The sequence below is a fragment of the Sinohyriopsis cumingii genome, chromosome 19 (genome assembly GCF_028554795.1).
Source record: "Sinohyriopsis cumingii isolate HCF-2022 chromosome 19, ASM2855479v2, whole genome shotgun sequence".
Taxonomy (NCBI): domain Eukaryota; kingdom Metazoa; phylum Mollusca; class Bivalvia; order Unionida; family Unionidae; genus Sinohyriopsis; species Sinohyriopsis cumingii.
In genome coordinates this window covers 52,937,165-52,998,112 of record NC_142979.1, presented here as the reverse complement: position 1 = coordinate 52,998,112, position 60,948 = coordinate 52,937,165, and the positions used below count along the sequence as shown (strand labels likewise).

The window sequence follows — 60,948 nt, the reverse complement described above, 5'->3', positions numbered from 1 at the left end:
TGTTGTTGTATTTCTTTATTGTTACATTGTATGCCCACCCCTCCTTCAGCCCAGTGAGATAGTAAAGAGTCACTCAATTGTCTGAAAGATTGAGACGATAAATTATTACTTTTGGGACAAGCCAACATTAAAGTGTAAATTTTCAAACTTCAAAATAATGCTGTCTTGGATTCAATGATTCATATACAAGAAAAACAAGATAAACCAAAGCCGAAAAGTTGGGGTGTTCTCCACCCATATTCTAGAAATAGTTATTTTTACATATATTTTTCAATTTCAATTCATTTTTTTTTTCCTTCGACGGGACATGCTTTTCCATACACTTTTGTGCAAACAAACATGTAATTGTCATCATTTATTTCCATATTCAGCTGGTCGTACAGGCGACCACAAAAAATGTCTTTATCCATCGAAGTTTTGTCTATGTTTCGGGAACGGAATATATCTTATTCCTCCATTTAGACGATCTGAATATCGACAGTCAGAACTACAAGGCTTCATCTGCCTTCTTATCGATCACGAAATCAATAAATCATCGGCAATAATTGTAAATACTTATCATAATCAATTCGTTATTGCTACATGCAGCTTGTAGGAGGAAAATGGTGGACGTAAGCAATGTCTGGAGGTGTGTCTAATTTACGCTCGCTGATTGGTTAATTGAACAGCATGATTGACAAGTAGCGATACGTCGGTTGAAGCACCTCTACCACGCTAAATCTCCATCCTAACTTTGCCTGGAAGGAATTGCTTATCTGGTAGTTTTTTACGTGTAGTTTTACCAATATTTATTTTTAATTTAGTTCAAAAAATGTAATAGTCTATTTGGGAAATTATGTTTGCAATATTGTCTCGTTTATTTAATACACACAGTTTCATTTAAAGCAATAAGTAAATAAATAAATAAATAAATAAATATATAAGAAATAAATAAATAAGACAAATGTATCAGTCTGGATCGGAGTTTATTAGTATCGACCTAGGCGTGACAAGTTGTTTTTGCTTATTGCGAAATATCAGCTAGATTTAGCAACAGAGTAAGTACGCTGGTTCATGATGGGTGTGCATGAGTTTTCTATACGATCTTTCAGTCAACAATCACATCCAATGCAACTTCTCTTATTTTTTTGTACAGAAAACGGTTTTAGTGCACACAGTTGTTCGTGCTATAGTGGTTGTTCTAGTAGTCAGTGTGGTGGTTGGCAATGGTTGTAGTGGGCTCTGTTGTGGTAGTTAAGGTGACAGCATAGTTGTTGACAACCTTATCCAGTGATTGGTCATCATACGCAATATCATTAAGAATGGACTGAACATGTTTTCTGGACCTTGTAAAAGAAAATCAAGAAAGAAAAGGCGACGATAGAGAAACTGATACTAATCAATATTATGTCATGTAAAATTGTGAAAATAAACTGAAAGGAGAAGTTTCTTCTAGAATTCTGCAATTTCATGGCTTATAAATGAAGATGCTGGTGCATCATTTGTAAATGTGTGTGTGTGTGGGGGTGTCTGTGTGTGTGTGTGTTTGGGGTTTGTTTGTTGTTTTTCTGTTTGTTTATTGAGTGTTTCGTTTTTGGGGGTGTTATAGATCTAATATCTAAGAATAAAAGCACTGCACGATGATGCTTACCCCGTGCGGCGTTCCCTGGCATGGGGAATGATCCAACACTTTCAAAAGGGTTCCACTGCAACCCGTTGATGTCTGGCACAGAATTCCCCTGTAACACATATCATCTCCCTGGAGATTGAAATTTCGTGAAATTATTCAATGCAAAACTATATATCTTCTGTATCTTCTTTATTACATTTCATTATTGTAGTTCTTTGTATTCGCATGCGTTGTAATATATCTACATTTTCCTCGCTTACAGGGTTATTGATCAGTATGGTTCTCACTAAACAATATTAGAAATAATTCAATACTTTTAGAAAACAGGTAATCTAGTCTTGCACACTGATAAGGTACAAATATAATTTCATCAACACAGATTTAACATATACCAGCATTAGGAAGTAATGAAAATGGTGTACTTAGGTGAATAAATAAAATTGCTCTGTATCGAACGTGTTATGATAATTCAGTCGTTTGTCCTTTAAAACTGCTAGTGCTAAATTATATCCAATAGGTAAGGGCACTCTTGGGCGTAGACAAAACGTGTTACAATACACACCTCTCCAATAATGTGTGAAAACACAGCCTATCGCTATATTGGACTTCTACAAATCAACAATAAGAAACTGATTTTTTCTCCAAACAGGTGTCTCCTGGATTGACTCTTGGCAGCACATTATTGAGTTGACATAATGTAGCTGACCATTAATTGCCAGTAGTTTTTGCGGATATTACTGTTTCCTTATTACATTAGACTAATTTACCTTAAGACTCGTTCTATGCTAGAAACAGCTATAATGATTCAGCATTACGCAGATGGCATCGTGAACAACATATTGCCTGTAAAAGCTCTTTGATCCTGAGCAGCCTTGTTTCAGCTGTTTTGTAGGGTCACCTTGTAGTCACAGTTTGAAGACAGGTGAACATATAAAGAATTACATGGTTTTATAGATGCTAATTCAAGCGCCAAAACGTTTGATACATGTAGTTAATTTGGAAAATGTTTAGAAAGCACAATAAAATCAAGAAGAAACAAAAAAAAAAGAAAGAAGTACCTTCAGTCCCTTTATTCTAAACGAAGGTTTAGCGTCATCGTGAGAATAGTTTGTGTCACAGATGTATGACCAAATTATCCGTCAAAAATCAAGAAATAGTATCTCTGTGCTTTTAACAGCTATCGCTGTTTACGCTAATCAATTATTTCCATAATTTCTCTTGCCATATCAACAAGGAAGGGAATATGAACCTAAATCTGACACTGAATGCATAAACCTTTCAAGATTGAAACGGAAAAATTGTCGAAGCAGGTGTTGGTGATACATGCATTATTTTTCATTTCCAGCGAACTTAATCCTATATAATACATTTTACAATATTTTAATATGCTGAACCTTTACTAGCAATAGTTGACTTTGAGTTAAAATGTGAGTCTTGTACTTAATTGTTTTATAAAGTATATGTCGCTTATAAATTGTTACAAAATACTATATATGCATAAAAATTGCTACACAGTTTGATGTATGTGCTTGATGGTGTAATTATATCAATTAGACACGTCTTACTTTCCCATATAAGGACGAGCGGTATCATATGGTAGAAGACGTTCTTGTCCAAACGTACTGAGCACAAAATTTATATTTCTTGATAATAATAAGGACTGGTAGAGACCTTCCCCCACCTTGCTTGGTCAATGGGGGAAGTCATCATCATCAGCAGCAGTGCTACCATCATCATCATTACATCATTATCACCAAGCAGAAAAAAAAACTCAAGAAGAAAAACGGAAAAGTACCAAAACTAGAAAAGTAATGAGTAACAAAATAAAGAAAAGGAGCTTATTACTCGAAGGACTAAAGACTTAAAAAGACAGAAAGTAAATGAGAGTAACGGTAACAATATCTGAGAGAAGCACAGCAGAACGTAAGACGAAGGAGTAAAGAAACGAATAAAAGAAAACGGACTTACAGTGTAACATGCATACGATGCAGATCCAAAGTACAGTTGACATTGTTGATTCAAACTGAACACTTCATCACCATTAGGCTGTGATTTGTAGGCCGTATACTCCGTATCGGTGAAATTATGCTGACGTGTACATCTTTTTGACCTAGAAAAGTCCCAGAGTTATGACTATTTACATCTTTTCTTCTTATGTATGCGTGCGTGCAGATTGGATAGGATCTATAAATAGATGTTACCAAATTCTAATAATAAGAATCTGTTGACAATATGGTGTAATCTCTCATTGGCTGTTGGGGTCAGGTTTGTTCTTAGAAGAATTATTTTCCGTTGGATGGATTAGACCATGTGAACAGGTATTGTAAATGATTAGACTGAGTAGTAGTAACATCTGTTACGTGGGGGTACATTGTGATATTTAGTCCTAATAGACTATTGAAGGTGTGTATAAGGAGAGAACTAAGTAATCAAATTCATTCCTATTTTGGATTCATTACTATTTCGGATTTTTGTTTCATATGTTGAAATCAGTCTGCAGATGTGTTTAATGGTGTGTTTAGATAATTTGAGAGGAGACATTTGTGTGACTATTAATTAGAATTGCAGAGTGTTCAGTGAACTAGAATATTATTCTGATACTATTGTGAATTATCCAAAGGTGTTCTGGACAGTGCCATTGTGATACGTATATTCGAGGATCTGAAATTCATTCGGATCTTTCGATTCATTTGGACTTCAATAGAACGTTTTAGAAACATTTTTGATTCACTTCATACTGTAAATTCCTATTACTTTTGCATTTTAAAGCTTTGATAATTAAATTATTTGTTCATTTTTACAAGACTTGTTGGGTTTTGCCTCTTTTTGCTTCTTTCTGTTACTTAGATTAGGACCACAGAGTCCTAACTATATATAGTTAGGACTCTGTGGTCTTATATACAACATGAATTTAGAGTGTTGCTATAAAGCAATTGGATATGCCAATACTCAAATTGTCAGCCGCTCATGGTGCGTTAAGATGCATTTATAGCCATTGTTTCAACTGTATGCTATCAATTCTTTAGATCAATGATGAATTTCTACCAATTAATCATTGGTTACGTAGAATCAAAGCAAGAAAAAAATATTAATAATCCCAATTTAAGCACTTTCCTTTATGCTCTCTCTCTCTCTCTCTCTCTCTCTCTCTCTCTCGTGCATAAAGTATCAAATACACAGAAACAGAAATCTGGAGTGAGCGACACAAATAATTTGGGCTTGATGAAACCCTTAAAACATATCTTACCTACAAGTTCTTTTAGCGGTATGTATACACTTTCCTTGGAATTTATCTATGGTGTTCTTGGTGTCAGTGATATAAAAATACAATAGCCTGTCGACGCTATACTGTATATTTTCATTTCTTTTCTTTTGTTTATTGGGTTGTTTGTTGGTTTTTCTTGTCACAAGGCACATATATATTGTAACCTATTTAATGCTTGCGCTATTTTTTTCGTAAACTTATTTTTACCCGGTGCTATCTCAACTTTAAAGCTGCTACTGCGCGCTCACGCACACACACACACACACACACACACACTCCTGAAGGGAAGTTGTATAGCGTATGAACCAGATGAACTCTAGCTTTCACAGTTTCTCTTTGGCAATATTCCGTAATCAGATTTGTTTTAATTTTTATCTTTGTCATCATCATTATTATCATTATTATTATTGTTATTATTGTTATTATTATTATTGTTATTATTATTATTATTATTTTAAAATAAACTCGGCTTGACGAGAAAATGTGGAAATTTTTAACAGTCTGAATGTTTTTCTTGTAAGGTATCTCGTGTGAAGAAGCCCCACCTATCTTAGAAGTTTTATGATGCATTTATTTCAATAACTGTGAAATTTTTATTATGATTTATCTGAATGGAAACCATGTTAACCTGCAAAGAATACTATGAACGTCGTTTACTCAGATCTAGAGTCGCACGATTCACTGACGGACTTTTCCCCATCATATGCATTAAGTAATAGTAAATGTGTTTTACAAGAGAAAATTCCTTTTTTGTAATAAAACACGTAACACGTTTCTTTGCGAATACATACCAATCATCATACGTTTGGAGAACTACTACTAAATCTAGCCCTCCCATATAACACTATAAACTAAAAGGAACTTAAAGTTATTGCTCACCAAGGTGGCAGTCGGGCAGAGTGATTTCCCGTGATATAGGCATTGGCGGCAACACCTTTCAATATCTCGATTCATACTGGAAACAAAGGCACGTTCTCTATATGGATGTAACTGTGGGAGGCTGGGAGGTCTTATTTATGTTCTGAATGGGTAAGTATTCGAAAAGTAACATATTTTACTAGAAAAATAGTTTTTTTTTCTTTAAATACGTTACCCAATCATAATACCATAGGAGAATAGGTAAGAGGTACATCTCCTTACACGGGGATACCATCTCTGTTCCACTAAGGTTTGCGAGACAGTTTCTAGGTAACCAGACTGGGTAAAACTCATCTGTTGGGAAGTGGACTCGATGAATGAACAATGTCCCTCCTGCAAATCCAGCGGACGTCGTGAAGCCAAGTGTTATGAAGCTGTCGAACGACCTGGAAAGGTGACCTGTTGAGCCACGGCTATAGGTTCAATCAGATCGAGTTAAGCCTTTTGGAAAAAGATATCTGTGAACTCAGCTCTCCATCACGCGGCATGGATAATATCAGTCATAGAACAATTCTGATCAAAGGTGATGATGTGGCAACTGGTCTCACATCGTTAGCCGAAATGAGTAACAAATTCATCTGAGCTGGAGGTTTTCCTCGATATGCAGAGCGAACAACCCACTCATTCCAGGACTATAGGGTCTGTGCTGTAATATCCTCCTGTCCCAATTTGAGATGTAGAAACATGCGTGATCTCCGTAGACGCGACGGCTTTTTAAGATACCACTTCAAAGTTCGTATTGGAACTTGTAGGTGGCCTCTGGTGGAAGTATCCAAAGTAAACAATGATTTAATTACAAAGGTCTGGTTATCCATGGACGGAAATCTGTTCCTGGCGATGAAAGAGGGAACCGTCATGAGTGAAGCTGATCCATGTTGTTGGAACTGCATGTAACTTGGGTCCTCTTATAGGGCATGTATTTTGTTGATTATGACTGCCGTCGCTAATTTGATGACGAAGCATGTCTTGTCTGAAAGGCGAGTTAACGATGCCCTTGAAAATTGTTTAAATAGCTGTTTGGTTCACAAAGTTAGTACCCATGATAGGTTCCGTTTTGTGCACAGAGTCAACGTTTATGAAGGTGTGTAGTCAAAGTTGGAGAGGAGGTAGGATAAATCTTTATTTTGTCCTATATCCTCGATTCAATGAAGAAGAAATGCGTCAGCGATCGTGGAGGTTAACCTTTGATTGTGCTTGGTGCTTTCTTTTTCTCGTCAAGAGTCAGAGGAGGAAGTTTGTTATTTCAAGTATTGATCCCTGTTGTGATATAAGGTATTTTTGTGTATACCACTGTGTAAAATGTTTTCATTTGCCGTCGTAAGTTTTCAGAGTGGAAGGCCTTCTTGTTTGAGCGATCGTCTCCGCGACCGGTTGTGAGAACCGTTTATTTATAAGGGCCAATTAATATAGTGCACACATGCGGGTTCGGTAGCTCTGGGTTGTGGTGAAACAACTGCCCCCGTTGTTGTTTGAGTACATGAGTAAAATTGTCTTTTTCCTTGGAATTTCTGTTGTAAGATTGAGTTCGTTGATCCAGAATTCTTCCATCTGAGTGACGCAATGAGGATTATGCGACACTCCGATTCCCTTGCTTTTTTAATCAACTTTGGAATCAAAAGTTTTGGAGGGTAGGCGTATGCTTTTAGGCCGTCACATTATATGAATAGAGCGTCGACTGCCAAGGCTTTGTGATCCGGGATTGGCGAGGCAAAGGTTGGGACTTTGGTATTCTACCTTGTGGCAAATAGGTCCATCAATGTTCGGTCCCATCGGGTACATATCTGAGTGAAACCTAAGGGTAGGATAAACATTTCAGTCTGTATAAAAGTTAATTTTTCCCAGACTTAGAATCTGCTATTACATTTAGAGGTCCAGGAATATGACGAATATGGACATAGATTTGTTGTTGACAACACCACTTTAGAATATCCTACTCTAGTATGAAAAGTTCTGGGGACTTGGTTCCTCTTTGCTGTTTGAGATAAGTCAACATCGTAGAGGTCCCGGGTAGATTGAGGACCCTCTTTCAAGTCAAACAAATCCTGCCACTATTAAAAGACTTTCACACTGGCTTACATCTTTAGGATATTTATTTGTAGATGGCGGTGCTGGTGAGACCACACTCCAATGGCTTTCCGGAAAGACGGTAGTAGGTGTCCAACCACCCACTCACGCCTTATTGTAGCTGCATCCGTACAGACTGTGATCTCTGGCGGTTGTACTTGCAGAAGTATACCTGCTGTAAGTCAAGTTAGGTCGCTCAAAGTCTGAAGATGGTACCTCATATTTATGCAAATAGAGATATGTTAGTCAAGTCGACAAACGTTTGGCCTCCATTGGGACAAAATAATCATTTGTAACGATCGGATATAAAGGCGACCTACGATGATGAGATCCGCTGCCACGTTTAACAAGCCTAGAAGTTTAAAGAATTCCCGTGCAGAAATAGTAACGAAGCTACCATGTTCCTGACATATTCAATGCGTGTTCCTGAGAGAGGTGTACTTTTTTTTACCTGTGTGTTAAATTGCATACCTAGATGAAAAATCTGTTGAGATTGTATGAGGCCGGATCTGTCCTTGTTGTCGAGGAAACCCGGATTTGTAAGCAGTGTAACAAGGGTTTTCATATCGTGTTCTAATATACAACTCGCCTGATGTTTATTCAGAATGTCGTCGTGGAACTAAATGTCACCGCCTTGGAGATGGTCCGGATATGATCCATAAGACGGTTCATCAGACGATTGAAGACCCAGGGACTAATGTTGAGTCCAAATGAGAGCGCTCTGTATTGATAAATGATGTCTCTTGCAGGCAAATCGCAGGAACTTCCTGGAAGCCTTGTAAATGGGAACAAGAAACTGTGTGTCTTTTTAGTCCACATTGATTCTTAAGTCTCCCTCTTGAACGGTATTAAAAACACAACTTGGTTTTTCCATCGAGAACCAAGGATTATGATGAATTGAGTGAGGGAACTTAAGGTGAAGACAGGGCGCAAAGTAACGTCTGCCTTTGGGACCAAGAAAAGTTTGGAATAAAATATAGGGACATTTATATTTCTAACGGTTTCTACCGCAAGATTTGTTTTTGGTGTAAGGTGGTGGATTTTAATGGTTCTGTTGGAATGTTTGTAACTGATGGGAGGAGGTGTTTTGAAATAGATGCAAAGTCCTTTGGAAACCACTTGTATGGTCCATTGATCGTCGTGGAATATCTGGTCCCTGTTGAAGCCTTCTTCACTGGACCTGTGGTAAGGGTCGTGTGGAGATGATATCATGTTTTGAGAGATTGGTCGTGTGCAGAACCTTTGATGTAAACGATCGGTACTTCTGTATTTTGTCCATATTGATTCCCTAGATCCGCGGTTTTCGATGAGAAGAACTACAATAGGACATCTTGTCAGAAGTTTGCATTCGAGTCGCGTCCCTTGTTTCCTTTTGATGATTCCCAGATATAACTATGTATCGGTGTTGCGATTGAGAGGCTGGAATATGTGTCTCCTTAGTGGCTTGTTTGCATACTTCATTGATCTGGCCACTAAAACTGGATTAGAAGATAACGGTTGTGATCGTAGCTTGGCCTTACGATGATCCTTACGTAAAGCGTAGATAGATTACAGAGCATCGCGTTCTGACAACTACAATATTGCACCTGCTGTGATGGCATCGGCTAAAGTATGTTGAGCAGCTCTGTTCAAGACCCGGACCATTCTGGAGATAGACTCCCATGCATGTACTGTGGAACTGGTAGGAAGAAAAGATGAACTCTCTTCCGCCTGTTGGAAGATAGACATAGCCATCGATACCAATTTCAAAATAGAGCCCACTGCCACTTTATTGTGGACTAATTGATAAGTGTCACTGAAAGATGTTCGATCCATACGAATGGATGGCTGTAGAGTGGAACACTAAGGAGGCAAGACCTAAAGGTATCGCCAACAATTAAGAGTCCTGTGGTTGTGCTTTAAGTACCAAGGGTGTCTCTGATCGTGTAGATTTCCAGCGATTTGTAGCTGGAGAGACTTTTGTTAATTTATCCCCAAAATTTCCGCACTGAGGACATGTCATCATGTAGGCTTATGGTGTTTTCATCCTATCCTTAGTTGTGGGTTCCTGTGCTATGCACATGGTCTAATCGGTAAGACAAATAGAGCAGAACGTATAATCATGTTGTAGCTCTGCACTTGTCTCTTATAATTGAACACAGAGTTGGTGCAAAGCCATGCCATATAGTTTTACCTGGAAAATAGCAGACTAATTTAAAAAAAAACTATGAAGCGCTCAGGTGAAAACCAAACTAATTCACCACACTACTTGTGAAAGGTTCAATGACAACCAGTAGAACAATGAAGCGTGGCCTGTATGTAGCTAGCAGTTGTATTATTATATTAAGAGTTTTATATAGGTATGAGGGACTTGTGCGAACTTATAGTAAAATGTACAGGCTGAATTTATTGTGAAGTCGCTCAGGCTCCCCGGGCAAGTACCTAAGTGCATTTAAATAATTAAAGACGACAAAGTGTGGTTTAAGGCAGGATTTTGTCCACATAGAATGAAAGAAAGGTTGGAAATATAGATGGAGTATACTTTCCTTGGAAATGATAATTCTTCCAACTGGTATCAACGTTGATTCTGGCATTTGCGAGGTCTCTCGTCGTGAAAGCGTGTTTCTTGGCACGAGCAATACCAGTAACGGAGATATTCATGGGCTTTGCCGCCAATCCCTATATCAAGGGGAGATCACTCTACCCGACCGCCACGGAGGAGGGGGCAGATAACTTTTGGCTCTTTTCAGCAAAGAAATATTTTCTCGGAGGGCTGGATTTGCGAGGTAGTAGTAGATCTCCTAAAGTGTGATGACTGGGTAACTTGTGTAAACAATAAAATAACTGTACATCTACTGTACTTTACCGGAATTTTAAGAAACACCACAAACTGAATTAAATCGTACATTCAGAAGTGATGGCTGAACTAATGAGTGTTGATCCTTGAGACATCAGACGTTATATACCATCAGCAAATTTTTAAAAAAAGAACATTTAAAAAAATATATCAACTTTCTCTGATTAATATCGCAAATAATCATTTTATCATCTTGTCTTCACGGTAACACAGTATTATATATTCATCGAAAACTCAAAACGTGCAATTATATTAGGAACACCGTATATACTTTACAAGCAAATCTGCAACACGTTTTAGTTCAAAACGATACATTACCCCAGGTAAAACAGGAAGTTTCTCATGGATGTTATGCTGCATGAGGAAAACGTGTGTTGGATTCTTGCCGTTGTTGCATTAGCTGTATAAGGAGATGTGATCATGACGTGCCCCTTCGAACAGGAACCAGTTTTAGGATCATGATTTGCCGCAAGACTGAAATATATAAATAAACAAACATATAAATATATTAAAATAAATAAATAAATATTTTCTATACGACCTGAAATATTCGAACAAATGAATTTGGCAACAAAAGATTTAAAATTCAAAGCATTGAAAAGTTTTAAAATTCTACGTCAATTCTACTAAATAATTTCTTTTAAAATATAATCCTTCTCGTAGGTTTTGTGTAAAACTTTATGTTCATTTTTGGTGGGACATGCTAAAATAATAATCATGCATTTTGCTGTGTAAATGTTTGCCTAAGCGCTACAGAAAGAATTTAACCCGCTGATTCGATATTAAGGTTCAAAGTTTTCTCTCGCACCATGGCAAATGTTTGTAGAAAGCAAACTATACATGATCCCTATCTTCAGAATTACAGTCCTTTCATGAATCGTTAAGGGTGTTATCTGCTGTAAAATCACGGTTTCCTGCGCAACTTTTAAGACAAGAGCAGAACTCATAATATGTCGTCAATGTGGCCTCACTTTTGAGCTCATTGTTCATTAGCACCATCTAGTGCTTAAGAGATTGGATCAAAGATGACGTGGCTATACCTTGAGAATTTCATTAAATAGTCAAGGCTAAAAACTTTATATTTATAGTCTTTTCATAATCGCAATAAAAGAAAGAAAATCAGTATAAATCAGTGAAATGTATAGAGCATCTTGGAAAATCATTATCTATTTAGGGACTGCCATAAATCAACCAGACAAGAACTCTGCTACTGAGTTATTAAGGGATCAAAATAATGTTGTCTTAATTGACACATTCACACCTGCATTCGTCTTTCTCGATATTTTGTTAACGTCAAGATACGGTGTTCAAATGTTGCAAAATACTTGCTCGGCTATTACGTTATACAAAATTGGTTTTGGGATCTGATTCTTACTGTTTTCACTGTAATATATGTAGAATGGTGTGGCGCAAAAAAATTACTGCCAACCCAGATTTTGTTTTAAGAATTGTATTGCCTAGACCCTTTAATTTGAAAAAAATTATCCCCTTCCAAAATGAGTTCACCCTCCAGCATTTTGCCTGAGATCATCCTCAGAATATAATCCCATCTTTCCATGTTGATTCTTAATGGCCCATATATTCTCGAAGTCTTATGTCTCTTTTTGATCTTGAATGTCGAAAATATGGGTTTAGTTCTGATGTAAAAGAGGACTGAGAAAAGAGACACGCGCTTCAATATTCGTCTGACAGAAATAAACCACTATATAATATAGATTAGTACTTTTTGTTAAACAACAGCAACAAAAACAAACTAAAAACCAATAACAACTGCAACATCAACACCAGAACAAACATTACATCAGAAAGGCGCTAATACTTCAAAACCTATGCAACGAGCCCGAAAAGATGCTTACAAATGACCCAGCTCGTGAACGGCAGTCAGAACGAGACGGCTACCTCTGTCTTCAATAATAGAAGCATGATAATAGGAATCCGAGAAGCACGCGGCGGAAAACCAGGTTCTCCCTGCAAAGCAAGCGTTACCACTTAATATAAGGATATATGAAGTATGTCTAAGCTTACTATACGATATAAATATGACTCAAAGCAAAAGCTTTAATTAATGTTTCGTTCTGCTGATTCAACTAGTAATGACTGAACCCGTCCAGCAATCAAAGTTATTTAACATTCTCTCGCTTTTAAAACTTTTGTGGCACATGTACAGCCAATGGTCCAAAGTAGCTAACTATACCCGTGTTATTATCATCATGATATCGTATACACTTCGTAGACTGGGCGATGGCCAATAGCTTACTGGATAAGTTAACCGACGAATCGCTTGATTGGTGTTGGATAGCACGTTAATAAATGATAGATTACATCGTGATGTTGCAACGGCCGTTATTGGAAAAGATCTTTATCAATCACTGTGTTTATATCCAGTTATTGTCTGAGGACACAACGAGGCCTCAGAGCCGTCCTGGTTTGAACAGAATTCTAACCTGCACCTTCTAGTCGGCAGTCCAGTACACTAACCACTTAGCCACAGAGGCTGATTGTAATTACACACTTATGATTACATTTTAACATGGTCAAAAAATAATGGATATAGAGAGTGGAGGGAGTGTTTAGAAAAGAAACTAAACAATCAATGCTTGTATAATTTATTTGTTTATTTGAGAGCAAACTGTCTACATAGTTCAGATATATCATTCGTCTTACTGTTACAAATGCGTTATACTTTTGCTTTAAAATTCAAACACTTCCATATGAACCTAATATATATATATATATATATATATATTATACGAACCCACAGCAGTTCCTTGAAACTTCTTCCTGCAAAGACAGAGAGGAAAATAATGTGCCTGATATGTATTTTCAATATTTAAGTCAGACTACGCCAAACACTGCCAAAGTCATACGTAAAAAGAACATGTTACCATTGTTAGCCCAACAATGACACTTTTATCTCCATCGAAGATGTAAATTGTGACATTATTAAGATATCAGTCTTTGGGCATATTTAGAATTCTAAGCCAACATTTTAAATTAGGTTTATATCTTATATTCTGCATGCTAATTTTTCCTGGTTCATTATACACGAATGCATACGAAGCAGACTTAGATACACCAAGAATATATTTGCAAAATGAAAAATGAACTTGTTCAGTATCGTTGGCCTCATATAACACACAAAACTCAGCAACATAACTAAGAGTCTAACACACGAATCAATCCATTACAGGCATTTTGCCATGTTTTGAAAGACATTGCTTCAATATATACATAGCCTTAAATGATTACAAAAATATAGTTTTCTGGCTCATATACTGGGCCTTTATTTAATAAAAATATGCATACTAGATAATTGTAATAGGATTCAATTTGTATCTCTGTAGGGCCTGATTACCACTTTTCATAACTTTTGAGATAGCAGCCTTTGCGAAATGCAAGACATCATGTTTTGTTTTTGTTGGAGGTTTTCTGTTTTTTATGTTCACTTTTAATTATCAATTTAAACAAAACCTATGCTGTCTATTGAGCGTATTTTGCAACTAGTTGGCAGTGTAACAAAGACAATTATATAGACTGCATACAACAGTATCAATACTAGTAGCAATACTTCAAAGGTTTTACCGAACCGTCCCTGTTTCCGTCCGCTAATAAGGGTTTTGGTCCGTTCAAACATAAAGGAAAGAGTAAAGGCGATAAAACACAACCTTACCATACGCCCCACATGAGAATTAAATGCATCGGCAATAAAATTGTTTGACATACCACATGTTTATACAACATCATAAAGTGTCTTAATAATTCTATTAAAAAAATCACTAATAGTTTCACGAACTAGCTTTTAGTATGGCAAACTTCTCTTTGAGAAGCCCTTTCATATTCTATAAATACTGCATAGAATATTCCCATATGTTTGATAAAAGATGTAAAGATTACAGTATATAATATGAACATATTATCTACTGTTGAATTACTCACTTAAAATCTTGCCTGATCCTCGCTAACTAATTCACTGTCGTCCACCCGTTCATTTATCCTGTTATTTAGCATCGATAAAACTTATTTGCTTAGTACAGGTAGTAAACGAATGCCTCTGTGGTTGGAAAGTTCATTTGCATTAAACTTCTTCAGACTTGTAATACGATTCCATTGTCTTAAAACAAGCAATGGAGAAGAGTGAGAAGCAACAAATTTAACAAATATTTTTCCAAAAGAATACAAAGTAAAAATCTAAAACATGGGAACTTTCGGTATTACGAATTAAATCCCCAATAATTATAAACTTACAAGCAGAAGTCCTAATGATTAAAGTTCTGAATAAATTTTAGTAGAAATCTAAATTAAATCAGACGATTGAAGTGTTGATATGCCTGTCGTGGCCCGTATAGTGGCGATATGCCAACAGTCTTTTGTTGGATCACAATAATATAATCCAAGAATATATCCTTTTTTTTGAAATTTCACTATAAATTCAAGTCTCTAATTCCAATATGATACAGTTCAGATCTTAAAGCACAAATGAATAATTTCAAGAAAAAAGCAAGATTATATGGTCCTCTACTTGATCTCAGGTCACAATTAACATTCTAAACAAACTATTACTGAATGGAAAATAACCTTATTGAAGGTTTCTAATGTTTGCTCGATATAATAATTATAATAACGCATAGTATACATAATGCCTTGACTCAGGCTAAGATAATAATTCTAATAGATAACCCATTCAGTTAAAAATGTTTTAGCTGTGTATTAGATGTTTAAAGATTTTTTTATATCAGTGATTCAGGTCAAGTAGAAAATTAACTTGAATTTGGACAAGATCAAATCCGACACCCAATGTTACATTATCAGTAGCATATAATGAAATATGCTTGCTTATAAAGACCGCAACTAACAAACAATGCAAATTAAATATGCATAACGATAGGTATAATGATATCCGGTGACCTATACTCTAGATAATATCCAGTACCTAATGGTTTATTCAATAATATTGTTAATATTGGTGAAATTATGTTGCTCGTACATTTAAAGAAATCGCTTAAAAAAAAAACACATCTAATCACCCAGGTTTTTCATGTTTCAATTTACTCAGTGATAGGCACATTCCTCTCCAGTGTTTATTCTTTCTATAATATCATGAGCTATTTCAACGTTTAGCAAGTTCCTGTAAGAGATCAAATGAACTGGAAAAATTAAGGAGTTCTGTAAAATGTTCATGCTAAGGTGTAGATTGATATTGCTTTGTGCACAAGTACTCGGAGTCTTTTGAACGCGTAAGAAATGTTGTTTAATTTAAAACATAATGCAGATAAAAGACTGTTTTGACATTTTTGTTATCATGCTGATTTTCCTTGTTTCTTGTAAGAGCAATACAGATATTTCCATAGAACTTATGATCTTTTAGAGGCTATAAAATATCTGTAACACCAAGTAGTAGTAGTGTGTGATTAGAATTTTTAACGTAGCTTTAACAATTTTGCAGTCATATCGCTACCATGTCTGCAGTGTGGCAGTTCAATGTAATGTTTAGCACTGGGGCATCATGCCGCAGACATGTAGCATGATGTCCCACCCAGTCACATTATCCTGCCGCCAGGCCGACCAGTCCTAACACTAACATCTTAATGCTGAGCGAGTAGCGAGGCAGCTGTTAGTACCATTTTTGTAAGTCTTTGGATTGACTCGGCTGGGGTTTGAACCCACGACCTCCCTCTTCCGAGGCGGACGCTCTAACCACTAGGCCACCGGAGCGGTCGAGTAGTATTAATAATAATAATAATAATAATTATAAAGACGTTCTACTCATCTCTGTGGCATAATAAACGGAACCTGTATCTGTGTTAATTCGAACGATTTCAGTAATATATTCGTCCAGTATTCCGTCAAGCGATTTAGCATCATCGTCAAGAATGTTCTTCAGGTAGATACATTATTATACCTTTCAATGTAATTGTTAAGCAAATATCGACATCATTGTTATGTCAGTCACATTATTGTTAAGAGGGAGAGTTATAAGCAACTTCCATACATGGTGTGTATAATTTGTAAACAGGAATTAAATTAACTTAGGTCAGCGTTATATGCTTGGCTCTTGTTTTCCACCAATCAAATTAATCGATATCGTTATTTATTACTTAGTTGTTTATAAAGCACATGAAACGCAACAGAGAGCAGTTTAAATACTCACTTTGTGATTGCCATGGCATGGTCGTACTGGAGGTTGTTAGTAATACTAGAGTTCTTTTGAAAAGCTGAAAATTCGTTTAAAGCTTCAGATGAATTGAGGTTTCCGCTGGAATCTTCGGCTTTGTATGACCACGGTGCACTAACGGCATCCTGAGAAATAGAAGCGCAGTATTTGTATCATCCTCTTTACGTCTTTACGTTGCACAATAATTCAGCAAGGTGTGTTGTAAGAATGGTACGGGACAGTTTGTAAATCAGCGTCATGATAGGCACAGCAATGAATGAAAATAAATCATCTTTATGATAGACAGAGCAATGAATGAAAATTACTCATCGTTATGATACAATTATTAAAATAACGAAAATTACCATTATAAAAATGCAACTTTGGCAGTTTTCTCGTAATGTACAATATGTTACATTGTGTATATTTTGTTGCAAATACACATACATACATATATATATATATATATATATATATATATATATATATATATATATATATATATATATATATAATTTTTGGATATGACTTAATTTTAGGATATTATTTAGCCACAGAAATCCGCCATGTATATTTCTAACCTGCAGAAAACAGATGCATAAACATCATCCTATATATATATATATATATATATATATATATATATATATATATATATATATATATATATATATATATATATATATGAAACAAGAGGAAAGCTTATAAACAATTAAACTCAATCAATATTGACACAAAGAAGAACAGCGGGGAAAAATTCACAAAGACTGTGCAGACTCAGAATATACAAATGGAGACAGGCAGAATGGCTTACCAAAGCTACGTTAACTCCTTTTAAGTATAATCCAATGTCGATTCCAGTGATATTTGTATATTTCACTTGTTGATATTCAAGATCCATCTTGTTACGCCATCACAACAGAGGGGAGAAAAAAAAAATAAAGAAAAAAAAATATATATATTTTATATATATATATATATATATATATATATATATATATATATATATATATATATATATATATATCCGAAAATATGATAAAAATCATAAATTTGCTAAATAGAGTTATGTATCGCATATTAATGATACATTTGCTACATCATATATCACTGATACAACTGTATTTCATGATGATACATTTGCTACATCATATATCACTGATACAACTGTATTTCATGAATCAAGGAATACGTCAAAATACCTGACAATGAAGGTGTAAAACAATAACCGATAGGAAGAGAGCATTTAATTTGACAGTAAAAGTGACTTTAAACAGCAAACAGGAAGAGAGGCAACAGGTGAAAATACAAGTGTAAGACAAATGCAGACAGGAAGAGAGGCAAACGTAAATAATATAGTAGGTCCAATCAGTTTTTAAATAGTAGTAAAAGTATAGAGAATTTACTCAAAATCGTGCTTTTTTCAAATGTCAGAAAATTTCCCATCCTCAGCGCAAGTATTGAGATGAAATTTTGGAAAATAGTTCTACGTCACTGTGACGTTTGTTCGGCACGATCATAACTCACCTTTTAAAAAGTCCTATCTTAATAATTCAATTCTTAAAATGACGTTGATATCAGTTAACAATTTGGTAAATTTTGTATATTTTTGCGAGAAACATATTAGTTACCCATACCAAATACTTCAATGATGATGTTTGTTTTCAATACATGATTTCGGATGTTAAAAATTGGTAGTGCCATCACCAACTTTTAGTGTAACTTTTCTCACCCTTGCGACAGAGAAATCTAGCTGTTTTGCTAAACTCACTTTTCTTATCTCAGTCTAGTAATCTCAGACCAGTCGTCACAGTCAAGGTGCCCACGCGCTCAAAACTACTTTAAAAAAAGAAACTCTTGTTGTCTTCTGCTGTGCCTGACGTAGTTGCTTTAAAATCAAACAACAACAACAACAACAAATATATAACAAAAACATTGGAACTTAAGGTCAATCCATCTCTGAGAACACACCATACAAAGACATTTCGATATAGACAAAGACACACAAGCATGATATGTCGAGCTTTTTGGTATTATGCTAGTTCGTTCCACACTGCGTGGTCAGTTTTATCCTATATGCAGGCCTAGCTCAGTACATTTTCAGGTCAGCGTCATTAAATGTATACAAAGCTACCTGACTAATTTTAAATACTTCGTGTGAAACAAATTATATACTGTTAGCAATATTTAATGACGCTGACCTTAAAATATAATGTTCTACAGATAGGATAAAGTTCACAATGCTGTGTGAAATGAACTTTGATAGAAAACACTGATCCATGCACATATACTATAGATCTATACACTTCATAGCCTCCCAATTCTCATAACAACTACGGAAAACTTGCTTTATTCTAATTTTGTTAAGCTTCTTCATTGTGACCCAGCTGAACCAAAAATATACCTACAATATATGATGACAAATAATGCACTTACCAGCCAGAAGTAATCATTTATCCATCAACACGTTAATCCATAAACCAATTTCTCAGTAGCATTTGCCATATTTCCAAGACGGAAAAAATGTTCAGTGAATCCGTGAACTTGAAAGTGTAGCACATGGTTATACGCTAGGGTCCGTATTTGGAGGGTCTTTTATACACGGGGATAATTTTATCAATCAATACTAAGGAAAGCACAAGTATGTCACAAAGAGTTTCACCTCCTCCAAAGAAAAGGAGAGATATATACGATAGTGACACAGATCACTAATAACCCATGAATAATCCAATGCAACATGTTACCCTTCGTTACAGCTTGTACTAAGTATAACTACAGTATATCTGAATACCCGGTATCGTTTCGTTATTTCCAATATCCCTTTTCATAATTGGAGCTGATACAAATGAAACAGTTTCTTGTAATAAATATGAATTATTTCAGTTTTATATAACATCCATTTAATAAAAATGTGATAATACCTCATAACTATGCCAAATTTTATGATGTTATTTTTCTTTGCTCACGCGTATAATCTGTGTACTTCCGATGAAACAGTCGCACCACAGCCCTCATTAACAAATTTGTATTAATATGCCGCATGTAAACATTTGCACGTGAACAATATTATACTAGAGAAGAGTTCTTTTACTTTAAAGGAAAATGTTGGGTGATAAACATAATCTACGTTGGGGTTTGGACCGATGCAAGGAAATTCCAGTCGCGGGGTTACATTATATATCTCCCCACTAATCAAGCATCGTGTGACTACAGTTAATGTAACCCCTTGACTGGGATTACCTTGTCTCGGTCCAAACCCCAACATAGATTCTATATACCTCATTACAGATTAATCCGTAGTACTGCTGGATCATCGCCAAGGCTGTAGCCATGCTGCCATACAAAGCTAGAAAACTAGAAATTATGATGAGAGTGCATTTATGTATCACAAGGATCCTTCAGTATGATTACAGGCAGCATATAAGTAACCGCCATTTTGGTCTACCAGTCATTAAAAGGCCACCAGATTCCAAGCAAATCCTAAATTTCCCATTGTGAATCCTTCCACACAAATTACATTGTTAATAACACTCTAATTATGATTCTACAATTGTATTATTATTATTATTATTATTATTATTATTATTATTATTATTATTATCATCATCGTCATCATCATCATCATGATTATTATTATTATTATTATTATTATTATTATTATTATTATTATTATTGTCGTTATTGTTATTACTGTTATTAATATTATTAAAATCATCATGGTGAATATAATTAACCAAATAATTCATTAATTAATGCTAAAATTATTATAAGTAGTAGTAGTTTTAGCGGTAGTATCAACACATATAATTTTCAATATTGTTGCTATTTTCTCTAAATTTAACTAATGAAGACTAACATAGTTAAAGAACTATCTGGTATAGGAGGCATTGTACATTGTAATACCTTTGGTAGATTGATTCATCCGTGTATATATAAAGTTCAATTATGTCTACACCAGCTGGTATCTCTCGCTTCACTCGACCAGGTTTGTCGTCAGTACGGAAATTTATGTTCTGGTTTCCAAATTTTGGACCCGATGACTGTAGGTCTGAATAATAATAATAATAATAATAATGTTTGGTTTGTAGCATAGGCATTGACCCAATTTACATGCATGTATTAAAAATATTGTACTACCATAAAACATAACGATTCTAGGATTAACACATTGATTCTCTCCCTTTTACAGATTTTACAAGATAAATAGCAAAATTATGAAGAATAATAATAAATTTATTTTTTTTTTGGGGGGGGGAAGGGGCAAAGTTATAAAACTTGGTGTTATTTGCATAACAATGAACGTACGAAAATACATATGCCTGTCTCAAAATATCAAACATGGGACATTTAGCAGCACAGTGAAACTCATCCTCTGTATCTATCCCAAACGACAAAACTTTCAACATAGTTTTATACCTATATTTGCCGTTATGGGGAAAGCACCCATTTCTGAACGTGCATAGCAAGTTGACATTTTAGGAAGAGTTCAAATAATCTATATAGTATTGAGAACTCACATTGTTTCTGATCTTATTATAAAATCGTAATTTATCCATTGAATTTAACTTTCCATTTAGTTCGTGCTGAACAATATCTTTACAAAGTTCTTTAAATATAATGAAAAAGAGTTTCTCATCACTCAGACCTGCTTAACCCAAACTTCTCCAATTCCGTATGAAAATAATAGATTCTTAACTTTATTGACCCTAGAGTCACAAAGTTTGACCCAAGTCAATTGTAGGTCATAGCCATGTTTTGGGAATCTGTCTCCAATAATGTTTAATAATTGAACCAGAACTTAGGAATTCTCATATATCTTACTAATTGTATTGGCATCCTATCTAACTCATTAGCCTATAGATAAAATCGTTTGGTGTGTGTGTTTTGTAATGCCAAAAATATAGTTTCTTAATGACGTATGTAAAGGTTCTTGTCAATTACTTTGTGGAAACCCCAAACTTCTTATTTAGGAAAGATATATCAAGATGATAATTTCTTTTATACCTAGTTGATCTTTTATTATTTAGGAATACTTTTTACAGCAAGTTGATCTTTATCAATAATTCATGTGATGCTTTCAGAACAGATTTATATACCTATTTTTAATTTAACTAACTTCACAAATTGTCTTTCAGTGCACGAAGCCAAATACATGATTTGGTTGTCAAAATGGATCATTCCTATTTTGGGTTATTGTAGTGAATTTAGTCATAATAATGTTGTTGATCGAGTTCGTTTGGAGTTTTTAAAATCGTTATTGGGGCTTAAAAAATAACATAAACTAAAATGACTTTGGGTATGGGAATTGGGCACAACGTCTCTGATATCAAGGTTTTATGTTCAAAGTGTCAAATATAAAATAAAATCATTGCAGCCTTATGAAAATAAATGTGTGCAACTTGTATAAATATCGTTATTAAATCGTTAAAATTTATTCGAAATTAAAGTTGGAGACCTTGATATGGAATATTTCATCTGCTCCTGGTTTTTACGAGGTATGACCAGACCAAAGCGGATTATTCTGTCTAACACTTCTGACACAAAACAATAATGACCATTTATTCAAAATTGTCATAGTTGACTTGAAAATTCCAGTACAGCATCATCTTATAAATTCATTTATATTTTTTTTAATTCGGCCTTATCTAACTATAACACTATACACAGGTAATACATGCTGTTCATAATTTATCCGAATGCATTGGACAAAGTAGTTTTTGTTTACTCTATCACATCCAGCAGATTCAAAAGATCGTTTATTTTATAATATAACGTTTCATTGTTTTTATCACCTTTTCTCTAAACTGGGTTTAATAGTCCATTAGGACTAATGCTATTCGTAAGACTTCTTCTCAGGCTAAGGGTAGGTGTAATGCATAAATGAGGGCGCACTGCATGTACTTAACAAATGAAGGTAGCAGACTTACTTATTTTTTTTTAAGATATCTTGTGCACATACAACAGGCAATTCAAACCGCTCTGGTGGCCTAGTGGTTAAAGCATCCGCCTCGGAAGCGGGAAGTCGCGGGTTCGAATCACGGCAGAGTCATATCAAAGACTTATAAAAATGCTACTACAAGCTGCCTCGCTTGGAGCTCAGCCTTCAGAGGTTAGTGTTAGGAATAGTCGGCCTGGTGTCAGGATAATGCGACTGGGTGGGACTTGATGCTACATGTCTTCTGCATGATGCCCCAGTGCTAAACATCACTATAAACTGTCACAATGCAGACATCGTAGCGATATGAAACAATTGTTTAAGTTACGTTAAAACTCCGAAAGACACACATTTAAAATATGCAACAATTTATATGTCCATATAAGCAAATATATCTTCGAAAGCACTTAATTAAATGTGCTGGTTGCACAATATTGTAAAGCAGAATTTCAAACAGAACATTAGGAAAAGAAGGACAGAAAAAGAGAGTAGTTATTTATGTATATGAATATATTTCAAATCAAATGTCAGTGTTAGAGAAGAACGCTGATAGAGAAGAAGATATAATATTGATGAGAGTACCAGGTATTTGTTGTGAATCTCCGTGCATGTCGGTGTCTCCATTATCTCGACGTATTTCAGTCACAATGTGTGTTGCTTCCAAGAGTTCGCCGGTTGGCTCAAGCCGATATTTTTTGCCGTTTAGCATAAATGTACCAACCTAAAGTACAAATATCATAGCACGTCAACAAGAAGAATATATAATAAGATGTGTCATGCTGTAATATGGCATATATTGACAATCATAATGGAAAGCACCCTTACAACGCTAATCAGTCCTGAAATGAAAGGCGCAGGTCTTGAGTGACAACGGTCAGTTTTATGCACTCGCATTCTCTTTGCATACATACATACATACATACATACATACATACATATATACATACATACATACAAACACACATACATACATACACACATACATACATACATACATACAACATACATACATACATACATACAATGATACATACATACATACATACATACATACATACATACATACATACATACATACGTAGGTACGTACATACATACATACATACAAACGTACATACATACATACATACATACATACATTAGTGTATGCTTGAAAACGACCCTGACATAAAGTTATAAGTTCAAACACCAAAACTACAACGTTTCTTGAATTTCTTATAAGAAGCCATTTTAGTCCAAGCTAAAACACAAAGTTTTATCGGTTTATCAATCTTTTTCTCATCACTTTTGATATAAAAATACCGGTTGACATATCCATCCCAGCGTTTTACATTTCACCATCACCGCAGCTTTTGTCTTCGTATCTTGGTAGTAACCGTACATCTGCAAGATAAATATGTTCATCAGTAAATATAATCGACTCAACGCGTATTGTTTTATCGCATTTACCCGCATATAATTCGACCAGTATTAACCAGGTGTGGAACTTACAGTGCCAACCATTGACCTGTTAGTACAGCATATGATGGCAGAACAGACATTGACTCAACGCGTATTGCTTTATCGCATTTACCCGTATATAATTCGACCAGTATTAACCAGGTGTGGAACTTACAGTGCCAACCATTGACCTGTTAGTACAGCATATGATGGCAGAACAGACACTGAGACTACTAATTTCTGAGCACGAGTTTCATATATAGATGTTGATCACATGACGTCATCACGTTTGACACTCTCAGATAATCGGTCATCTATGTGAGCAAGTTTGGTCAAATGAGTTAGTGTTGTGCGTGTATTCATCCGTTGACACAAACGATTTGTCCTAAAATATGGCAGGTCAAAGCAAAAAGGTGACACAACGGACACAAACAAAGTGGATTATATAGATACACAGGACTTGATAACCCGAGAAAAGTACACAAAAACTGGTGAAACTTTGTGGAAATTGTCCGTACAAAATACCAGCTTCAGAATGGCACATTAACGTTTCAGATTTGCTGGACATTTTGTATCCCGTCATAGTGAATAGATCGAAACTCTGCAGGACTTAAAGGTACACAAATCACTTGAATCATACAAATCTTTCCTTTATGGATGAGTTAAAGAGGTTTGACAGCGAGTTGAAAATGGACATTGTTTGGTGACCGGTTGTGTAAATACAACTGTGTTTCTTTAGATCAAAATGCCAACAGTTTGTCAGTAATTTGTTTTTTATATTGATGATTTTTCATAACTTAGAATTTGATTGCAGGATGGCCAATCATGCTAGAAACAGCAAATGCAATTGTATTCCTACCACCATAAAATGAAGGTGTAGTATAGACTTCTTTTGAGTTTAAAGTAAATTTTCAAACACCGTATGCAGTAGCTATTTATGACTAACAGTGCACATGAATAGTAATCGAAACGAAACAAAAACAAACTATGCAAGCGAATGTCACTCTCGTTTTGTTGACTAAGTATTATACTTTAATAAATAGTTAAATTAGTTGCTCCAGCTCTTATAATAGTTTGTTAGTAAAACTGGTACAGTGCATTTCTTTCAATTACTGGTTCAAGACAAGAAATTAAAGTATTGACCATTAAAGCATGTCTGGAGAAAGTAGAGGGAAAACCACAATTTAAGAAAACTCATTCATATAACTATCAAACTCAGTGCTAAATATTTATTTGTGGGAAACAATATTGTGGTTTTCTTGTCTTTCGAATAGATATAAATGTGAGGTACTATAAACAATATATAAAGCATATGGTAATACTGCGTAAAAATAACAATACAACTAATAATTTATTCACAGCATAAAGAGCTGGATAAAACAAACATAAGGATAACGCTTCAGTTTGTGTCAATCAAAATGTTTAAAGAAGAAACGCTTGTCGTCTATCAAATAAAGGTTTCACTTGGTTGTATATGTTGTTAATTATATCAATCTCTGGTTTCAATTCAATCAAAAGGCCTGTTACGAATATATGCTCTTACTATACGTAGCAGAAAAGAGTGAACACAGCAAGCTTTGTAAAATTTAACAAATAATTTATTTCCCTAGAATACAAAGTAAAAAATGAGAAAAAAGAACTTACGGTGTTACGAATTAAATCCAAAAGATAATCCAAGAAAGAAAAAAAAAAACACAGCTTCTATCAATGAAAAGTTCTAAGTGAATCTCAGTTCCAATTCCGATGAAAATCCAAGATGGAAGGCGATGACGTCTGTAACAACCTACGAAGTGCAGATGTGTCAACAGATTCTTATTGAATCACAGAACAAATTATTCCAGCTTTGAATTCCATAAAAAATTCCTGTAATAATTTGAAGAAAATTAAAATTCAACCCAAGCTGGTCACAACATAATACAAATTAACGTGTCAGATGTTAAAGCACCACTGATAGAATTCTTATCAAAACACGAGTTATACGCCTAACTAAGACACAAAACAGATTCCAAGATTGGGTTCAAAAGTTCATTCTTCTGGAAAAAATAGAAGTTTGTTTACCAATTGACACGTGGTTTATATCACGTAGTCCAGGTACGACCTTGACTCAACTTAATGATTTTTACTCTGAGACAGATAAAACAATTGAAGAAAAAAAACATTGTTTACCAAAACTGTCACTGATTTTGAAGGTCAGCAGCTAGTAACAATATTTCAAATTGTCAAATCCATTAAACAATGTTACCCTATAATAGATGTAAAGGAATAAAAAAAAATATAACAAACAAAGAATTAAATTAAATGCACATAACAAGGCCCAACAGATTCATTATGGTTTGTTAATGCACAGGATACGGTAACAATCTTGTATAATACTGGAATGTCACCACCACTACTTATGACATAGGCTATTGACAATGTACCTCAGAGTAAAGTATATATATATATATATATATATATATATATATATATATATATATATATATATATATATATATATAACGTAACTGGCCTGTATTCCTCTCAACATTTATTCTTAGATGAGCAATTTTTCTCGTTGACTCCAGTTCAAAAGGTGAAAGTTGATAATTCTTTTTTTAAAGGCAGGAATCGTGACTTCAGCACAACACAATCATACACTTTCCTTAATATCAAATCCACGGTCGGCTAAAACAACATCTCCAGGATTAAATTTGTCTAGGAAACTAGTTTTCAGTAATACATTTGTCATTTGCACAACCACCCCAAGCTTCTGACAAGAAAGTAATAATTCTATGTGGGTTAACACCAACGAGGAACTTTACCCTGTAATGGTGTTTATAATATAAACATGTTATGGCTCTAGCAAGGAGATTAGCTGGTCGTGCAATATATATCTCTAAGCTGTCTACAATTATTACATCTTTTAATCTAAATGAGTTTCGGAATGTCATATGTATAGTCTGTCGTAGCTGTTCCCTTTCTGGACAAATAATTAAACCCTTCATTCTAACGTGAAAGTGTTAACCACTGTTATGCCTCGAGGGACGTCCAAGTCGCTACTTGAAAAACAGACAAGCTCTATGTTACTCTATTATTATTGTATGGCTATGTTTGCCCATACAAATGGCGGTTGGAAGTGAACATCGCGCAAGCTTCTGAGCGATCGGAAGTATCAATAGTTTCCACTATCAGCCAATCAGCAGCGACCTTTCAAAAATAACGTCATTTGCGATCGACTGAAACAAAACCTCAGACTCAAAACTCAGACTCTAGGTTTATGACTTACAGCCATCGTACTTTCCTATTCACAGTGCGCAATAAATGAATAAACGCGACACATTCCTGAAGGTGTTATTAATCAGTCTCTTTCTGTCCAGCCTTTTCATTTCAATTTAATTAAATCAGTGTATTTATTTCAGCATTATAAAGAGAATTATGCAAAGATAAAGTGCGGTTTAAAAACAACACTTAAATTGTTAGTAGTTTTATTCGCCGTTCATCATTTTACAATATGCGAATCATTTCATGTCAAATCTGGATGTAAAAAGGCTCTAGAAAAGTACCAGAATTAATTATATCATCTAATTAATTCATCTAATCACATACACATAAATGCTAATAGTCGGTCCACTTTGCCTTTAGTGTGTTCAATTTCATGCTTTTTTTATAATATAGCATGTAAACATATAACTTTATGTGATTCTGATTGGTCCAAATAAGAATATGAAATTATTGCACAGTATTCTCTTTACAGATTGGCTGCGATCATGGGCCATTTTTGTTCGAGTCACGACAGGAATTGGCGAAAACAATGGTCTCCTCTGTCTGAATACAGCCAATTTACCACCACAATGGCTTGTTATGACATGTATAAATATCATAACATGAAAATGGTTCAAACGCTAAGACAAGAACAAAATCAGGTAAAACTAAGGTTATTGCTCAGTTCACGGTGGGGATATGGTGTTGGGGTGAGGGGACGGTAAACATGTAGCATGGAATACATCATATATAGAACAGCGTAGTTTAACTGTTAACTTAGAGGAGTAAATAAATTCGCCTATGTTCACAGAAGAATTTATACATAAACTGGTCTCCAATTTGACAGAAATTGCATATTTACGCGGTAAATATGTGATGCAATTGCAACTGATAATGAAATTTTTTCACATATTCTGTAGTCTACTATTTTAAGTCAAGTACTACAAATATTCGGTCACAAATACAATACAGTAAATATGGGGAATTTCTGCATCCAATAAACCTTTTTTCCCATGAATATTGCGACAACGTAATGTTTAGTTTTGAAACTATATGTTCGACTACGTAAACATGGATCGTCTACTACACCATAAAGAGTACTGCATCGAACAATGCGACATCACGCTCACTGGACTTTCTGTGCTGAAAAATGATTTTGTCTGTTTAAAATGTGCTGTTTATTCGGATGGACGCTTGTTCTTTGGCTTATAGTTTATAAGAAAAGTATAATCTATCTTTAACGTTAATACTAGTTTGTTTGGGACTATTTTTACCCTCAACAAATGAAAAGTGCAGCGTCTGTCAGAATGAACAAATTTATTCGTTCCTGTTTATCTAAATAATTTCCAATGGGAAAAAAACTATGTGATAAACAAATATCAAATAGGTAATGATTTAATATTAAATTTATGAAACTCGTTGAATAATGTTCAGCTTTTGCTCGCCAAGGCGAGTAAAAGAAGGACATTATTCAACTCCTTTCATAAATGCACTAATAAATCATTACTCATTTGAGATCCTCTAGTTGTCACTTCAGAAACACTTTCCTTAGTGTTGCACACTATAAGGTCAAATTACATTTGGCTGTAATAATAAAGTACTGTCTTGTACACCTCCCTTTCCAGTGCGGCCACTTCTAAATTACTGTGTGAGAAACAAAAGACAAAAAAAGGACTCCACACGGAAACGTATTCCTTACTACTGTATAAAAACAAGATACAATCAGTGAAATGACTCTTACTTTTTGTTTTAAAGAATCTCAGACTCGTGTATCTAAAATAATCGAATGCCGTTATGTTTATAAAATAACCGCATTCCTTTCGGTAAATAAACGTGACAAGAACGGTATACAAGCCAATTTGCGTTCTGAAATACTGAAGCTCATCTCAATATCTGCAATTTTCCACAGATAAACAAAACACTACAAAATATGTTGAAAAATAAGTTACCACGTAAGAGTTAAGATTGACTACAGGCAACTGCGTATTGAGCGAGTAATTGAACTCTTCGAATCCGTGATAAGTTGTTTCTGTTCTTCTCTGAGCGTCTATTTCAATTCATAGTGATTAAATAAATATAAGACACACGTATGATTCAAACATGAAGGGTGGTTTATATGAAGAAGGTATAGCACTACAAACATTCCATGGTTAGCTTTTTGAATATTTAGATTTTTTAACCATTCACTTAATAGCGAGTATATTTAAACGAGTGGGAAATATAATCTAAATGACGAATCAGCAAGCAGTAATTCAAACTTTTGAATGTATTTACAGTTCATCTAAGTTATTATTATGCTTTAAGTAACATTGCACATTGCTTCCGACCATACAATTTTTTATATCCCTCATCTATATTTGTTCCCTTTCCATTGGTCTGTTTGAATGTATAATTTAACATCATTTATAAGTCCAGAGATATCGTCACATGACATGGCTAAAATTTGCTACGGTCGTTTTTGCACGAATTGTCACCCGTATTTTCCTATTATATTCCATCCATCCATCCATCCATCCATATCTCTCTCTCTCTCTCTCTCTCTCTCTCTCTCTCTCTCTCTCTCATACATAAGGGACAAAATTCAGGGACATCTGTGGAGTAATAGAGGAAAATAATTTCAGAAAGAGAGAGAGACAGAGAGATGTGGGGTGGGTGGAGAAGAGATTTACAATGAAGGCATTTTTTTGTGTCTATCCCTGTGTTTCTTTTCTTGGTCGAGACAGATATAAGGGGATACAGAAGGATTTTAATGAAATTGTGTACCATGATATTTCATTATTAATATTTTTCTCATTATTTCCTTGTGTCTCTTTTGATTAATCAACGCAAATTCGTCACTGATCTAGAGAGTATAGAACCAATAGTCTACTGTTGAAACAATGTTTATGTATGCGTATTGATGTGCCATTGGCGGATCACAATTTGATATACAACAGTATTTCTTTATACCAACCCTTTAAAGCTATGTTATCAATATGTCACATTGCAACATTGCAACTTTAACATTTTAACATTTTAGATTTTAGGACAGTTCTAAATACACTTTTTGCTCTAAGCCTCGCATGTAAAAACATGAATTGCACATGTTGCATGTTCATTGTTTCATAAAGCGTGCATGATAATTACGTGGTTCGTTGAATCTCACAATCATTCTTATATGATAATTACGTAATTAAGATAAAATGTTCAGTTATAATTAGTGTGTGTGTGTGTGTGTGTGTTTGTTGTGTGTGTGTGTGTGTGTGTAATTTGGATTTTTAACGTCGCTTTAACAATTTTTCCATCATATTCATACTATGTCTCTAGTGTGGCAGTTTATAATGATGTCTGTCACTGAGGCATCATGCCGCAGACATTCAACAACATGTCCCACAGTCACATTATCCAGACACCAAGTCGACTAGTCCTAATACTAACCTCTTAATACTGAGCGCCAAGCGAGGAAGAAAGCTGTTAGTATAATTTTTTTTATATAAGTTTGGTATGACTCGGCCGCGGTTTGGACGCTCTAACCACTTAGGCCACCGGAGCTGTGATTGTTTGTAACTGTGATGTAACAAAGTCGACCGATTGTGTTAAAACAATTCTGGTTTCCTTTTCCTCTCTTCCCACACTCAATTTATTTTCTATTACATGAACTCACCTCTTCGTCTTCTTTGGATATTTCCATCAGCTTTGTCACACCGTTTTCGGTCACATATACATTTACATCATCCTTGATAAGGCTGTTCAGCTGAAGGTCAAGTTCAACCTCTTCTCCGTTTAGTTTAAATATAAATCGTTTCTTTGCAGGCATCAGAGGGTCTCCAGTCAACCTGTGTCTATGCTCCTCGACAGACACTTCTCTTACTGTTACTAATGTAGTGAATAATAATAATAATAATAATAATAATAATAATAATAATTATAACATACACACAAAGGGTCTCATTCCGTGTGAATCAAACACCTGCGTGAGCGTGACTTGATAGTCCATATTTTTCTCCTATTTCCAAGGACCTATAGGCAACAATTGAAAGGATCTTAAACGAGCAAATACTACAGTAATATTTTTCTAAGTACTTAATAACCACACATCGCGAAAATTTAATTTCACCCATGCAGAGTTTTTTTCTCACTTGTTTCACATTTGTAGGACTTATAAGTAAACCTTTTCCAAACGCGAAACAAACACCTAATACAAAAGAATTAGTCATAAATCCAATTATTAAACATGCATACCTAAAATTATCCAGAGATTTCGGTATGTTAAGAAATCAGAAGACATTTTAACAAAACATTATCCATGCTGTCATCGAGTCTCCTGAATACTGTACGCGATGACGTAAGCTGCCTGAAATTGGTTAATTTCTCTGATTGAGAAATATCTTCCCAACACCGACTTTCCATACTAAACAAATAATCGCTAAACTCTAACAAAACTATATAAGAAAATTAGGTAAAATGGTATACTTAAGGTACTACCCCCACCCTCGCTTGGAGAAATGAAATCGTTGGAGAAGTCAAATGCTACCAATATTTATGGCGACCATTGTAGTACATAACCCTTCTATTGTGGCTGATGAAATGCAATTAATGTAGTGCAATTAGATAGATAGATAGACAGATAGACAGACAGACAGACAAACAGATAGATAAATAGATAGATAGATAGATAACAAGTGTGGTCTAAACATGAGTTACAACTCACCCGCAGTCCTTGAATTCGTGTCTGGTTCTTTGAACGGTAGGGATAATACCAATGACATCGCTAAAGTAACAACCGGCATTCTGGTTAGGACCATCATGACGCATATAGAGAAAGCCTGAAAAAGTAATTATAGGTTACTGCATTTGTATGGGAAAATATGAACGAGTTTTTCGAATGGAAATACTGCACTATAACAACATTATTAATACGCATTCATTCACAACATGAATCAAATTTCTATTTTAAGTAGACCAAAACGTAATTTTCTTTCAAAATTTATGTCTAGCGCGCCATTAAGTTCAAATTTATTTGGGCGGAGTAATGTGCGCATTAAAAGTTATGTGGGCATGGTCATACTAACAGCTGCCTCACTAGGCACTCAGCATTAAGAGGTTAGTGTTAGGACTGGTTGGCCTGGTGTCAGGATAATGTGACTGGGTGAGACATGATGCTACATGTCTGTGGCATGATGCCCCAGTTCTAGACATCACTATAAACTGCTACACTGCAGACATTGTAGCGATATGACTGAAAAAATTGTTAAAGCTACGTTAAAAATCCAAATCGCACCCCCCCCCCCCCACACACAGATTTCGCTGTTATGTGCTTTTGCCTTTAAAACTGCATTTGGTTTTCCAGTAGATCTATTTCTATAAGATTTCATCATATTTCTACAACTGAGGTGGACTTGGGGCGTTGCTAAAAAAAAAATGAGCTGCTCTGAATGACACTCGAATTAACTCATCGGATGACATCAGAAATGATTCGGATAATGGAGGATTCGCATAAAAGAATCTGCATTGATCTATTTTATGAATACCTGGAAGACATGTTGTTTCGGATAAAGAACAGTATCGAAATATAAAGGAATTTAGAAGAAAAAAAGAGTACAAGTAGAAAATGTATTAAATTTTACAGCGATTAAATGCAATTTTTATTCAGAAGAAAAGACCAGCTTACCTGATTATTAAAACCTGATAGATTCTGATCTTCAACTGGTTTCTCATTAATCCGCTGAAAATTGTTCATAAATTAAACTGCATCCATGACCGAGAGCTTTTATATTCTAGAATATCGGTCATATATTGCGGTTCATTACACAAATATGTGTACATGGCGGCCTTTCAAAGCGTTTTGATGTGTCACCAGAAGCATTTTCAAACACATAAAGGTGCATTTCTTGAATAAATAGCTTTAGGTTTCGGTTTTATGACCTGATAATGGGAGGTGGTGATACACCTATATTTGTATTTACTACTTCGCGGACAACAAAAATTCTTATCAAATAATAATTATTTCCTATCAGTGTTTTCCATAAAACATAAATCATCCTAAAACAACACAGTGAAGATAATCGGTGTGGAAGTGCCCCCTGGTTGCTTTTCTATTGAAGTAGTAATACTGCGAAGTTAATAAGAGATGTATTTCTCCACAGTATATGACGACTTATTTTACTAGTTTTTTAATCCCCTTACGTTTGAAAACCTAACATAATATACCTGCCACCGTATCAAAACCACCTATCGCTCAGAAATATAAATACAAATTGTCCATTGAAACATTCCAAGAATTGCTTCATATTTACTGCTACTACTACTACTACTTCTAATAATAATAATAGTAATAATAATAATAATAATGATAATAATAAATTAACTATTTTATTGTATTATTATCACCCCAATCGTGATCAGTTTGAGATCAGTCAACGTTATGCAGCCTTCGACGCCATGCATCTTTATTGCACCAAGGGCTCTCTTTATTTATTATTTCTTATTTGTTTGTTAGGTGTTTAACGTTGCTACAATACGTATTGTGTTGAGTCAGTTGTAGTAATGGGTCGTACCCAGAGAGACATCCTGGCTACTGACCGAGCCTTGTCGGGACAGGATAAGGTTTCACGCCTTTAGTAGTACGAAAGTGTCATTTTTGCCTCATTCCATACCCTATGGGTACCCAGACAAGCTTTCTCGCCTTTAACTCCCATGACAAGATATCCCCACGCGATCCGTACATGTTTGGTTACTGTTTTGTCGACCGGATGGTAGAGGTGAAAATACACACGTGACGCGAGTGTGTCAGTCATGGGGGTTAGAGTCTCGTACGTTTGCCAGTAACCCCATAGGGTATCGAATAAGGTCAATCAGCACTTTCGTACTACTGTTGTCTGCAGTGATTGTGGAATGTTGCTATTGATCAGACAGGGAGGCAAATATTTATGGTCGTGATTGATGAACACCCACTGTCAAGCGGGCTATATTAATGAATGTAATATTTTCTTTTGGTGTGTGCTGATTTGTCATTACAGTGTGTTATCTAGCTTCCGTATGTATAGTGCTTATGCTGGTGAAAGAGGAAAATAAAGCCGTGCTGTGAATATTATTTGGTAGTAAATGTTAGGAACGGCTTATATAGAAAATGTTGAGTTAGAGTCAGGTAATCGATTGCCAGAGCATTATGAACGAGTTTATTGGTGTCGCTAGCAATGGCGTAATTCTGCCAAAAGATCAGAAGATCAGAGATGTAACAGAAAAAAAAACTGAAATCGCTGCATCGTTTTAATGCGTCATACAAGTTCATTACGGAGGCAAAAAAGTGCTGTGCGAATTTTCCGAAACAAATTTTCAGCACAGTGATAAGTTTATTGAATTTGACAATGACTTTAGAAATAGAACAAAACAAACCTGGGTATATTTTTGAGGCGAACTAAAGTAAAGAGAAACTGTATAATATCGTACGTGAAAGAGCACACCCTCAAAAGAAACATGATAACTCGCCGATTGTGTCTGACGTTTTCGATGAGGTCAGTGACGAAGACGCTTCAAAGCAGGTTAATTAAACGGGTACTTTAGAGCCATAAGTATAAGAATGACATTCCAACTCAATTTGTTTTACAGAGCACGTATGTAAGTTTCATGGCACTGGAATGCACAAGCCCCATGTCATTGGGACGCAACAAATGCAGAGCAACTTACTCTGGAAAATATGAACCTGTGGCAGACCATGACATTACTAGTACTGCAGAGCTCACACACAAATATTACGTTAAGGATTAGGGACACGACCTTGCCTGAAACGTTGCATCAGGGTCAAATCACGAAACCAACTTTGCCAGCTTTGTTGATCTGTCTGGGATTATTATAAATTGCGCAGACAAAAACCAAAACCACAGACGCATGTGGCTGTCTAAGTGCAAGCACAATAAAACCGCCCTCAAAACAAATCCAAATTAGACGCTTCGCCCTAGCCTTATTATTTGTATTCCTACAGTATCACAGCTAAGATAGCTCGCACGATTGCATCGTATACATATATATATATATATATATATATATATATATATATATATATATATATATATATATATATATATATATATATATGCATATACATACCAAGTCGCATGAGAAAAGAAGTCATACTTGAATTATTGAGACCATCTTTGCTCTGAATCTGCAACTATTATCACCATCGCCACCGGTTGCCACAGTTACAACAACTGAAGCAGTCAAACAACGATAGAACAACTAAGACAATATGTGCGCGAGCACAATATCAGAATACAAAGTGGCACAAGAAAAGTCGAGATCCTTCCGATAGTGGACTTGTATAAACAAGGCCTTCTTCGTGCTGAAAAAGAATAAAAGCGTCGTCTCACCTCTGCTATTGCCAAGCAATGTGTAAAAACACAACAATCACATGAGTAGTGAAGGGGGATACTTTACGTACAATGGAAATTAGCATTACAGACCCCCTTGGGAACATATACGTACAATGGAAATTTAACATGGCGAAAAATCGTGGGAACATATACGTACAAGGGAAATTTAACATGGGAATAAATCGTGGGATACTATACGTACAAGGGGAATTTAACATGGGAATAAATCGTGGGATACTATACGTACAAGGGGAATTTAACATGGGAATAAATCGTGGGTCACTTTACGTACAAGGGGAATTTAACATGGGATTTTTTTTTTAAATTTAAAAAAGGGGTAGGCAATGGAAAGGCTATCTCTTTTCGAGAAATATGGCTGGCCCTGAAAAGGGCCTTTGGGTTTTCTTCTTCTTCTGCTTCTAATTTCTTCTTTTCCTCCACCAACTTCTTATTTTATCTCCAACACTCTTTCTCTTCTTTTCTTTCTTTTTTTTCTCCTCCTCTTCTTTCTTCTTCTCTTCCTCCTCTTCTTTCTTCCTCTTTTCATTTCTTCTTCTTTTTCAATTTTTTCGTTCCATTTGCTTATTCTTATTCTTTCCTCTTCATCCTCCTTCTCCTCCTTTATCTCTTTCATAACGCAACTAATCTTGTCCTTTGCTTTTCTTAAGTTATTAATTTCCATCTTTACACGATGGGGACTATAGGAATAATGGTCTTCAACCAGTCTTATTAGCATCTGTTCCATTATTCCTAAGTTGTCTAAAACGTCTTGCAAGGTTTGTATTTTGTCCATTTGGTTTGACGCCATCTTCTTTTTATTCTTTGCAGAATGGTTTGAACGACGAACACTGTGGGTTCTTATAGTGAAAGCGCGGACGTGAAGGAAAACATCCCCCTACTTTCTCATTTCATATAATATAACCCTAACTATACTCTCTACATACACTAAGAATCAATAAATAAACCCTTAATCTACTATTCACACAAACTTACTTCAGCATTTACAAACACCAACACAAACACACAAACTTACTTCAGCATTTACAAACACAAACACACAAACACATACACTTCCACTATTAATAAAGAGTTAGTGTTTATATTTACACTACTCTACCTACACACATTGGCAAATCGATCGTTATTTCTTTTCTAGAGTATTGGGGTAGCCCTGAAAAGGGCTGTTGGTTTTTTTTTGAACTCCTGATGCACCTATCTAATGGTTGCACCGTCCTGGCCTGGCGCCACACACGCATCTTCTTCCCCAGTCTTCTTTCACCTTTCTTCTGGGGAGCGCAGAGGGAGGATGATTCGCTTCAACACCCCAATCCTCTGTCTCGGGAATATTGAACGACATCCTCTCTTCTCTTTTCTTTTCCTCTTCTTCCCTCTCTCTTCTCTCCTCCTCTTCTTTCTTCATTCTTGCTTCTTCTATGATAGCCTCCGCTGATAGTTCGTTTACTATGCGCCTGGCATATTCCAGGTGCATCTGGAGTTCTAACAGTTTCACTATTCTGCTATTCATTCTTCTGGCTGTGTTGATCAATCAACAAGGGTAGCTAGACTGCCCAGCGAGTTTCAATTTATAGTGAAAGCGCGGTCGTGATGGAAAACATCCCCCTAATAACATAAAATTGATCTTACCTAGATCATGACCCAAAACAACGCGCGGACCTAAAAGAAACACTCACTCACTTTTTTATGCTACCCATCACTATTTTAAAATTTTATAAATCACTTCAATAGACTATCCACATACGCAAAGCAATCCAATCTAACCCAAAATATACACCTCTAACAGCCAAACAAACATCATTTTAATCTGCTATCCATACCAACATACTTAACCACTTACTAACACAAACACACAAACACATACACTTTCACTATTAATAAAGAGTTAGTGTTTATTTTCACACTACTCAACCTACACACATTGGCAAATGGATCGTTATTTCTTTTCTAGAGTATTGGGTAGCCCTGAAAAGGGCTGTTTTTTTGTTTGCTATGGCATTCTTTTTTAGTTTCTAAGAATGCGATGTCCTCTGAGGATAGACTTTCTGGCGATAGGTCTGCTTCTTCGAAAAGAGAAGAAGAACTCTTTAGTGTCGATACGACAATCGACAAAGCCTCTGTCAGCTTCAGGTTGCTGCTGCTGCTGTTGTTGCTGCTGTTGCTGCTGTCTCTGAAGTCTGTACTTCTCTGTCCATTCTTCTTTTTCCCTGTTCATTTCTTCTCTGAAGAGCTCTTCTATCAGGTCTTCAGTGATTTTTAACATTCTCACATTCTCTATTTCTTCTGGCTTCGGTATCAGACTGTGTCTGACCCTATGCAAATTCACGTAGGCTTCGTTGAGCTTAGCTAGTTTGGAGCACATCTTCGTAGGAGGATGAGTCGACAATGGATGGTTAGACTGGGAACAAACCGGTTCTTAAAGTCAAAGCGCGGACGTGAAGGAAAACATCCCCCACACGGTTTTTTCGAGCCGCAACGTTCATGAGAGGGATAGTAAGAAATGAAAGAGCATCAATCCAACATTCTTATAGCTAAACAAAAGACAAAAGCATTTTTTCAAAACACAACATTTTTTATTCAAAAATCACTTAACACTAACCAACAACAACTCTAACATTTTTAACAATAATCCAACACTATAACATCAAACAATTTTTTTCAAATCACAAACATTTTTTCTCAATTCACAATCTACTTTAAACAGGGCTGACAATGTTGTGAATGAAATTGTGATTTCCACTGTTGGAAATCATTAGGCCATTGATGGACACTACGTTTCCTAGCTTGAGACAAAAGATAAGCATAATGGTCACAAAACCATCGATCTACTTTCACATCGTTTCTAGAAGAAGAACGAGGATCGAAATGAGTCACTAAATGTTCTAAGGAATAGCCCAGGCTGCGATGATGCAGAAAATACACACAGTACTGTCCACACACCAAGGAATCTGTGCCTTGTAATTTCACATTATTGAATCGGGTGGTTTGAGCATTTCTTCTCATAAAGTCAATGATATCGTCTTCCAAAGGGGGCAATCCATACGAATCGAAATATTCCACACATCCTTCTTGAGGAAAGTAGACGGCTACCCAGTGGGTTCCTGGGAGATGACTGTCGTCCGTGTTGATCACATAAGCTTGATGGTCTTTAGGTTTGCGATGAGGGAGTTCATCTTTAGCACAGACGACAGGATTCCAAGAAGACGTATACGAACTGTGGTTCAAAAGGTAATAAAGTTCCCAGGTATCCATTGTTTTGTGTTTTTTCTTCACAGGTAATAATAAGTTGTCAATTCGATCCTGACTTTTTGCTTGAAAATGTCTGACGAATAAACGGTTATTCGTTCTGTTTCTTCACTCTGATTCAGGAGAGCTTCGATACGATGGATCTCTTGAGTGGTTAATGGTGGACAAGAATGTTCACGCAAGTCTTTATACCACTGGTACAACACGTCTTTGTTCGAGATGAGGCTCCAAGCTTCGTCCAGATACTCGTCCAATTTTTCTTCTTGACTTAACATCAGGCATTTATCGTGTTGAATTTGACTGGGATGATCGTTTTGACATCCATAGCAATTTTTCTTGATCAATTCCGTCATTTTGTCGACCAAGTGTTTGGCAAAACAGGAGACTAAATGGGCTTCTTGTTCTGGCCATCTCGACTTCATCATGATCACTTCTTCTTTTTCCACAGTCTCCTCATATTTCATGTCCAAAGTTTCTCCACTAGGTAAAGAGGGATAACAGTCTTCCATGGTTTCTAGTAATCTAGAATGACTTCTCTCAAACTGTTGATTTCTATGGTATTGTCGAATTCTGCATACAGGATGACGTTCACCGTTACATCAGGGGTTCGGTTTGCAAACTGAATTTCCACACGAATCTGGCCAGATTTTATAGGGTGGAAATGTCCCTCGTCGCTGCCTTGGTCTGGAGTGAAATCGAAAGCCCACAAAGCATAGCCTCCTGCGTAATCTTTGTACGTAATACCGTGACTGGTGTTGGTTCCTAACTGGCCGGTGGCTTCGTACAGGGACAAGTACGATCTCAAGTAATTCTTCTGGGCAAAGTCGGGTTCGAAAGGTCGGGTACACAAGGTCTTGCCATCGCGATTGACTTCGATCTTGGACACGCCAAAGTGATGAAAGCTAAAAGGATTTTTACCTAAATCTCCGTTGAAGGCTGTATTCTCGACGATACCAATGATCAAACGTTTGGGTAACTGTCCTTGGAACAAATGATCTTCGATCATGGATCGCTGTCCCTTGGGAATGGTGAACGTTTTCACTTCCACGCGTCGTATGGGATACTTGGCGGTCGTTCTGCTCAATGTTTGACTGATGTCGTTACCCACTTTAGGTAACACTTCCACGCGTCGTACGTAGAGCCTGGCTTCCTCGATGTCAGTTTTGCAAGCGTCATTACCTATCAAATGGAAAGCGGCACTGCTACGATTCAGTCTCAGGCGGACATCCACCCCGTTCAGCAAATATTTCTCTTGCAACCACATGTCCAAATGCAAACGATCCATCAGTTCTAAACTTTTGTTTTCTATTATTCTGTCTCTTCGTTCTGTAAATCCCTCATTGTATGATTTAGTTTTATCCTTTGTATCAATTTCGAATGTTTCAAACTCGTTAGCATCGTCAGCTTCCCATACCACACAGGCATCGAGATGAGTGTTCTTGGCGTCTATTCAGTACGTCAAGAGATTTTCCAGGTACGCTCGATAAGGGTAAGTATCCATGCTGATGCTGACCAGTTTGTTGTTCAAGTACAAGTCCACTCCGCTAAACAAGGAATGCATGAAATTGTTGACGGGAGCTATTACATCAGTACTTTCTAGGGGCGAATTGTCATTTTCGATAACTTTGACTTTCAAGTACAAGTAACTGCTATTCAGATCGATGTAATCTTCGGGCTGTCCTTTGATTTCAAACTCGATGGGAGCTGAGGCTGTCAATGAGGAGACGGGATGAAATTCCACCCACTGGGATTCTTGCATCGTCATCATGGTGGGGGGCATGGCAAACAGATCCAGTTCCGTCTTGGAACAAGCGCAAGACTCTCGGTGCATCATTTTTTGTTCTGTTCTTTCTCAATAATCGAAAACGTCTAAGTCTCGAACGGTTCTTCTTTTCTTGGCCTTTCTCGCTTGAAGTCTGGTGAAAGGGTGTTTTCTTCTTCGTCGTCTCTTTCTGCCTTGTCCTTGCTGAATGCCTGACTCGGTAGCGTGCAGGGCATTTATAGGTGTGTCTCGTCGGCCTAAAATGTCTTTGCCCGTTTGCAGCAAGACATTTTTGCCTGCCCTCATGAAGGCTTCTTTAGGGTTTTGTTTGTCGATGATGACATTTTGGAGAAATTCTTTGCCTTGCGTCAGTGCCGCATCTTTCAAGGCGTGCAATCCGCGTGTCACCATCGGTTTCAACACCGGGGCCACCGAACGAAAGGCCGATTTTAACATGTCTCCTAAGCCGTGTCCTCGCTGCTGAGCCACCCCTCGGTACACTGGATACATGACTTACTTACGAGTCGTGAGAGAACCGTTTTCGAAAATGGAGTTTCACCGTGACTTTTCCTTTGGTGAATGGAATATTTTGTCCCAAATCTCCTTTTATAGTAATGTTGACCGTGTCCAAATACGACTTGCTGACCGGTAAATAGTGAGGATGGACAAATTCGCGGTGGACGTGGTAAGTGTTTCCACCTTCCTGGTCACTGGTTGTGGTACTATCCACTTTGAAAGGAATGACACGCAGTAACGGCACATAGGTGTGTCCCACTACGTTGTACTCCACCACATCGGAGTACACAAACATTAAATTCAGTCCTTGGTTCAGTTCTACCGGTTTTCCAAAAGCTTTGTAAAAATCCATATTACTGTTGATCCTGGGGCTCCAATTGTTTGCGACCATTGTTGAATATCCACCCAAAATTTCAAACAAACTACCATTGAACCTGAAGGACACCAGTTGAGTATCCTGAAATTTCATCAGTAAGCGACGAGTCACTTTATGGTACTCCAGGGTGACACGTTTAGTAGGTTTGTTCAGGGTTTTGCCAAAGGCGAACTCGAACCTGTCCACAATAGTGTCCACCAAATGTTGGCCACTAAAATAAAACCCTGCCGGAATTTTGAAGGTGTAGATTTTGAAGGGTGGATTGCTGGCTGGTCTTGTGCCCCCTGAAAACTCGATGTCATTCATGGTCTTTTGTAATTGTTCGTTCAGGATTTCCACCTCAAAAGTGTTTTGCTTTTCGGTGATGTTTTGGATTTGTGTAGGGTGAATCATTTCTACCAAAGCCACTTCCCAATGGGCTTCGTGATCTAACTGGATGGCTTGAGGTAATTTGGCCGTGTAACAGCACAACGTGTTATTGGGAAACACCTCCATGGAACTGTCACTGGGTAAGGTTAAGTAAAATTGGTTTTCGTGACTCATAATTCCAGAGTTCTGTGGCTGTCCGAGGGGATATTACTGGACGTCAGAGGCGTGTCTCCGCCCAAAATGGGGTTCTGGTTGTGGTTGATGGAGTGGTGACTGGCACTGGCACTGGACACAACGTTCCCGTTCGAGGAGAATTTCAGGGAGGGATTGGGAAGCAGGTAACCGATGCAACTGCTCAATAAAATGGTCCACAATTGTTTGTCTCCTTGTTGCAAACTCAAATTGGCAATGGCTGCCCCGATGACACAATACACCACGAAGATTTGGCAGAAAAAGACGATTTGCGTTTTAGGCACACGTTCTCCACACCACACCCACAAGGGTTGTTTTTGTAAATCTTGCACAGAAGAACTAGGTGAAGAAGGAGTGGTCGACGTAGCTGCGTCTGCTGTGTGAAAGGGCATGATGGTCACTTCTTCTTTTTATAGTCGATGACTTGTGAAGCGTCGATCCAAGAATCGAAACTGGTTGGATATCCTTTCCAACGTACTTTGACTTCTTTGACACGTCGTTTGCCCACTTTACGGGTTCTGCGTTCGAGAATGCTTTCGATGTCGTACACGTCGTCTTCTTTTTTGGTGACACGTTGTAACTCGGGCAAATAAAACGTTCCTTTGAGCACTTCTCCGTTCATGTCTTCCAATTTATAGACGGCAGGATGACGGCCATGCACTCGTCCAGTGACGCGAAACAATTCGGTCGTCCAGTTAGGTAAGTAACCTTTGTCGAAAGTGCGTTTGGTTTTGCCAATGCGCACCCAATCTCCTACGGTCAACTCTCCACTTTTCTTGGGGACAGCCCTCGTCGGGGACGTACCAAACAGGCGCTCAAACACCAACACTTCGTTGTCGGGAGTCACGTCCTGCGGGGCACGTCCGATGCTTCGATGGTAAGATTGGTTGTACGCTTGCACCAAGTGCGGTAAGATGTCGATGTACTTCAGAGTGTGGTGATGCGTAAAATATTCCACATGCGTTCTTTCAAAGTGCATTGAAAACGTTCCACGATGCTGGCTTTGGTTTCGGGATTCTCGGTGGTAAAAAAATGAATGTCACGTTTCTTTAATTCTTTTTGGAAAGCTTGGTTCAGAAATTCGGTGCCTTTGTCCGTTTGCCATCGAAGAGGGTGACGACCGCTTTGTTTCAACACCCGTTGCAGGGCTCGCACTAACTCGCTGCTCGATTTGGAAGTCAAAGGCACGACCCAGGCAAATTTGGAAAAGACGTCGATGACACAAAACAAATATTTGTAGCCACGATTGTAGCTGGCCAAATGAGAGACATCGGCTAAATCGGCTTGCCATTGATGATCGATGCCTTCCACTCGGGTGCGACTTCTGGCAAACTTGCGTCGAATGGGTTTGTGTAAAGTGTAGGTAGCTTGTTCTTGTAACCATCGTTGTACTTGAGGTAAACGGAGACTTTTCAGTCGCGTTTTGGCAGCACGATACAATTTTTGAACTCCTGCGTAACCTGCAGGATGCGAGGGATCGTAGTAAATGCTAGCTAAGACTTTTTCCATTTTTTTGTGTTGATTGGTGTCTTAATAAGGCACCCACTCTTGGAAGAGGCTACTCTTTTTCTCTTGGGGTATTTTCTTGGATTGCAATGCTTTGCGTGTGCGGCCAGCAATAGGTGTTGAAGAGGAGGAGGAGGATGTCTGAGCGGGGAATATCGGTTCTTGTTTCACTTCTGTCTTCACTTCTGTCTTCACTTTCTTTTTCTCTTGTGATGAAGAAGGGGTGGCCATCATCTTTTTAATCCATCCAATTCTGGAGGTAGGTGGTGTTGTTAACTTGCGTACTTTTTCTGGTGGAGTTTGAAACCCTTCTTCTTCTTCTTCTTTTCCTTTTTCTGTCTTGGTCACTGGTACTGGTGGTACTGGTACTGGTGATGGTGCTGGACTTTTCATCAAGGTCTTAAAATCTTTCAAAGTGGGTAGAGCTGTTTCGTCTAAAGCTTTCTGGTGAAAGAGTTGTAGTCGTTGCAAGAGTTGACCGTACTTTTGCGATTTTTCTGTTTCGGACAAATCTTGGCGATCCATCAAGGACTGCAATTCGTGTTGTAACTGGGACGTCTCGCTCAAATTGGGATTGGAAGGCAAATGCGGGGTGCGTTGTTCTTGCCACCGATGGTATTCCATCCATCGTTTGTAAGGCACTAAAGCTAGTTTTCGTCCTTCCATGGGGTTGTCAGGGGTCGATTCTGAGATCTTGGGACTTCCGAGGGCCTTTTTATCTTGCTCCCACTAGTCCTCCCAACATGGTTCCCAAGACTCCTTTCAGTATGGGGCCTAACAAGAGAGGTAAAATGCCTCCACGTTGGACCAACATCTTCTTTTCTTGACGAATGGGAATTTTTTTTCGAACCATTTGGCGAAGAACGTGACGATGTTTGCTTAAGCATTGTTTCTCGTGTTTGGACAAAGGGATCGTGCCTTTCAAAACGTTCAAACAACATTCGCACACGGTATCGATGACCTCTTTGGAGGCCGTTTGAATGAGTTTTTTTCGTAGGGGTGGAGAAGCTTTGGACAGGACAGATAACAGGTCCCCATGTTTGGCTAAACGTGGTGGCAGTCCTTTCCTTTTCTTTCCTTGGGGTTTTCTGGAGGGTGACATCTTTGAGTCTTTAGGAGCACCTAAAAACACTGATACCCTACTCGGTCACAGGACTTTTTTATACTGGAACGCGTCGCCACTGATTGTCTTTACGTCGTATTAGTTTGAGGACAGGCATGACACGTCGTGCAGGGGTACGTAACGGACTAAATCGAGCCAGTTCTTGCTTGGACAAATCCAGTAAACTTTGTAACATGCCCGATCTTTCATGGACTTTGATTTTGGGAGAAGGTACTTTGTGAGCAGCAGCCACTGCCACTAAATTGGAAGGTCCTACCACTGGGGAAGTTCTTTTGGGGGTCATCAACGGAGAAGTTCTTGGTGTGATCAACGTCTCCAAGTACTCTTCAGTTCCTGGTGACATCAACGGAGAAGTGGATAAACGTGAGGCTGCCGGAGACGCAGTCACCGCTGTGGCAGGTCGTGGTTTGCGAGTGTAAGGTTGCGTCCTGGCCGAAGTGCCTCTCTTGCGACTAGTTTTCTTCTGTGGACTTTTCTTTTTCTGAGGACTTTTTTTCTGTTTCTTTTTCTGGGGGCTTCTTTTCTTTTTCCGGGGTGGTGTCTGGTAAGAGGAGGGTCCTGCCACTGGAGAAGTTATTCTTCTTGGGGACCTGGTCTTTTTCTTTTTCTTCTTGGGGTTTCGTTGGACTTTTGTCTTGGGGATAACTTTGGGGGGCATTAGGATCCCATCTTAAGAGTGAGCGAATGATGACCCCTCCTAGAGTACCGCTCCCTCCAGGTTTCAAAATGATTTGTTTTTTGGTTTGAGTGTCGATGCGGGGATCGGCCAGTTGGACCAAAGCAACTTTGTTTCGATCGAAAAGCGTTGGGTTTGATGAGGAATCTGAATGATTCCTTGGAGTAATTGACGTGCCGTCACCGTGAACCATCGTAAGACTTCTTTGAGACTAGCTTCTAAGACACGAGCTCGTGTTTGTGGATCTTTTTCTCGACTGATGCCATACAAGGCACGAATCAATTTGACGGGAAGATGCGACTGAAGGGACGTCATGTTCACACTGAGAGTGAGACAGACGAAAAAGGGTCTGAGGTTTTTATAGATTTTTTTTTATGGGAAGTGAAATGAAGTCGAGGACGGAGACGTGTACAGGACAGGCCCTCCGTCGTGGCACCAGTGGTGAAACAAGTGGGTACGAAATCACACATCCTCGGGGGTCGTAGGTTTCAAATCGACGATTAAACGGCGTGTGGCGTTTGAGTGGCATCGTCGTAGGCCTGAGTCAGCCAAGGCGTTCCTAACTGTTTGGCTAAGACTTGCACTTGCGATTTATCTCGAGGGCTTTTAAACAAGACCACGTAATGCGCATTGAGACTGATGGTGCGATGGGCTTTACTTTGTTGAAACAAATTTTGGGTGGTGTAAACGACACTGGCATTACGGTGATGCCCTTTGCGCGTAAACCACAGTTTAATTTCTTCTTCGTCTTCTCCTAACATGTCGTCGAAAATGACCAAATGGGTTTGACGGGAGTCAGAGACGATGCCGTCGTCTTCTTTAGGAATGCCTTCCACAAACACGATGGAATCGCCTTGACTTTCTCGCAAGAGGCTGTACGCCGATTGCCACTCTTTGTAACACCACACGATCCGTTGAGGGGGTCGATCGATCAAATGATGTTTATGTTCGATCAAACGTTTGACGAATTCGGTTTTGCCTGAACCACTAGGTCCAGCAATGAGCATGTTAAAGGGATGGCGAAGATACAAAGCCTCCCAACTGGCACGATCTAAGTGTTCGTCGATGACTTTAACAGTAGAGGAAGAGGGATCAGAGACAGCAGAGGTAGCCATGGTGTGAGAAATGTCACTTGTGACACGAAAAACAAACAAGACAAGAGTTTATATACTTTTTCAGAACACGTTTATTGAATGTTTTTTTTTTCAAACATGAATACGAAAGACAAAAATACATAAAAGCCAAAGGCTTAAGTACAAGGATAAAAGGCACATGATAACGATGAACGTGGAATAAACACAAGTGTCTGTACAACAACCACATGTTTTGGGTAATGTTCTAACCAGTTCTATAGTAGGGGGTAAGGTCACACAAGTGTCCTCCCGAAAGGGTCTTTCAGGTCTGTCCACGACAGTCCTGTCCTGGGTGACGGGTTCTTCTGGCACCGTCACTAACACGGGTTGAAAAGTAACTTTTTTCCTTGAACAACTCTCGTGCATACTGGGCCACTTCTTGGGTCCAAGCCTCAAAACCCCATTCTTTCCAGGCACGGACATCTGTCCAATGGGGATGTAAGTCACAAGCTACACACACACATCGTCATACACGTCTTGGGTAGCTAAAAGTTGACGAATCTTTTTTTCCTGTTGAGGTCGAGAAGTATCCAGATGAAAACGCAAGGCTTTGAGCAAAAGGAGTTTTTCGTGACCATTTAAGGCCATGGAGGTGGTAAGTACTGATCGTAAAGAGTCCACAAAGAATCGGCTGGTAAAAGAAATCCCAGAAAACAAGTCACTAAGACACACACCACTTGTCGTCTCAAATTGAATGGATACAGTTCTTGTAATAATCGATGGTAATGATCCACGGTTTGAATATGGTCAATGAGTTCCTTCCACGGAATCTGTTGAATGACATGTGACATAAACCGTGGCATGGCAGCCTGTTTTTATATTCTCTTTTTTTCGGATGCAATACACGTACTTTCTAGCCAGAGATCTTCGTTCTCCAGTAGGGAATCTAAATCTTGCATACTGTAACCGAAACGTCAGAGTTCGTTTAGAAGTTTCCTCTTCCGCTAAGTAGATTCCACGTAACAAATGTTGGTAATCCTTTAACTTGTCTTCCTCAATGCGTTGCACTAGGTGAATCTCGAAGTAACCATAATTATGAACATGTCGATCATTAGCGACCTCAAAGTTTTGAACAATGTCTGACCATTGAAAGAATTTCTGACGAATCAGTTCTCTTATACCATTCAGGTACCAGTGGTTAAAGATCTCGTGACGTAACGGATGCAATTGTTCTTTACGTTTGACTTGTATTTTGACCAGCTCTCGGTAAATGCATTCTCTCAATTCCACAGGCAAAGCACGAATGTTCTCTAGCAAAGTATCCATGAATAGGTCATACTAAATCCTCTTTGGTCTGACACAAGAAATGTACTGTTTGCACAAACATGGTTTTAATTCATTGTCGAATCTAAATCGTTTCACCACTAATCTACACATTACAATTCGTTCAGAAGTTTCCTCTTTCACCAAGTTGACATTGCGTGAAAGATGTTGGTAATTCGTTAACTCTTCCTCTGGAATTCGATGCAGTACGTTTACAATGTAGTAGATAGAATCGTCAATACCAAACCATTCCTTTTTATAACCAGGAGGTCGTTGATCAATGTCTGTCCAATGGAACATTTTCAACTCAATCAGTCCTTGTATAGCCTTCAGGTACCAGTGGTTCAAACACCGGTGACGTAACGGATGCAATTGTTCTTTACGTTTCACTTGTATTTTGACCAGCTCTCGGTAAATCCTTTCTCTCAACTTCACAGGCAAAGCACGAATGTTCTCTTGTAAAGTATTCATGAATAGGTCAGTCCGTACAATTCACAAAAGTAATCCACATAGTGAGTAATTTCTGACCACTGCCATTCAGGGTAACGTCCAAGAATGTCACTGAACTCTTTTGATGTAAACGGTCTAGAGTGATATAATAGGACGAATGCACACTTCACCCAAGGAAATCTAACACACTGGTTGACTTTTTTCACTTTCCTCTTATGAATTTCTCGACACAAAAGTTCTACAGTGACCCATTGAGATTTCACTCTGGCAAACCCCTGCCAAGCTTCCTTGTAAATCTTCTCTTGCAGTTCTTTAGGTAATGATTCAATATCGTTTTTGAAATGAAGTTTAAATACTGGTCTCGGTGATGTCCAACATTTGACTCCTAGCCAATCTGGTTTCTTCTTCGTCAACGACATGGTAAGTTACTTCAATGTCTCGGTCCCACTAAGGGTAAGTAATGACAATTCGGTGACCATCGAGCATGTTCTACGTAGGCCGAATCTTGCGGTTCCCAGTGGTGAAGTGACACACTGCAACTGAAGCACTTGACTTTATCTCCTTCGCCCAAGTAGAAAAATCCGGCTCTGGCTAATTCTTCGGGGGTCGGTCCTCCCAGATACTTAGGCCATTTTCCTTTGAACGATTGAAGACGATTTTCAAAGTCGCAGTATTCCGACAAACGCACAGGAAACGAATATTCGTCTTTCACAGGTTCGTTTCGATGAGGGTTGGGTGACAGGAACAGGAGTTTGCTCAGGGCTGGATGACATCCGTAGGGGGGTAGACGTGAAGGTGAACATTCCCCTTTAAAACTAAACCCAGTAAAATGTCCAAGAGGACGAGCGGCATCACTTTCGCATCCCTCAGGTTTGACACGTACAGCATCACTTTCCATGATAGGGGTAGGGACACTAAAGTTCCCATGATGCTTTACGGTATCGCTCAGGTCACAACGTACAGCATCGTACCCATCGCAAGGCTCACAATCGCACTCGTCTGCAAACTCCGTTACGCAATTACAATGGTAATCACATGGACAATCGCAGTTTCCTTCCGGACATTTTCCGTCGCAATGCATGGGTCTTATCCATCCAATATTAGTCACACTAGAGGAAGACACAACTTTTTTACAATCCCCAAACTGGAACGATGTCTCTTTCAAAGTATTCATCTTGTTCGCTCGGTCTTGGTAGTCCCAATGAACTATCGATCTTGCCTAGGGTTCCATTTTTATATACAGACCAATACCGACGTGACCGTACGGTAAGGTGAAATGATTGGGAAGTCGAACTCGCTTCTGGTATACAATTTGATAGATTTTTTCCAAGGGTCGACTGACGATGAGGTAAGTGGGTAAACGTACAATTTTGTTCGGTTGGTAGGTGGTCACTTTAAAGTTTCCATCCTCTCCCGATTGCAAGGCTTCTTTCAATACCCCAAAGTTAACCACTCGACTGGTACGATAATTCAGAGTCAGTCCTTTCACTTTGCACGTCGTGTGCACTTCTCCTTGTTTGTCACGGTATTCGTAGCCGTAATTTTTGGGACCGCCACTGACGAAACTTAGAATCTTGTCGTCGGGATGCTCGTCTGTCCAGGCTCCTAAACGGTCTCCTTCGATGTTAGGGTGATGTTGAATCGGGTGATGGATGTAAATGCAACTGTCCGTGTCAAAGTACAGGACGCGTTCCCCTAACAGTTCTAAAGCTTCGTACAATTTTAAGCGAGCATGGGCTGTCACGTAAGCCGCAATGATGACATTTCCAAAAGGGTCGTCTTGTACAAAGTCCAGATCTTCTTCGTAATTGACCAAGATCAAATTCTCTCGAACGACGTCCACGTGTTTCATGTATTTGGTTTTGTCGTGAATCATCTGGAAGTAGCGGGAAGGTTGTGTCAAATATTCCGTCTTGGGTAAACACGGTCGTTTGCCATTTTACCCCACAAGCAATTTAACATCACTTTGGCAAACGATCGCCTGCCTTCGTTTTTCTCGATGTGGTCTAAAGTGATGCCTTCTTGTTCGTAGTATTTCTCTTTGAATTGTATTTGGTCTTCGGGAGTGTGACACCAGGAAGGATAGCCGCTGGCTTCTTGCTTCAGTTTCAAAAAGGCATCCACGTAGTCTGCGAAAATGCCTTTCTGCGTGGAGTCACCCTTGTGGTATTGTTGTGTCTTGGGAAAGTGACAAATTTCGTACACTTCTAACAGTTGGTATCCCATGTCCAGAGCTTTGAACAATTCCACGCTGACCCAGGTTCCCGTCAAGGCACGTTCTTCCTGGCTGTGATGGCAAGGTTGGTCTTGGTTGCACGTTTCGGCACAAGTACGGCACAAGGGAAACATCAGTTTGCCTTGACAATGGTGAGGTAAGACGGGATGGTATAGGTTCGTGGGAGGCAAAACTTTGCACTTGATCAAGCCTTCGTATTGTCGAATGTTGACCAGGTCGATGTGTTCCGTCAGCAATTGCGGGTGCCCTACAGGAAAGCGACAATATTTGCACACGTAGGGATACAGCGAACACACGTCCAAGTATTTGATTTCTTCTCCTTTCTCTTCGTCGGCTTGGTACAGCAAACAGGTGGCATTGGTCCTTCCTCCGTACAAACTATCCCTCGGGTTCAGCGGGTCCATGAACTGGTAACTTTCCACGAGGCGTTTAAACTCGGGATCGGTTTTCATACGGTGATCGTACTCGTGTTCCCACATTTCCACCACTTGGTATCCTTGCTGTTCTAACTTTAGGCGCCGCTGACAAGTGTCCTGGTACAAGTCTTCCATGGTTCGTTGCAAAAACTGATTTTTAGTGCCACGGTCAGGGTAACAGATGGGACATCCGTGAAATAAGCAACCGTTAAACTCGTACACGATCTTGGGGTTTTCTAAGTCCCAGCCATCGACCGAATACGTTCCGATGCTCTTTTCGCCCCCTCCGTTGCGGGCATGCTGAATCCACTTGTCTTCCTTATCGCACAAGTAATGTAACCAACGTAGGGCTCTGACCGAGTATTGACGTTTGACATAGTTGGTCGTTTGAGGACTGATGACAGCCACGGTGTTTTCAGGCATGAATCGTTGTCGATACACTAAGGAACACGCTTTGGCAATGGTGCAAGCTTCTTTCAAAGGATCGACCCCTCCGTGTTCCATGAACAGTTCTCGAAATTTTCCACAGCAACGCCGTAAAATGTCCACGTCGGAACGACAATACTTTAGCATTTCTTCCTGAAAGTCGAAAGGGTCCGAAGCGTGAGCCTGGTACCAAGCGTAGAAAGCTTCTCGTTGTTCGGTACGCATGTTGTCGGGGTCGTAATAGTGAGCCTCGGGCAAATGGGGTAGAACGGCGTGTTGATTGGCTTCCGTATTGAAAAAGTGTGGAAAGTACCCTTTAGCCATTTCTGTCATTCCAAACGTTTTAGGCATTCGACTCAAAGGCATGGCCAAATAGCTCATCGAATCTTTAAACTGCACTTGTCCCACTTGCATGAAAATGATTTTGGCTCCGTTCAAAGTCACTTTAGGACGCTCGGTGCCATGTTCCGTATAGTACCTCAAAAGAAACTGTCCATCGTATCCGGAAAAATTGTGAGCCATCACCGTGGCATGACGATGACAATCTCCGTAACGTTCGATGTCCTCTTGGCTCCACGTCTTGTCGACGGGGTCTAATAAGACCCATTGGGCAAAATCGGCTAACGTGTTTGGTCCCCGAAAGATTTTTTCACGTCCTCCAGGAATCTTGCTGCAGTGAGGGCAATGACTGAAGATAGGTTCTTGAATGCACTTCTCGCACGCTCGATGAGCCACGCAGAAATTAGGAATGTGAATGCCAGTCTCTTGCATGCATTCGAAATCGAAAAAGATGAAATTGCCTTTCTTCTTGTGACCGTCCTCTTTCTCTGGTTGGGGTTGGTATTTTTGCACGTAACATTCATGTTCCAAGTCCACGATGTGGTGACAAATGTGACATTTTTTCTTTCCTGAACATACGTGTGCCTTGGTATTATTGGTACGTATGACTTGTTCACACGTAGAGCACAATCTCAGGAGTTGACAAGCACATTTTTTCTGTGAACCTTGCGTCTTCAAATGTTGTTGGTAACAGGTAGGGCTGACAAACGTGCGCAGACAAGTCGAACAAGGCACTGGTTCTTCGCTCAGACAGGGTGAAGAGGCCAAACATCCTGTGCATTTCGATCCACAATGCTTGTGTTGCTCTCGATTGTTATAACCATGGTCACATTTCTCACAGTAATAACCGTATCCCAGGAATCCGGTGATACTGGTAATGGTATCGAAATGGTCATCGTGATGATAAACATGAATGTATTTTCCGTCCTTAAAATCTTGGCCTCGAAACAATAGAGACCCGCGCATTTCTTGAGGGTGCACTTTCAAGGTGTATCGTGGAGCTAGGACATCTTGCAATTTTTGCATCTCAGGAATGCCACAGGGTGTGTCTTTGGACAGTCAGGCTTGTTGTAACAGGAGTTCTGCTTCGTTTCGTTGTTTGGCTCGGTCGGAACGTTGAATAGTGTTCCAGGTTCTTTTCCATTCTACCGTGTCGTTCTTGTTGGCATAGGTTCGTCCCACCACGATGGCACGAGCTAAACACATCTGGTCATGAGGGTTGTTAATTCGGACGAGACTCTTTTTGGTGTTGCGAAGGTCGTCCACCAATAACATCTTTTTGCGTCCAGTCCCTTGAGGAGGAGAGACGTGGGTCATGTCCATTGTGGCTTTACCATCGGTGATGTCAAACTGATCATTAGATTGTTGTACGTGTTGAATCTTGTCCATGACTTTGGAAGCAGTCAATTCTGCAGGGGTGCTAAACTCGATCCAAACAGGGGATTTCAAACCGTCGTGTTGTATGGAAAGTCTCAAGCGATCGTCTTCTTTGGGTTGACATTGTCGCTTGAGTGCAGTGAGCAAAGAATCCCACACCTCGGTAATGAACACTTCTGCTTTCTCTAACGGCACTTCAGCCTTGAAATCTTTAAACTTCACTGTGTATTTGTAAGCCGTGGTTCTAAATTTTCTAGAGGAGCGCTTTTCCGTCTCTCGAATGGAATAGTACTTTTCAGGGTTGACTAAGGGTGGTGAACTTGGTTTAGAGGGTTCGGATTCTGGTTCACTCATGTCCTCTTCAAAATCACTGGCATGAATTTGTGCCAAGATTTCAGCCCTGGTACGAGGCGATAGATCACGTTTCTGCCTCTTACTTTCTTCTTCTTCTTTCTTCTCGAATGAATTAGATCGTTTCATCTTGAAAGCAAAAAGTCAAATGACTCAAGTTCAAACACCATGAGCTACTTTATAGTCATAGCAGACCAGCGTATATAAAAGGGTGTGTGTCTTGTCCTTTCACTATTCATTTCACTCTCAAGCCGAGCACAACGATGGAAGAGACTAACCAGATGGAACGTTTCGTCAGAGCTTTGCGAGGAGTCATTAGAAAATTCTCTTCAGACCAGCCTACGGACTACTCTCCTTCCTTTCGAGATAAAAGTCAAGATACTTGCTATATCTGTCAGAAGAAAGGGCATTGGTCTTCAGAGTGTCCAGACCGTCAAAAAAGGACAAAAACAGGGACTAAAAAAGACAAAAGTCAAGATACCTGTTATTATTGTAAAGAAAAAGGACATTGGTCTCCAGATTGCCCAAAAAAGAAACAAGAGGAGTCAGAAGAAAAGAGGGATTCTTCAGAAGAAGAGAGGGATTCTTCGGAAGAAGAGAGGGATTCTTCAGAGGAAGAAGAGGAAGAAAAAAGACAATTCTATTTACAAGAGGCAAAGAAACAGGAGAAGAAGAAAAGATGAAGGGAAGAAAATGAGGAAAAGACGGTGAAGAAATTCAAAAAACAGAGAGACTAAACAAGGAGAAAGGAGAAGTGAATGAACTTTTCTTTAAAGTGTTGTGTTGTGAATTGTGAATTGGATTGTAAAAAAAATGGATAAAAGAATAAATGAATGATATAAGGTAAGAGTCTTTGAGTTTTGATTTTAAAATAAGAACGTACACTCACGCACTCATACACAGACACGTACTATAAGGGTAAAATGGGTGGGGTTTTTTTTGAGTTATTGGCAAATTGAAATTGTATTTCTTTTCGAGAAATGTGGGTGGCCCTGAAAAGGGCCTTTTTTCTCTTTATGGTGTAGGGGTGAGTTTAAGCAATCAACTTTAACTGCCTTAAGCCTTTGCCACGGCCAAGGCCTACTTCTGAACTGCGTAATGTTGATGATGATTGGGTTGAAATCACTAAGGGTGGTACGGTAGGTTTAGTCACAGGGTTGACGTGTTTAGCTCGGGAAGGTCGTATTCTCTTCGGTCGTAATAAAGAAGTCTGATACATTTGTTTCAGACTTCTTAACTCCGCTAAAATGTCCAACAGTACCGTGACCGTTTGATTTTCACCCTCTTGTTTCTTTGCTGCTACTTCTTCTTCTTGCTGTTGTTGCTGTTGTTTTTTTCTTACCTCTTCTTCTTGCTGCTGTAGGAGAAAAGCTTGTTCCGCTTCCTTTTGTCGTTGTATAAATTTCTCCAATTCTTCTTTCTGTCTCTGTCTAAAATTCTCCACTTGCGGTAATGAAGAAGGTAACGAAGGTTCCGGAACAAATTCTTGCGAGGAGAGAAAATCCACAAAATCCCAATTCACCTCTTCTGAAAGTAAGTCCGGGTTCCCTTGGGTGGTCTCCCCTGTTGGTGCACCCCATTGGATCGTTTTCTGAGTTTCCGTCATGTTGAATCACTGTCGCATAGATTGACTACACACAAGCGCTAGCGAATCTATATAGACTACGTGACGTCACAGACTGCTCTCTTCGGATTGGATGCGGGCTGACTGAATTTTGTAACGCGTGTTCGGATTGGTGAATGAACTCAATCCGTTTCAATCCTACCTCTGCCTATAAATAAGCGCAGTTCAGTGCATTGATTCACCTGTTCTCGTCGCTTCAAGATGTGGACCACAGTTGAGTCATCCACCCTTGTGTCTTCCATGATGTTTCGGACAGACTTGCTCATGTATGTCCGATCCAAGTGGACCGTTGTCCACAGGACAAACACCAGCCTGTGGATACGTAGGATCTACGTGGAAAGACAAGGATGCTTGAAAAGAGTGCTAATTTACGGGCCAACAGTGAGACGCAGCCTAAGGACAAGAACAAGACCAATGCGGTGCCATTTATGTTAATGAATACATTAACATAAACACAAAGGCCCTTTTCAGGGCCAGCCATATTTCTCGAAAAGAGATAGCCTTTCCATTGCCTACCCCTTTTTTTAAATTTAAAAAAAAAAAATCCCATGTTAAATTCCCCTTGTACGTAAAGTGACCCACGATTTATTCCCATGTTAAATTCCCCTTGTACGTATAGTATCCCACGATTTATTCCCATGTTAAATTCCCCTTGTACGTATAGTATCCCACGATTTATTCCCATGTTAAATTCCCCTTGTACGTATATGTTCCCACGATTTTTCGCCATGTTAAATTTCCATTGTACGTATATGTTCCCAAGGGGGTCTGTAATGCTAATTTCCATTGTACGTAAAGTATCCCCCTTCACTACTCACATGTGTCCGAATTCAAATTTCAGAAACCTAGTGGTGAGTCTGAGAATCACGTGGTCATTATCCCGCCCACCTATTCACCAGGCAAATACGCCCGATAACTATTGAAAAATCTTATTCCCGGAATCGTAGTGGTGTTACAAAACGTCGGTCACGTTGGTGTCAAAGCAGACATTGTCCTAAGCGCTCAGCTGGTTATGCCGCTTAGTCGTGACAAGGATGGATTCAAAATTACTACTCTGTAGATTCACAGTGGTGCCAGGGTAACACTGAACGGCAAAATACTTCTTTGAAGTCGACATGGAATATCCCGAACACTTACATGAGGGTCACAATGACTATCCGCTGGTCCCAGTTTCACTTCCAGTGCCTAACTTGTGTTGTCCGCGTATCAGTGCTCGATCGTTGATGAGTGCGGACACAAATACCCTGAATGCATCAAACTCAACCAGAGTCACATGACCAAAACTAATTATGTGCTGCACGTGCTAAATCTGCAGTTGTACTTGCGACTTGTTATGCGTTTGACCAAGACCTATCGAGTATTCAAATATCGTCAGTACTTGTCTTGAAATTAGCGAGCAGAACAGTCTTCGAAGGCTCATTGCAGACCCGGCTTTTGAGTCCAGAAAAATCTTTGATGTTGGGCTTGTTGCCGTTCACAGTAAACAAAAATGTACTCAGACTCGTGAAACCAATCTATACGGGATCGTCGGTGATGGACTTGTCTTAGCCGTCCATGTACAATTATTAATGTGGCTTTACCAGGATCGGGTTAACATGCCGTACACCAACACTGACTCGTTGCTAATGCACATCACCACCGATGGAACAGCCAGGTTTGGTCAACGAACATGATACCAGTAAGTATCCGAAAGAACATTCGTTGCTTCGTAACGTCAACAAAATAGTAGTTGGCTAGTTCATATACGAATGCTAGAATAAACAGATAAAAACGTATGTGCAACTACGACCCAAAATGTAGTCGATTGTGGTCGGACCCAAACACATTCAAGAGGCCAAAGGTGTTCCACTGATGACTGTGTAGAAAGATCTCAAAGACGAGCTGTACCAGTAATGTCTTAGAGATCGTCGTGAGGTCGCACACACGGCAGATATGATCCAATTGAAGAACCATATCTTGGGTGTATACCGATGAACCAAGTCGAGTTTGTAATTCGCTGGATACCAAGAAATGGAAACTTCCCCATGGAATCGCCGCTTAGGCGTTTCATCATCGTGCTATTCCGACTGATGCTGGTTAATGATATGTCAACACAAATCATAGCGGCAGGTCCATATATGCTGGTATGACATGCTTTTCCTCTCAAACAAATGTACGTCTGGGAACTATTGCCCCTCTCGGGAACAGTCCGAAACGGTAATGGGTTCTTTGTCTTGGAGTATCGATCTATTTCGAATTGTTGAACACCTGGCTGGACCACACTGGGTCAGTGACAGGGCGTTGTGACCTTCCTTCCAATTCTTCTGTTACACACAAATACCTAACAAACTTGTTTCGGTGTGGTTGTAACGGTGCCGACTATGAGTAAGCGTGTTTGATTTGTGTTGAATTGCATTGGCAGGTTGTAATCCTGTCGTGCGTGTGACTTAATTGTTCAAAGCTGTTATGACGATTGGAGGTCGAGTTACCCATTCCTGAGAGCATCCTAGCTTCTTCAGCATTTCTTGTGCGTACTGATGGCCGAATAACCGTACTGCAAAAGTGAGGTTGAATCTTCCCACAATAGCTTGGTTTCGAGGTGCACTAACATGTCCAACACGTAATCTCAAACGGTGTTTGATTAGCAATGAAACCATGGATTCGAGAAATTCTTTGCCAGGAGCCATGTGAATGATCATCGTGCATAACTACGCTCGACTGCATCTGCGACACTGGCTTAATCTTGGGACGTCAACAGCTCTGGTGCATTGTATCGACTGGCCAAGTCTAAAGGGTGAGCACGTATGTGTAGGTGCGTAATTGACACGATTTGGAAGAAATAACAAAGCAACGTAGTGGATCTCATTCGGTATTTTGAGATTGAATCAACCGAGTGAAATCCAGGCGAGTACCAGCTCCATCGTAATTCTGACGAGAAAGACGCTTTTCGCCTGGATATTTACTCCAAGGTTTTCTTGGTACCTTTGTTAATGCAGCCATGATATAACCGCCGCCAGTGACTTTTATTTTAATGGGATCGATACAAACGTGAACTTCTTTGCTCCACAATGAGCGTAAGTTCCTGTAACCGCTAATCGTCCATTACATCTCACGCAATATGAAGACATGCTCAAAGTTTAACATCAGTCAAATGTTTAATAGTATTACGCAAAAGAAAATTCGAAAATGAGTTTTGGTCATCGTTTTCTAGGCACAAGCAACTAGTAAACCAGCCAAGAATGGTGATGGATCCGCGCTTCCATACTACGTTTCGGAACTGGTCATTGAGCCTGCTTAACACAAATGTTGTTGAATATGGTTTTAGATGGCTAACCTGGGATCGGTTGTACGTGATTGCGCAATTGGAAGATGATCAACCGTGTTATAATATGAACAAAGCGCTACGCAAAAGAAAATTCGCAATGGTTAACCTGGGATCGGTTGTACGTGATTGTTCTATCAGTAGATGATCAACCGTATTATAATGTGCACAAATATATTCAAAAAGCGTTAAGCGATACCAGTCATTGATGCATAACTCAAAAAATATTTTAATGAAGAAGGTCGCCAGTGGATGAACAGAGACCCCTTTTGTGCAGGTCTTAAAATGTCCAAGCTGGAGAGATTGAGTGATCAAAGTAACATCTAAGGACATAATAAGATTTTGGTCAAGTTGATATACAAGCTACTTACTGGAGCTATGAAAAGACTTTTGGCAAGGTATTTAATTATTTTTGAAAAATAGACTTGTTTTGATGAAATCTGCAAACAGTGATGAAGCATTTCAAGAGATGAAAAATTTGATTACGCTACTTCACACAAATAAGGAACGCATCAGCCAGCCTAAAAATCTACCATGACAGAAGAATTTTCGGATCTGACAGTAGTTGCTCCTGAAATCGAGGCAGAATAATAATCCTATCAAGCAGCCGCGCCTCAATCAAAGCGTAAGAAGCCTCCACCTGTAACGCAAAGAAAACATGCACATCAGAATGGATTTGACGAACAGGCACTAAAGTTGGCAGAGCAACCAATACCAAGACGTACACCCACAAAGGATCAAAGACCTCTTCCAAAAAGGAGAGGGAACTAGGGTGTTTGCACTCCGTGAACTGTGCGACCCTAATGATCCTGCGGATCGATTGAAAATACTAGTGGTATTAGTTCGTGTGGAAAAAGTATGCCCCTAAATTATTAATTTAGCCACATCGATTTGTGAGCGACTGCTCACTAATAATCGTATGGACAAAGACACATATCGTTCGCTGATGCATAAATTGTTGAAGATATTGATGATTTATACAACATCGATGATGAGTTCTGATGAAACAGATGGTGCGTATTGAGACGCTTCGTGTGCAAAGTGAAGTTTATGTTTCAGTGTTACAGGTGACTGTAAATACAATTTAGATGACCTCGATGATCAACATCTTTTCCACAAAACAAGAACTCATAGTGACTTTATCTGTATCCGTGGACGCTGGAGACTCACGTACACTGGAGATCGCACTAACATCGTTAAGAAAATATTATAGTTTGCCTGATGTCCAATTCCAACCGTATGGTCATCTGCCCGCTAACAATTCATTTGTGTTTTCATCAGATATAGGTACCACGTGGCAACTATTGATCTTCTCTCTGAGGCTTACGATATGATCTCACTCAGTGAAGAGGTTCAACAAAGAATTTTGCTCTTCACTAGAAAGGACTCCAAAATTTGTAATCGCGAACACGGCCTCCGTTTTTGCCATCGAATCTTCACAATACCTGGTTAACATTGGACAGTCACTGTAGAGCACTGTGCTTGGTTTTCTTTAAGATCATATTGAAAGTATACACATTGTGCATGCAGGACTGAAAGAGACTCGATATCTTACCGGGTCTGACGCTGTGAAAATTATTTCAGCGACGCAAGTCAAGTTTTACATGTGATGCATTCAGTGGCAGTTACTAAAGTTGGTCTGACACGACATACGTTTATGTACAGGGACATTTTTTGTTTGGGTGTTCCACCACCGTGGAACCAGGTGATATGATCTTGATTATGCCCACAGCAGCTGTATATCTGCCATACATTAATTACCAATATTCGTTTTTCCCTGGTGGATCGTGATGGATATGCGATTTAAAATATTGACAATATAGCTGAACATTAGAAATCGACCTGACATTTAACAGCAACAGCAATGACAGTCGTACGTGGACGTGTGAAACCTGCTGATATAATAACGCTAGAAAACCCATGTTTATGACCTTTTACGGAACTGCGATTAGTAAAGTTGTTCTTAAATTATTTTCAGGCGCACCGAAGGTGCTCGGAGCTCTGAACTCACTCAACATAGTAATGATTACAGTTGAATAACTGGCTCAACCATGATGTTGATCAAGGATGTAACTGAGCATGAAGATCATAAACCGCTTAAATTTCAGCAAATTGTGCGGTATTCTGTTGTGGTCCCATCATCTGCTAGTATAGATCCTAGACCTGGTGAAGTTGCCCTTTTGGTGAGTGGTTCCAACCCAAATATTAACCTTGGCCTTGCACAGTGCCAATCACAACTCATTGCTGATTCACGTAGGTTTTCTTTCGCCATTCCTTCAATAACATCTTTGGGCTTTGCAGAGATGCTCACAAGGTGATATTTGGTGCTAAACACACGATTACTTTGTTTAGTAAAAACAACTCCAACGATGGAATTTGTGTGTTGCGGGTGTTGCAGCTGCCAAGATTGTATTAGATAGCTTAACAGTGTGGATGCTATGC

At 38.5% G+C, this 60,948-nt stretch overlaps 1 protein-coding gene across 1 annotated transcript; it reads right to left on the bottom strand.

Annotated features, from left to right (window-relative positions):
- Window positions 1-1,180: 1,180 nt before the first annotated feature.
- Window positions 1,181-31,254, bottom strand: LOC149775710 (A disintegrin and metalloproteinase with thrombospondin motifs 17-like). Its single transcript, XM_089943515.1, has 7 exons — window positions 31,102-31,254; window positions 24,110-24,161; window positions 12,549-12,660; window positions 11,011-11,166; window positions 3,578-3,719; window positions 1,631-1,738; window positions 1,181-1,306 (listed from the first exon to the last, which is right to left on the bottom strand). The coding sequence occupies exons 1-7, from the start codon at window positions 31,252-31,254 to the stop codon at window positions 1,181-1,183; spliced, it is 849 nt and encodes a 282-aa protein (XP_089799641.1).
- Between the last annotated feature and the right edge of the window lie 29,694 nt (window positions 31,255-60,948).

What these genes read in the sequence shown, in the direction of transcription:
- LOC149775710 (XM_089943515.1), bottom strand. Translation starts at nt 31,254, where the DNA reads ATGCCTGCAAAGAAACGATTTATATTTAAACTAAACGGAGAAGAGGTT. An exon ending in GTTCACGAGCTGGGTCATTT is followed by an intron (nt 11,167 to 12,548) that starts GTAAGCATCTTT and finishes TATATATTTCAG; the next exon opens with TCTTGCGGCAAATCATGATC. An exon ending in GCCAGGGAACGCCGCACGGG is followed by an intron (nt 1,307 to 1,630) that starts GTAAGCATCATC and finishes AAACATGTTCAG; the next exon opens with TCCATTCTTAATGATATTGC.